Source organism: Diadema setosum, chromosome 5, assembly GCF_964275005.1.
Source record: "Diadema setosum chromosome 5, eeDiaSeto1, whole genome shotgun sequence".
Classification (NCBI taxonomy): Eukaryota; Metazoa; Echinodermata; class Echinoidea; order Diadematoida; family Diadematidae; genus Diadema; species Diadema setosum.
In genome coordinates, this window is record NC_092689.1 from 15,005,985 (window position 1) to 15,078,073 (window position 72,089).

Here is a 72,089-nt window from a genome sequence, read left to right on the forward strand (position 1 = left end):
AGTCAACAGCAATCTACAATGTACAAGATGTACAATGCACTTTAATATCAGAGATTGCAGAACTTTGGTAAATTATTATGCATCTACGTTGTAGCTAGAGAACAATGGTCACCCTACAGTCAGAAGGTAATAGAATATTAGAAATAACATTACGAGTACAGTGCATGACAGGAATTTCTAGTATGACCACTGTTAGATAAAAAAAGAAAATTATAAGAATGTGGTATCAAGTGCACACAGTGGAATTAAGAATACACAAAAAAGTGAGACTGGAAATGCCTCATCAAATTTCTGTTTCCATGTCTGTATCAAAGCTGTATCAAAGCTGTTGCCAATGCGGATAGGCACATTATGTTGTGTGGGTTACGGTAGTGTGCTCCTGCATTTCGACCTTTGCTGAAGTTATAATAGGGCCACATCACTCAGGAGTGAATAAGACAGCTGCCCGCTGTACTCGTACCACGCATGCCAAGACTATGTACATGTAAGCTGCTGTAAGGGAATACCAGTAGGGGATGTTTGTCACTGTCATCCTGTTTATGTCCTAGCTCCATGGCTACATCAAACAGCCCAGCCCTTCCTTAAGAAGATGTGCATCCCACTCTTATCACCATGACTTCCATGTCCTAGAGATATCAAAGAGAAAAGGAATAAATAAGTTATCTATCATATCCACTTCTTTAAATGATTTCCTCTTTGGATTACGCTGTGTGGAGATGTCACTTCTGTTCTCATTTTCCGCTGCTCATTCTGGGGATGCTTAAAGTTTCAATCAAAATATGTCTAGGATAAATTAATTCATGTCAAAGTTTTGGCAGAGGGGTCTGATGTGATTGGTCCAAAGTTTACAATGCCAATAAAACAGACAGAAAACAAAAGAAGCCATGCTACAATATAGGCAGGGCTGCACACTAACCCATTTTTTCTGCCGGTCCAACCTGTCTCTGTCGGACCGGTAAATGCCCCGTTTTAACATTTTTTACCGGTCTCAACAGAAAATTTACCGGTCAACAACGACAACCTAAAAAATAAACTTATTTTCTTGTTTTTTATGGACGTACCCCCCCCCCCCGCCACCCATGTACATTTTACAGATTGATATTTTTTTTTTTAACTTGCATTATCTATTGCACAAGAAATTAAAAAAAAAAGATAGGAAAAACTAGAATGTTTGTTTGTGAATTACAGTGTAAAATGATAATGAACAAAATTAGATTGTATCAAAATGCGTTTGTGACTTTTTCTAAACATCGGCGCACGAACTTGCTGCGTAACCTGCTCTTGGTGGTCAGTTGGATTGCGACGATTTAATGAATTATTTTAGCTGTGAAATTTTCTGATGTACGCGCTCCAAGGAGTTCTTTATTTTTCTCCCGATAATCTATTCGCATTTGTGCATGCGTTCTTGAAAGGCACACGACATGCAGGGCCGAATTTGCAATCCTTTTTGCGCCCATTTCCACCTCAAATATTAGCGGGATTGTGACGATTTCATAAACTACTTCGGCTGTAATATTTTATGATAACGCGCCAAAATGGGTTGAAAATGTGTCCTTCATTTTTTCCCGATAAACTCTTCGAATTTCGTAAGTGCGTTCTTTAAAAGATGCACCACATGGCCGCGAATTCATGATACTTTTTGCGCCTATTTCCACCTCAAATATTAGCGGGATTGTGACGATTTCATAAATTACTTCGGCTGTAATATCTTCTGATGCAAGCGCCAAAAGAGGTTGAAAATGTGTCCTTAATTTTTTCCCGATAAACTCTTCGAATTTCGTAAGTGCGTTCTTAAAAAGATGCACCACATGGCCGAATTCATGATACTTTTTGCGCCTATTTCTACCTCAAATAATCAGCGGGATTGTGACGATTTCATAAATTACTTCGGCTGTAATCTTTTATGATAACGCGCAAAAATGGGTTGAAAGTGTGTCCTTTATTTTTTCCCGATAAACTCTTCGAATTTCGTAAGTGCGTTCTTAAAAAGATGCACCACATGGCGGAATTCATGATACTTTTTGCGCCTATTTCTACCTCAAATAATCAGCGGGATTGTGACGATTTCATAAATTATTTCGGCTGTAATCTTTTATGATAACGGGCCAAAATGGGTTGAAGATGTGTCCTTTATTTTTTCCCGATAAACTCTTCGAATTTCGTAAGTGCGTTCTTAAAAAGATGCACCACATGGCCGAATTCATGATACTTTTTGCGCCTATTTCCACCTCATATATTAGCGGGATTGTGACAATTTCATAAATTACTTCGGCTGTAATCTTTTATGATGCACGCGCCAAAATGGGTTGAAAATGTGTCCTTTACTTTTTCCCGAGAAACTCTTCGAATTTCGTAAGTGCGTTCTTAAAAAGATGCACCACATGGCCGAATTCATGATACTTTTTGCGCCTATTTCTACCTCAAAATCAGCGGAATTGTGGCGATTTCATGAATTACTTCGGATGTAACTTTTTGTGATGCACGCACCGGCTAGAATGGTTGAAAATGCGATCTTTATTTTTCTCCCCATATAATCTCTTCGCATTCCGTACATGCGTTCTTGAAGGGTATACGACACGGCGGAATTTACGATCTTTTTTGCGCCTATTTCTACCTCAAATATCAGCGGGATTGCGATGATTTTATGAATAACTTCGGCTGTAATCTTTTATGATAACGCGGCAAAATGGGTTGAAAATGTGTCCTTTATTTTTCCCGGATAAACTCTTCGCATTTCGTAAATGCGTTCTTAAAAGATATACGACACGGCCAAAAATCATGATTCTTTTTGCGCCTATTGTTTCCTCAAACTTCAACGGGATTGCGATGATTTCATGAATTATTATTCGGCTGTAATCTTTATGATGCACGGGCCAAAAGGGGTTGAAAATGTGTCCTTTTTTTTTTCTCCCAATGATCTCTTCGCATTTCGTACTTGCGTATACGACACGGCTGAATTCACGATCCTTTCTTCGCATTCCGTACATGCGTTCTTGAAAGGTATACGACACGGCCGAATTCACGATCCTTTTTGCGCCTATTTCTACCTCAAATATCAGCGGGATTGCGATGATTACATGTATAACTTCGGATGCAATCTTTTATGATACACGCGCCAAAATGGGTTGAAAATGTGTCCTTTATTTTTCCCCGATAAACTCTTCGCATTTCGTAAATGCGTTCTTAAAAGATACACGACACGGCCAAAAATCATGATTCTTTTGCGCCTATCGTTTCCTCAAACTTCAACGGGATCGCCATGATTTTATGAATTATTATTCGGCTCTAATCTTTATGATGCACGGGCCAAAAGGGGTTGAAAATGTGTCCTGTATTTTTCACCCAATAATCACTTCGCATTGCGTACATGCCTATACTGTACGTCACGGCCGAATTCACGATCCTTTTAGCGCCTATTTCTACATCAAATATCAGCGGGATTGCGATACATTGTATGTCATTAATTATTTCGGCTGTTATCTTTTGTGATACATTCACCAGAAGGGTTGAAAATACGTTCTTTATTTTTCTCCCGATAATTTCTTCGCATTTGTGCATGCGTTTTCAAAATTATACATTGCATGCAGGGCCGAATTCGATATTCTTTTTGCGCCTATTATTGTTTACTCAAATTCCAACGGGATTGCCAAATTTTCATGAATTACTATTCGGCTGTAATCTATACAGTGGACTCCCGTTATAACGAAGTCCTCGGGACCGGCAGTTTTCTTTCGTTATAACGAAATTTCGTTATAACCGAATGAAGAAACAATAAAAATACAAAGAGTTGATAATGTTGCGGCCCTAAATTTCGTTTCGTTGTAACCGGAATTTCGTTATAACCGTGTTCGTTATAACGGGAGTGCACTGTATGATGCAATCGCCAAAAGGGGTGAAAATGTGTCCTTTATTTTTCTCCCGCTAATCTTTTCCCATTTCGTACATGCGTTCTTAAAAGGTATACGACACGGCCGAATTCACGATCCTTTTTGCGCCTATTTCTACCTCAAATATCAGCGGGATTGCGATGATTACATGTATAACTTCGGATGCAATCTTTTATGATACACGCGCCAAAATGGGTTGAAAATGTGTCCTTTATTTTTCCCCGATAAACTCTTCGCATTTCGTAAATGCGTTCTTAAAAGATACACGACACGGCCAAAAATCATGATTCTTTTGCGCCTATCGTTTCCTCAAACTTCAACGGGATCGCCATGATTTTATGAATTATTATTCGGCTCTAATCTTTATGATGCACGGGCCAAAAGGGGTTGAAAATGTGTCCTGTATTTTTCACCCAATAATCACTTCGCATTGCGTACATGCCTATACTGTACGTCACGGCCGAATTCACGATCCTTTTAGCGCCTATTTCTACATCAAATATCAGCGGGATTGCGATACATTGTATGTCATTAATTATTTCGGCTGTTATCTTTTGTGATACATTCACCAGAAGGGTTGAAAATACGTTCTTTATTTTTCTCCCGATAATTTCTTCGCATTTGTGCATGCGTTTTCAAAATTATACATTGCATGCAGGGCCGAATTCGATATTCTTTTTGCGCCTATTATTGTTTACTCAAATTCCAACGGGATTGCCAAATTTTCATGAATTACTATTCGGCTGTAATCTATATGATGCAATCGCCAAAAGGGGTGAAAATGTGTCCTTTATTTTTCTCCCGCTAATCTTTTCCCATTTCGTACATGCGTTCTTAAAAGGTATACGACACGGCCGAATTCACGATCCTTTTTGCGCCTATTTCTACCTGCAAATATCAGCGGGATTGTGGCGATTTCATGAATTACTTCGGATGTAATCTTTTGTAATGCACGCACCAGAAGGGTAGAAATGTGTTTTTTATTTTTCTCCCGACAATCTCGTCGCATTTGTGCATGCGTTTTTGATGAACAACACGGCATGCAGAACTGAATTCAAGATCTTTTTTGCGCCTATTACTAGTATTTCCTCAAATTTCAACGGGATTGCGTTGATTTCATGAATTGTTATTCGGCTGTAATCTTTTATGATGCACTCACCAAACTGTTTCCTTTATTTTTTTTTTCTCCTCTATAATCTCTTCGCATTTCGTACATCATAAGCTTTTGAAAGATACGACGCGGCCGGTCGAATTCATGATCCTTTTTGGGACGATTTCTACCTCAAATATGTAAGCGGGACTGCCATGATTTCATGATTTTTTTTTTCTCCCTAGTATTATCTCTTCACATTTTGTGCATGCGTTCTTAAAAAGTTCACGGAAGGGCCGATTTCGTGGTCCTTTTTTGCGCCTATCTTCATTATGAGACCATTCTGAGCGAATGAAAATATTCATTTGTGAAATGACTGTGTAAAATGAAAATAAACGCAATCAGATCCATTTACTGTATCGCTGAATATCGAATGTGTTTTTACTTTTTCTAAAAATCGACACTAGTATATTAGTTCTAACATAACTGCCACGCTGCAGCGAAGCCGGGATCGGATCGATCTTGCGTTAAAAATCATGAGTAAAATGACCCAGAAATGCGTGCGCTTCTATCAATGCTTCTTGTCTGGCATGACCGCCGATCGCAAGCAATCGAAAATCAGTTACACTGTACATGCTTTGCATGTATTGCATTGCATGCAGTGCGTGAGCAGCGCCAAATGCGCAAGCTAGCGCGACTCCGATAACTGGTCGACTGCTCGTGCTCAAAACTAATCCCGTTTACTGTACAAATTGCACCGGTAGATATAAACGAAAACTTGCGTAAAACTTGTTGAACAGTGCGATATCTTGCATTCTGTTTCTCCCTGATCGGGGCTGCTCTTTTTCTTTCTACTGACCCCACCAATTTTTTTGTTTTCTTCTTTTTTACTGGTCACGTCGGACCGGTAACTTGTGGATTTCCTGAAAAGTTACCGGTCCGACAGTGACTTTTACCGGTCTTTGACCGTCGGACCGGCGCCAGTGTGCAGCCCTGATATAGGTCAGTGTATCATATCATAATGATGACCACCTACCACAAACTTCTGAATCAAATTCTGTCTAATGCTCTGCCAAATGTTCAAGCAGTGTAGTGTAAGGCCTATTTACTAGGAAGAATAGTGCCTTTTGTCTGTAGAACATCTCCGGAATAAATTCATATTGAAATGAACTACATGATGTAGGGTGAGGGATATGCAAAAAGGGAATACAGTGCACTCCTGTTAAAATGAACAGTTATAATGAAACTCTTGTTATAAAGAAGTAAAAATTCAGGTCCCAAAATTACTGTCTACATGTCAGTATACGTTATTGTTTGGCTATAATGCAATTTTGGTATAATGAAAGAAAACGGCCATTCCCAAGGACTTTGCTATAATAGGAGTCACCGTTTCCATGATATTTTAGAGACACTTCTCATTCTGGGCATCAGGTATACAGTCTGTGCCATCTCTTTCTCTTTCATTAACTGTTTCAGGCTTTCCCCCAATCCCATCAAGGTCATGACCCACTGGTATTTAGCGGATCCTGTGGAGGATTATGCTCTCACATGATTGTTGATTCACATCTGTCAGCCCACAGAAACGTTTATTGTGGCAGTCGGCATAATTCGTGCCAAAGAGACATAAATGTTACACTGTTGTCACAGCAAGTTACTTCACTTTTCTGGCACTAGTCGGGTAAAGCTGTTAAAAACTAAAAACAAAGGAAAACAAAGTCCAAGGGAAACAAAAAAGCCAGCAAAATGTAACCACAACCATTGAGAATGGTTTTGTCCTGGGTGACCCCAATATTGTTTGCACAGAAAGTGAACTTCAGGCTTGATATTCAGCATTCTCTATCAGTGCCACTAACCCGATTCTTTTAGACCAATGTATATGTACCACCTCAGTCACGTGTGAAGTCGTCACAAGCTTTGCACGTCCTGTTATTGCTCAGGATTTCTATTTACTATTTAGGATCGCAATGCACAAGTGATGTACAAACTCTAGTACAGTGTATATTGACCACAACTACCATACTCTGAAAAAATAAAGTGGGAACTTGGTCTACAATAACCATGTGTCACCATAACAGTAAGTGAAAGGAAAAGGGAGATTTCTCTCCATCAATAAACTGCTTTAAGAATCTGCAGTGGCATTTGGGGAACAACAGCAACAAAAATATCCTGAAATTGTCTGTCTGACCATTCGAATGATATAGGCCTACAATGTAATAACTAAATCAAGAATATCAAGATTCTTCCCATGTTAAAGTTACAAAACTATAATGTGTGGTTGTATCCGCAAAGATACAGTCTAGATTGTCAAGTTTTTAAAATCAGAAATTCCAATTCAATTTGAGTCACCTTACCATCTGAAAGGTTTTCCTGTATGATTGTTGGCACATTTACATGTAAGTCCTTGCCTTTAAAAGACAGGGAGCAATGACAGTGTCATGTCTGTTGTTTGGGCCTACTAGGCAACGAGGTCTCGAACAAGATTTGATGAGGTTAAACACACACACACTGTCAAGTGAAATATTGCATTACAGTCATTCCGTATCTCAGCACCTCTCCATTTCTTCCCTGGAGATCCCATGTTTATTGTTCCTTGCATGTTTCATGCCTCCGCAATGTCACATATTATATCCCCTCCATGTCGGGATCAGAGCCAAGCTGACCATGATGATATCTGTAAATGCAATTTGCTTCAGCGATGTATCGTGATACATTAATATACAGTGCACTCCCGTTATAATAAACACAGTTATGACGAAATTCTGGTTACAGTGAAGTAAAAATTCAGGCAACAAAATAATCCACTCTGTTGTTTTTTTAATTATTTATTTGTTTAGTTTATTACGAAATTTTGATATAACAAAAGAATACTGCCAGTCCCGAGGACTTCGTTATAACAGGAGTCCACTGTAGTTGGTATCTCACCAGTATCAATACTGAATGTGTACCCTAGACAGCTCACAGAGTTTGAGGAATTTGAGCAACTGTTACCTACCATATGTACTACGCCTTTGTAAAGAAAAAATAACAAAAATAACAATAAAAAGGAACAAAAGAAGTATCTTTTTTTCCCCTTTTACATTCAGAAGTTGGAGGTTGTATTATCAAAATGTAAAATATGACCTGTTGTACAGTTAGTGCGTGCTAAATATTGTGCACCAAAAGACTTGAACTGGTATAGTACAGATAGTAATTCAAATTCAAGAATTTGTTGTTGTTGTTGTTTTTTTTTCCGTGAAGGACCATTGATGAGCTGCTCAATTTACGGTATGCAACCTTAATACCTGGGTCATTTCAATATCCTCCAGACTAGAATTCTAGTTTGCATGCTCTGCCTTTGCAAGCTCGAGCAAGAAATGTTCGCGCCATGATTTTTTTTTTTCTTGTTGTGTTTCGCGAAATGAAACTGGCATCCATTGCATTGTAGTGTAGGCAAGAACTTTCACCTGCATTTTGAGTTCATGAATTTTGGCTCTCACAAAATAGGCAAAATTAAAATGCATGCAAAAATTTGTGGTTTTCCAGCACGATGGTATATGACCTACATGTACACATTTTGTTATCATTTTGATATGAAAAGGTACATGTATGAACAAATTTTGAATATACTGTATATACATGTACCAGCAAATTGTTTAAGTAGCAACGACATATTTTATCAAGAAATATGATACAGAGAAGCAGGTAAAATAAATAGCTCGTCAGTGGCATGTGGAACAGAGACATCCAAGACTCAGAATACGCCCCTCATGCAAAATGATCTCTTCTGTGACTTCTAAATTGCCTTGTTTGGTAGTGTACAAGAAATGGTTTGTAATACATGGCATATATGTAGTGCATCCATATGCTGGCAATTCATTACTGCCAAATGAGTCACTGTGCAGTAGATTATTCTAGGAAGTAGTGACAGCGAATGCACGCGTTGCATCCCCAGTGGCTATGTGTACTATAAACTGTAATAGAAGTATTACGTTACAGGTGCACCTGTGCAGCTTGTGCACAAAGTGTCTTTCTACAGTATGTACGTGTATATTGGTAGTATATTCCTCTCACCTCCCTGGTTATACAGTGTGTCTGATTTCTCAACATTGAATTAAACAATTAAACCAAACAGTACTTTTAGGTCTTGCTTTGTACTGTTGTGTGTGAATGACACATGAACGCCTGTCTAGCAAATGTGTGAGTCAAGCATTTTTCATTTGGATACTCATAGAATAAAGTAATTAAAGAAAAAAGACATCGTAAAGTGCACTCCCCTTTATAACGAACACAGTTATAACAAAATTATGATTAAACAACAAAATCAAAATTCAGGCCACAACATTATCCTCTCTATGTTTTTATTGTTACCTCCGCCAAGAGAGGAGGTTATGTTTTCGCTACCGTTCATTGTTTGTTCATTCATTCGTTCGTTCGTTTGTCCGTGTGCAAAATAACTCAAAAAGTAGTGAACGGATTGGGATGAAACTTGCAGGAAAGGTTGAGAATGACACGAGTAACAAACGAATAACTTTTGGTAGTGATCCGAGAATTTTGGGGGAATTTATGAAGACTTTTGATATTTTGGCAGGTAGGGTCAATGAACTTGGGAGTTCAGGCTGCGCGTATTTGAGGTTTGCATGCGCGCACTAAAGTGTGTGCTCTAGTTTCTGCTGGGGAGAGGTGCGCCGCGCATCTGAGGGTTTATGACGTAACAAAGGCTTCTATATTGGGAAATTGGGCGATTTTTCAGTGGGTGAAAATCACTTATCTCTGTGGAAGAGCAAGATCATTAGTGGAAAGTAACTGCTTGGTGGAGGTCTGCGCTCTCAGAGTGCTTTTCTAGTTTATTTGTTCGGTTATAATGAAATTTCGATATAAAGGTATAGTGAAAGAAAACTGCCGGTCCCGAAGACTTCGTTATAATGGGACGCCACTGTATGATAATTGACATTCATTACACTCTACATACCCTCTGCATGCCTTTGTTTGGCTTATGGGTACAAACCCTGCTCTGTGAACCTGCCAATCTTTTTTACATGTTTTTAAAAGCAGGAATAACAAAAACTATATTCATCATGGCCCTGTGACAGTACACTGACAGTACAAATCCAGGCCCGAATTCACGAAGGGGATACAATTAAAACCATGGTTTAAACCATGGACAGTTTGGAGCACCAAGTGTCGCATGGCCTATTTCGTTACGGAATCAGTCATTTTGTCGACAAAATGACCATTTCGTTGCAAAGAAATGATCAGTTCGTCGAATGAAGATTTCGTCGACGAAACGACTGATTTCGTAATGAAAAAGGCCATGCGACACTTGGCGCTCCATACAAATTGTCCATGGTTTAAACCGTGGTTTCAGTTGTACCTTCTTTGTGAATTCGGGCCCTACAGTACAATTGTGCTCCACCATGGAGGCCTGTAGTACACTTGTATAGTGTTCATCATGGGGAGAGCAATCATCAGTTTTACTAAGCATTCTACAATGTAGTATGTACAATGTATGCACAGGATGCATTATTCTTGTTAAATGTAATTTTGTATGTCACCAGTCCAGGGTTTCCAAAGGAGACCTACTGGTACAGGCCTGTACATGTAATGGTATTTTTCATAGAGTGCATTATCTTCCTGAAGGAAATGATCAAGACACAGGGTAGATGTAGAACCCAAATTTCACTAAGTGCATTTTGGGATAGTTTACATGATGATGGTAGAATATCATGTCCTGTAATATCACAGGTATTCCCCAGGTCATGTGACCTTTTGATAGTTGTGGGGTAATCAGCGTGAGTGGTGCCTCTTGGAGTACAGCCTTGATGTTTTGAGTTGGAGTGAGTCTTGACGAAAACATGATTAATGCAATTTACATCCCGGGGTCTGTGTAATGCATCACTTCATCAAGCAAATGGATTTAGGCACCTAGTCAAGAGTAGATTTGATGTTGGTTCATGGTCAACAGCATTGCAGAGTTGATGGAGACAGCTTAGATGACGGGTTCTACACGGTCACGGTTTCTTGAACCGGTAAATCCTACAGACACTCAAATGCAAGCTATGAGTGTAGAGCCGTTACCACGTGCAGATGTGTGTGTGAAGCGAATGCATAAATAGCAGTGATATCACAGGGGATGTCTACTTAAATGTTGAAGATGACTTTGAAGGGAAGTGTTAAAGGGCAAACACAACAAAAATGATTATCATTAAAGTTGGACTGAAGAATAAACTTATTAAAAACCATGGTAGAGTTGTAGTTTCTTTGTACTTCACAAATTACTGGTAGTAGGGTTGGACCTACTACTAATCGACCGCCTAATGTTTATTTGCTTGATAAGAATATTTAACACTGAAATTCACGTAAAAAACTTGACCTACGTGATTGAGAAAATCCAGCTCTATCAAATGCCGTTGTTCCCTTTTCGATTCGAAGTTTCAGTGCAAAAATATCGCCGACGAACTTGCGTGGCCTCGTTTCAGCTCCCCGCGGTAAATCGCGTTTTTAGGATCGACCGCTGATTTTGCATTGACAATGCACGTAAACCGAGTTGTATTGAACACCGTGTTGTACGAAGCTGTTTAGAAGCCTTTTAGAAACTTCCATAGACATTACATTGTGCTGTCATTACGATTCGGTGAAAATATTCATTCGAAATCTTGTCCTTGATTAAAACCATTAATGAAGAGTGAATTATCGCGTTTTCCCACACCATCCTAATCTACATTCAAAGCCAATCCATTTTTATGTGCTTTGCGCGCAGAGAAGTGCGTATTAAGTGTTCAGTGCGCGAATTATACGCGGTCGGTTTCAATAAGGGTGGTCGATATGTAGTAGGGCTACTATACCTGTACATTATTAAAAATTACAAATGCAAAGAAGGTATACAGTGTATAATATATAGCTGAAATAATCACGTTACAACTGTCACAATGTCAACAAGGAAAAGTAGAAATTACGGGATGCGTGATATATGTCCCCGCCGGAAGTAGCATTTTGTAGCAAAATGTATAATATAGGTCAAAAATCAAGGTCAAAGGTCAAAGAAGTCAAAGGTCAAAATTCTGTGTAGAAGTTTTGAAGCCCTACATTGTACATTTTGCAACAAAATGCTACTCCTTCGCCATTTCTAACCCGATTTCGATTCCGTTTGCTTTATGTGATGGCACTAGGTGAGGGCTTCAAAACTTCTACACAGAATTTTGACCTTTGACTTCTTTGACCTTTGACCTTGATTTTTGACCTATATTGTACATTTTGCTACAAAATGCTACTCCTTCGCCATTTCTAACCCGATTTCGATTCCGTTTGCTTTATGTGATGGCACTAGGTGAGGGCTTCAAAACTTTTACACAGAATTTTGACCTTTGACTTCTTTGACCTTTGACCTTGATTTTTTGACCTATATTGTACATTGGCTACAAAATGCTACTCCGCCATTTCTAACCCGATTTCGATTTCGTTTGCTTTATGTGATGGCACTAGGTGAGGGCTTCAAAACTTCTACACAGAATGTTGACCTTTTACTTCTTTGACCTTTGACCTTGATTTTTGACCTGTATTGTACATTTTGCTACAAAATGCTTCTTCTGGCGGGGACATATATTACGCACCGCGTAATTTCTACTTTTCCTTGTTTTTTTTTTTAAGCAAGTGAAACTTTAACATTCCATAACTTCTTTGTTCCTTCTCTTATCTTTTTTTTTTATTATTATTTTTGGTCCAATTGTAATGAAACATTGACTGTGTCATTTGGTTTTACTTGGTATGTTTTATTCTAGTCAAACTAAACATGGTTGAGAGTATCTAATCTCACCAACTGACCAAAGATGTTCAGCGGGGCCCTGCAGAACCGTGCTCATTTGCAGTAGACCATTTCTGCAATTTATTAATTCAAATTCTATGCATGCATTGCTATCAGAAGCTTGTCTGAGGCTGGCCCTACCTAACAACAAGTGAGGAATACCAAGTGAATTCTAACCTAAGAAACTTTATTGAATGGAGCAGGTAAATAAAATGGTTTATTACAAGGCTGTATGAAAAGAAACATCCTTGAACTAATAAATAAATTACAGAAATGGTCCATTGCCTTGCAAAAAGCCAGTTCTGCATCAGCTCATGTGCCCATTGGTACAAACTGCAAACAGATCCCCCCCCCCCTTTTTTCCTAGTTGGTAAGGTACTTTACTCTTTTTCAAAGTAACATAACATGCATAATCTTGCCTGATGTAACAAATTTATGGAATTCATCAATCATGATCAGAACAAATAATGAACTTGGGTAGACCATGTACTAGAATGGTCCATCACTTTATACTTTGGTAAGCATCCATTTCATTATTTTGCACTAAATATATCAAACTTTTCTATGGATATTGCCAAATACCAGGCGTGCTGTCAGTTGAATGAACTGGCATAGGCAAGCACCATTTCTAAGGATTGCATGAATAATTATGATATAGAGATGCTCAAATCTCTAATTTAAAATCTCACACATATGCCTGTTGGGACAAATGACTTTTTATGCTCGTTTGCACAGTAGAACTACAAATTGTATAAACTGGAAGTAACCGCCCTTCAATTGACTTAGGGGAAAGTAGAAAGTTTGTTCCCAAATATCAATTGTGAAAGAAAAGGAACTGCTATCCACTCTGTCATCACAAATTTTGGAAACAAACTCAGAAACCAGAGTTCGGATGGCTAGCCATGCTGATCTGGGGTTGAAACTGAGACTGATCATAGACTGATGTGAAGAGCTGCACTTTACTTAACCCCTTGGATGTACTCTTCTGTTATGGGGCCAGTAGAATTACAATGAAGCTTAATGCTGTCAAAATGCGCATACCCAACAATGCTAAAGTGAAGCTGTGATTGTGCGTTTAAAAGTAAGTACAGTGCTCTGTAAATATTTGGATATCATATCCATTGTATGTACACAGTCACCATGGCATTATCTGTTAAATGGGAAAGTTTCATTACATCATTTCCATGTCGTATTTGCACACTGTACTTGAATGAAGGTGAGACATCGGTTGGCATGGATATACTTTTTCAGCAAACATTCTAGAATGTAGGGAAGTGTGTTGGATGTAGACTTTCCATCAGAGAATATTCAGTGGACGTATGAGAAATTGCAAGCTCAGACGTCAGTTGAAACTTTTTGGGACTTGCTTACAATAGCGTTCAGTGGAAACTTCTCGCACAAGCCATAGCTTGAGATTAATGTACAGTTTTGTCAATCAATACATCATGTACATCTGTAGCCTGAGCCCTCTTGGCTAGACTGTTGCAATGAGTAAGCACCAAGTTTGAAGCTTGAGCTGATGCATTTGCAATTTATGTGCAATGCATGGAAATTCTGTATTCCTACAAACTGATGTAATAATACATGTGCAGTATTTGTTCTGGAATTTGACATTCGAGGTATTTTCCTTCTTTTTTTCTTTTTCTTTTTTTTTGCCAACAGGAACTATAAAAAAACACTGAAAAAATAAAAAAGACATTATAAAAAAAACCTGGTTCTAATAACAACATAGCTTGAAAACAACAACAACAACAACACAGGTTATTTGTCATGACTGTGCGTGTAATTGGCATGTGACTGCTGCTTCTGCCAGTGGACTTGTGCCACACGCACAGGTACACCATGTTTTGAAAGTAAGCCACATCCAAGGAGCAGAAAGTGTGTTCACCCCTCCCGCACATACTGTACCAGCATTTCTGGCAGATCTTGTGACTTTTGATGTGCTTTGCATACGGCCACAGTTTATTCTGCCCTGCAATCGGGGGACGTTGTCTGTGCAGTCTGTACTACTCATTTGTATGCAGAGGAGTAGCATGACTGTACAACTCCCAAACATGCTGCTTACGTAATATGATAGAGTAATTAATATGATCGTGAGGTACTGTAACAGCAGCCTCCCCTTCACAAAGAACTCTCAATGTTCATTTCACATTTGGCTATAAAAAACACTGTATATTGTGTCAAAAGTAGAACAGAGGTGCTGCTAAATTTTCTTGGAGAGCAGTCAGAAGTGGCCGTATTCCTTGAGTAATCTTTATTTCTACTTTCCGTGCTTGCGTAAGGTGACCTCTATTCTCTTCACCCTCTGTTGTAAATGCCTTCTGTAAATATTGTACCGTGATTGCGACGCGAATGTTATTTGCCGACTTGATTGAGTTGTCTCTTCAGCCTACAATGTCTGTACAAGCAGACCATTTTCTGCTCAAGATTAACCAGAGTGCATTCCAGTTTCAAATCTCAAAAATGATTTCTATAAGATAATTCAAAGCATTCTTCTTACAGGTATACCCAGAGCCTGGGAACAAACCATGAAGTAGACGTCAATGCTTGAATGATAATAATAAAAGGAAATTATCACTGAACTGACCTCCGTATGATTAAATACAGGACACCTACAACCTACGTGGTAGAACTTTGTTTACTGTGTGCATTTACTGTCCAAGAGAAAATGGGATAAAATATATGTTTTGTTGTTGTTGTTGTTGTTGTTTTTTTTTTTTTTTTTTACTGTGATATAGAAATCATAGTCCATGAAATATTGAGTATGCATTTGTAGATCATGATTTCCATATCAACCTCATTAACGGTAAGCAAAAAAAAAAAAAGAAAAGAAAAGTGTGATTTATCTCAGATTTGTTGCTAAATCTTAATGAAAGTGACAGAGTGATCATGCATGTAATCCTTGTTTTGTTCAGTTATTCAAACACACTATTCCAAGAAGGAATAAGAAAAAATAATCATTTTATGATATATACTGGTAGTCATTTTTATTGCATATCAACTTTCAGGGACTGCACCAGGTCCTTCCTGAAGAGTAGATTGTTGCTTTAAATACCATTGCTCATGCAATCTGTAATTCAAATGTAACCAATAGAAGGAAAAAAAGTATTTCCTCATTGGGAAAAAAATTAAGTTCATTCTTCTGAGATGAAGTTTTTTTTTCTTTTTTGATATTTACCAGTACAACACCTTAGAAAACGATTGAAGTTCTTCAGTTACCTGATCATAATTGTACTTTGAAGTTAAAGACAATTTCAGGGATGAATTTCGATCAGCGTATCGGGGTCAGTGAACAAAGAACGGGAATCGCTCTGTTCTGGCATCCTGCGCGCGGACGCACCGTCAGCTGACGAAAACAAATACGTCCAGCAGTCTGCGTGCCCATTGACTCTTCCATTTTAATCGTGGTTCGGAGAAAGATATTGATTGTCACGCATAGATTTTCTTTTTTCTTTTTTTTTATGGTCCCGCTCCATGGGGCTATGCACACATATTGGTGGCGTCTGTGCTTTGGGTTTTTATTTTACTCTCTTGGCACTGCCCACACCAGGGGGACAATGCAGAAATTGATTGGTGCCATCTATTGATCCGTAGTGTGCCAGGATTTGCGATGTACATATGTTCAGTCATTGTAACGGTCCATTGTCGTGTTAACTGGACATCCATCTGTAGATGAGGGAGTTAGAGAGAAAGGGAAGGAGAGAACATTTACACCTAGCTCCATCAAGTTTATTCTCATATGTTTGTAGTCCTTCACTGTTACTTGATTTGTGTGTGTGTGTGTGTGTTTTGCTTTGTTTTGTTTGTTTTGTTTTTTTTTTATTTAGATAGGGCATTTACTGTAAAAGTGGAAATTTTCGCGCATTTCGCGCAACCAGAAGCTAGTGCGAAAATAAAAGCACGCGAATATTTTTGCATGCCATGTGTTCCTGTAGTCGATGTCTTGATTCCTCGGAATTAAAAACACGCGAAACTCTTCTTACTGGGCCAAGCGCGAAAAATTAGTTGCGCGAAAATATCCACTTTTACAGTACTATGCATCCTGTACATAGAAGAGATACAGTATGTGATGTACATGTACAAATCTTTTGATTATCAAAATTGATTCTGCTCTGTATCACCTTGCCAAGAGATTGCAAAAAATTCCACAAACGTAATCTATGCCTATGTTGCATGAAATCATACATGTATCATCCTGTAATTGACCAGGCTGTGTAGTTGCTTTTTCTTACTTTCATTTTGAATAGTAATTAGGAATTGAAGCAGTACAAACCACTTCTTGAGCACAACTTAACAGCTGCCAACTTTTATTAATTTTTTTTAATGATTAGATGTTTAGTTTGTTCTATCTTCAAAATCAAGAAAATATATCGTTTGGAATTTAAAAAAAAAAAAAAAATCCCAAATTGAGGTGAAATGTTCAGGATTTTTTTTTTATTGCATATTTTCCACATTTCAAGTGAAACAGAGTGTTTGACGTGAAGATTCATTCTTTTATCATAGTTTTTTGTTACTTTGTTTTTACTACACAGCCATCTGGTATTTAATTTGCAGTTTGGAAATATTTCCTGAATAATTGATGCTGAGTGTAGTGTATGTATTGATAAACAGAAAAATGATGCGGAATGTAATTCTGACTTTGATTGACACTGACAATTACAAATGTATGATGTTGGTAATTGAATATCAGCATCCATGATTGTTGTGCAGACCTACCACGTATAGTTGCTAGAAGCTATGATATGACTTGACTGTATTTATTTCATTATGTTCAAAGCAATTTACGTGTTATAGTAAATCTTTCTGAATCTGCTTCAAATGGCAAAGCAATCACTCCCAAACAAGTAGCTCCAGGGTATAAGTCTACCAAGATGGTCTTGGTAAACTCGATGATGTTTGTGGGAGTGTCAACCAGAGAGAATGTTTACCGACATACCTCTTTTGTAGCATCCTGCAACCCCTTCCACGCAATATGGAATAACCCGCAGCCGTAGCACAGGATTTGCACCATTTCCTCATTTCCTTATGCATTTTTTTTTTCTCCTTCCCTGTCTGTAGGTCACTCAACTATAACGGTTGTGAGAAAGACAGCAAGAGAGAGAGAAAGAGAGGCGAGACGCTCCACTGATTGGCTGAGGTCCTGCATAGGAGACCGCCTCTACTGAATACACTGTGTGCCAGCAGTGGTTTGTGTGTGGATTCCGTGGGCTAGCTGTGTCGTCGGGCTCCCATCATTCTAATTTCGTAGTAGTGCATGCATAGTGGATCGCTGGCTGCTACTTGAATACATTACAGCTATGCCCTGTGCCCCGTTCGGAGTAGTTTTCCACCTCTTGCTCTCCGCCAAAGCCTACTACATGTAGAAAGCAGCAGGCTTGACAGGCAGCAGTTAGCCGCTCCCTGCTGCATCGGCTGGAGGCTTGTTAGTGAGCTGCTGGACACCACCTCCTGACACAACCTGACGACAACAACTGTTGAAATCTACCAGCGGGGGTGCTTCTGGGCTAGATGCTTGTTGACCACAATTCAGTGAATGGAGCTATTGGGGTCTTTGACAGCCACTCACATCTGATGAGCCTGGAGTGCCAAGCCAAACACTCCGCCACAGCTCTGCTATTCAATCAACTGGCTCATTCATAGCAGAGAGGGACTCCTGTCATCACACAGCAACATATTCTGCCAGTCTGTGTCACCGGAGTGGTCGCGTCTTGATGTGATTGTAAAGCAGTTCCGCTTGCCCATCTCTTCTCACCAGAAGGATTCCATTCTAGTTGCGCGGAAGATAAAAAAATGGCTTCAGAATTCCTGCGAAGGTTGCTGAAGCGAGGGTCCGATCAGGCCCAGCGACCCAAAGTCGATGTTCACGCACTGTATACAAACTGTCAGATGAGTCGGGTTCTCATGCAAGGGCAGCTCTCAGTACATGAACCCTGGAGGAAACACAAGAAGAAGCCCAAGAGTGTTCATATGTCCCTCTTCACCAATGATTCCAGCCCTTTCCTGGTGTGGTACGCGGATAAGGCACGGAAGAAGCCGCGCGGATACTGCAACATCCAGGGGGGAAAGATTGCACCCATTGGGGAATACAGCTTCCAAATTGTGTTCAGCGGAAAGAACAACCAAGTGTACAAATTCAACACGGAGTGCTGGGACAAGCGGGAGGAATGGCTTTATGCATTGCGCGATGAGAGTAGACGAGATCCCACGATGCCCGAGTTGTCGAGTGTGACTCCCTCGCTCATGCACAGTAAGGACGATATTGCAATTACGCAGCAGACGCAACACCAGCGTCCTCCATGGAAGGGACATCGTAGGACTCTTAGTGCTGGATCGCCATCACCCCAACTTGATCGGTGCCAGGTTTCACTGCAGCGATCGCGCAGCCAACCTCACATTCAAAAGGGAAAACTTGTCAAAAAGCGACCAACACTGCTCAATTCTTCAAAGCCGAGCACAGTCGGACAATCTATCCAGGGACAGAAATATTTTGTGAGGTCACCTGAAGTGTGCAGAAGTTGAGGATGAAGATTTCCAGAGTGCTTTTGTATTGATTGTGATGACATATCCTGAGCTGAAGCTGATCAATTTGTGTGTTTTTAAAAAAATGTGTTTTTGTGTATTGTCCAAAGCTATTACTCTTGCAGTAATTTATTGTAAAATCTGCAAAACTCAAGTATATTGAATGTGACCGAAAATAATTGCAATCTGTATTTATTATTGACCCAATGCAATGCTTACTGTGTATGTCCGTATATGTGCATGGAATGCCATTATTGTTTAAAATGTTTGTTCCTGTATTTGAAAAACTGGTGCATATCGGTAGGGTACAATCATTTTCACAATATGCATTGAACTACCTTTAGAAAAAGAAAAATATGAAAAAAAGATATTATGAACTGCGATATTTTTTTGAGGTACAGCGCAAGTACTATGTAAAATACCGGCCAATATGATAGTAAAACCATGATTTTAAGTAGAGACCAAACATATTTTGTGCAGATAATCAATATCCAATTGGTGCCTTAGTATATATTTACAGTGTATATTGATAGGAAGTTCCACTCATCAAATGTGTTTTGAGTTTTTTGGAAATCAGAAAGGCAACTTCAGTACAAAGCTCCCGCTGTTTCTTTGGGTCCAGAATATTCCAGCTGTGACACCTAATTTTTTTTTTCTTTTTAATATTTAATTTGGTGTTGGAATTTTGAAATTATGTGCATTTCATTAGATTTTCGTGTTTGTAAATGGTTACAAATGTGAATCTGGATTTGGTTCTGATGTGCTTCATGCACACTACAAAGCTCTGAAACTATTTTTTTTTTTTTTTTTTGTCTTCTGACCCTATCAGCAGGCTTCCTGCCATCTGTATTAAATCTAAGCAGAAACAGTACTCTACAGTAAAATTCTAGCTGTTTTTTAAGTTAGTGTAATTTTGAAAAGTCAATTTTTAAGAAATTGGGTTACATTGAGATTATTCCTTATGTAGATCCTACATGTTGTCGCGTGCGAGTTTCTGAAGAAGTTGGGCAGGACTTTGTTCAGAGCTGCAGTTGTTTACATGAGATTGCGACTTTTCCCACCCCGACCAATTAATTGCTCTCACCAATTCTCTTACATTCAGAAATTGGTAAACTCTGTAACTGGGAATTCCCCTTTCTGATGGGCATTTCTTTTTGCTGCAAAGGTGATATTTGGCCCTTCCCCTATTTTGACGCGTACTATAGACCAGCAGATTCCACCGATTTGATATTTCCAGCCACGAAAGTAGTCCTGCATTTGTGTGCCATAGAATTATTTAAACTTTTCATTAGGTGTCAAATGGGCCTAACAGCTGAATGGTGATTATCATATCAGTGGTGGTAAAATAGCAGATTACAAACAGTCAGGTGCTCCACAGTTGCTGAACTTGAGTAATCCAGCCAGTATGATGAACAGTCTATGTATCGAGGCAGATTGATTAGTTGGTAGAGGCTGCCCTGTCCTGTAATACATGTACTCACTCGAGTGTATAAATGCATGAGTGGTTGCATCAAACATTCCCTGAAATTTTGTTTGAGCTTGTGCGACAACTTTTTGTGTTTCCCCAACATATACATCTTATTTGATGTGGTGATAATTGAACACACAGTGACCAATCTGGTTGCATACAGTATGATTTTTCTCACGGGATCAATGAAGCTCGGTGTTATGAGATGGTGATGCACAGTTAATTCCAGAGCTTCAAAGCCAAAGTGGGCGTTGAAACACGGTAACAATGGGAGTTCTCAATGCCACTTCAATTGTTACTGAGAATGCATTGCAAAACTTTCAAAGAAGTAGTCGTGGGGTGGATTGGGGGCTTAGCAAAGATTCCCAGGACTGAAACAGTAGATGCATTCACTAGCTGGGTCCATTCTTATCTACCCTCCCGTGCTGCTTTACCCTTCATCCTTTCTAATAGTTTGTCCTCATATGTGCCTAGTCATAAAGTGAAATCTTAGGGATGCGCAAGGATGCACTGAATTTAACTCTTCCCTCTTGGAGTAGCATTCACACATAAAACACTTGTCTAGGGTTTCACATACACGACCATTGATGCGAGGCGCGCTATTGTAAGGGCACAATGCGTGTCACAGTGGTGCTTTCAGCCACCGATGAAAGTGTCTTGCTTTGTGAAGTTGCCTCCTTTGAAAATGTCTGGTGACACAGTTTCCTCATGGGGGCACAAGATTTAGAGTTTGAGCACCAGTGTGTAGGCACTCAGAATCTACAACCCACCCACACCCCTCCTCCCCTGCCTTTACCTGACTTTATTCTGGGAGGGTTTTCCCACTGAGCTGTGACGAATACAGTTCTCACGTACATGCACTTAAAGTGAAAGTGGAGTGAAGATTTTGCGGTGGGCAATCCGAGTGAGATCTAGTCACACTGCCACCGTCAGAGCAGTTGTCAGGGAAGCATCGTTTATTACCTTATTAATGTGTAGTAGACTCACGTTTATAGTTGCATATGTGGGTGCAAGCTTAGCTTCGCTTGTTTCGTGTTGAGAAGTACAGTTTGTGAGGGGTTTGATTCTGGAGGCACTAGCAAGGACTCGAAACATCAATCATATATTTAGCTATTGATATGCCAGTAAACATTGTCCTATTAATAGTGCTGGGGGGGGGGGGGGAGAAATAAGAGAGGGAGAGGGAGCACGGTGCTCTCGATGAGATTGCCAGAGAGTAGACGGGCCTTTAATAAGGATATTGCTACTGCAGCGAGGTGAACTAGATGCACACCGTAATGAGCTTTCATTAGGCTACATTAGTTAGCATGTCATTTTCATTACGCCGCGAGCAGGCACCGTCCTTTTCCCCCCACATTGGTAGCATTCCCAGAGCCAGCTTGAGGGGACTAGTAAATCAAGAAAGCAGCTGCCGCCCCCAGGAAAGCGGGGCAGCGAGACGTGGTTTCTTGATCAGAGAGTTAATCTCATCACCTGTTTAATGAACGCTTTCCCCCTCTTGGACCCGAGTGACTAATATACCAGACAAAGACCCCAATGTTCCTCATGTTCCCCAACCCAATCCCCCCCCCCCTTTCCAAAAAACATGTAGTTTGCGAACCAATTTCTGGTGGTGTTTGACTAGCCTACTTCTCCCATGCTGATCCCACTCTAAAAGTAAGTCCGATAAGTGAAAATAAATATCGGGGATGTTAATACTGGGGATGGGGTGGCCTCCTACATTAGACAACAGCAGGGCATTACAGGAGATACAAATTTCTTCTGCTTGCTCAGTTGGATAATTTGGAAAGTGCCCCATTCATTTCACTTGCCCAACAGTGACATTTATTTGCCCTGTGCCAGTGTGTGAGTTTGTAGCACTGTGGATAGGGAGGTTGTCAATGTCATGGTGCAAAGATTGTGCCACGCACAAATGATATTGCTCTTTGAGTGGTCACCATGGCCTGTGCTGGAAATCATACTGATTGCAACATAACCACATTTTTTTTTTTTTTTTTTTTTACGACGGGGATTTCCCCCAAGTATTCTCTCTTATACTGTAGAGAGCAATTTGGTGAGAATCAGAAAAGAAGTTTGTGAACCATGGGGGGCCCCCGAGGCTTATAGAGTGAATGTCAATTGTTGAAGCTTTACGAGTTCACGATGACCTCAAGGGCATGTAGTGAAAAGAAAATCAAAATACACTGTACACCCAAAGAAGAAAAATCAGGTGAAATAGTAGCGTATACAATGTGCAAGGCAATGAGAATGTTATCTGTGTTTGTTCAAGGATTACAGTTGTAACAAATAGATTCATGATTTATGTCATTGTGTATCAAAACCCAGGTTCATCAGTCTTGCCAATTTAGGATGAGATGCATTATTCTCCATCCTCAACCAAGAGACATATTTCTCTCCAGTGTCTCTCTCTCTCTATCTCAGCTGTATCATACATTATTGCATGTTAGTGGGCATTATGTGAATATTGGTGTAGTGTTGGGAAGGAGCAGACTTGTGTGATGTGCACACCTTTGGACTGGACTGGTCGAGTATCGGTAATTAGAGCTGCCATCGGACATACAATGATTTATTTGTGAGTGATGTGGCTTTCAATTGTGCAAAAGATACCGGAGGTTGGAGAGAGACCCTAGCTTCCTGTATCCAATCTATAGATGTTAATCAGCAGTAGTGATGCATTACAGCCCGCTCACTGCGGACACTCATGTGACACTGTCTAGGTACATTGAACAGATGGCAGCGAGGGCCAAAGCATGCAATAAAAATGGTTGCTCCTGCTCCATTCCAGTTTTTTTTTTTTTTTTTTTTTTTGTGGATCCTGTTATAGTTGAGGATGAAAGAGAACATTGACTTCAACTTACTCTCTATAGATTGAGACGCTATTCCAGATAACTAATTTTACAGAGTAAGAATCTTGCACTCCCATTACGAACAGAGGTTTTGTGGAACTTTTTAAGGCACTGTTTAATTTAAGTTATATCTACCTGTTTAAATAATGTAAGCCAAAACAATTTGACTCACGGCAAAGGAGAGATGTCATAATTCAGAGCTGTTTAGAAGTCTCCCCTATGAGCATGTACCAACAAACACTATTTGATTTGAATTCAACTGCTTTATGATTTTGTAGTACGCTGAAATCTCTGCTAGCCAAATATTTATTGAACTAATTAACCCTTATATTTTGACTTGTTTATTCAGTCAGCAATGTGTACTTTTTGTTTATCCTCATATCACTGTATTTTTCCAGCAGTTATTGTTTGTGTGTTTAAATCCATCTTAGGATAATGACTATTTTGTGATGTCAATATTACATCAGAACTGCTAAGCCTCTACTACTAAGGTGCTGTGCTTTAGTAGGGACTGAGTTTGCCAATTTGAAGATTACACTTTTGTTAAAGATTTCACTGTAAAGTAACATGGCATTTATCAAGCCATGTGTGTGGCAAAAAGCAGCATTAGAGGTAAAGTATACTTGTACATGTATACAGATATGTCCAATTAGTTAAAGCAGCAGCCACAAATGAAAAATCTAAGAGTACTTTAAAATCAATCCTCATCGCTCCTAACTTAAAGGGAAAACTAAGTGGATGTGCCATATTTTCCCTATCCCCTATTGATCATTCATCCCCTGAAAACAATCTTGTATGTCACATGTGTTAGCTCTATGCAGAAGGACTGAACTATTCATTGTCTCGGGATGGTGTTTCCTTTTTTTTTTTTTCATTTCCCTCAAGACATTTAATGGCATTAGAAGTGTTGAATATCATGTATGTTGGGACACAGTGCATGCATGACCAGCTATGGAAAAGCTGAAGTGCACGGTGGGATTGCAGCTATCAGTATTATCTCTTCCTGTGATTTATACACACAGTATTATGACCTTCATGGTGAAGGTCTGCACATTGCATTTGCAATTTTGTCCCAGGCAGGGGTGGGTCAAATGACAAAAAACAATTTTCGTAGAGCTGCTGGCTGGATTAAAAAACACAAAATGTACACAAAAAGAAACCTGCAAGGTTCCAATTTGCAAGTGCATGCAACTGTTTGTAATGAAATCGGACAGCATTTTTATATTGCATTTATAAAAGTACTAACATGAAATGGCATTTTTGTTACTTTTGTCAAAAAGATGAGGTATTCATGTTATATGTCATGCTCAAAAAGTAATTTTCTGATAATTTCACTCAGAAGAGCTCATTTTGAAGTACTGCTTATTTGACTTTTTTTTTTCTAAATTAACTGTTTGCAACAAATACTTCCAGTAACACCCTGTCATTACATTTGTAAATTTACTTCAATACATAACATCAAATTTTGGACTTTTCGCCATTTTTGGTAGATAATTTGCAGATGCGTTCGCAAAAAGGCACATTATTACAGGTACAGTTTTGTTGGGTTATTCGTAAGTCACACCTGTGGTAAAAAAAAAAAAAAGAGATGAAAATTATGAGCAGTCATAGTGGAACAAATAACTGCCTACACTCTTATTATGTTGACTTTGTCAAGTGCATGTGAAATGTTTTATGACAACATTCCTTACAACATTGTGAAGATGATGAATAGTAGGCTCATTTTTAAGTTTTGATTTGTATCATATAACAGTTCATCATACATACCTGCCCTTTAAAAACACACATGTACTTTTTTTTTATTTTATTGATTATCATTTGTACTGCCCATAAGTTGTTAAAAAAAAACAACAAAACAAAACAAAACAAAAACAGGGTGATGCAGTTCAGTGTAGATACAGAGAGGCCACCTAGTCAAAACTGGCTGCCAATGTCACTTTTAATAACAATTTATCTGCAAGTAGTTCTTGAGAAAATAATTACCAAAATGAAGTATTGTGCAAAAGATTGTACATTTATTTGATGTCATTTTTTTTTTTTTTTTTGTGGGGAATAATCATGAAAACTATGCTGTAGTACCAAAAGATGGCAAAATCTGATGACAATTTCTGTTGATCCCAGTTTAATGTCCCTTCGAAAGTAATAAACTGAAAATTTGTCCACATCTGTAAGGCAGATATGCTATCAGCTTTACTGTAAGTATTTTCGTACATTCTCATTGGTCAGTATATTGAATTTGTATGTGGCATATGGTGCTTGCCAGTTTCATATTTTGTTTACTTTGTACAACATCAATATTTCAAATTATATTTCAGTACATGTGCATATCATTGTGTAGATGTATGTACAAAAACAAAAAGAAACAAAAAAATGTTCCGCTATGTAATTGTTGATTGTACTGGAACTCTTGTGTAATGTGTAATTGAATATGTATGAATTAAAACAAAACAAAAACTATGAATTGCACATAATGGCAATGACAGTGTGTAAAGTATTGATTATTTGTGTGATGGATATACCATGAAGGTGAGTCATGAGTGCTGATTAAAGGACAAGTTCACCTTCATAAACATAAGGATTGAGAGAATGCAGCAATATTAGTAGAACACATCAGTGAAAGTTTGAGGAAAATTGGACAATCTATGCAAAAGTTATGAATTGTTAAAATTTTTGTGTTTGAACCGCTGGATGAGGAGACTACTACAGCTTGTGAGTCATATGCGTACAACAGTATAAAGAAAATGTAAAGAAAATTCAAGATATTTTCACTTTTTTCGCATAATAAAAGAGCACTTGACTTGCCTCTTTCTAAAGGCAGGGGGAATGATATTACCCCTAACATATGTCGGTAACGAGTCAAGGGAATGTGTACTTTTTTCAAAAGATGAAATTTTGTGAAATTCTCTTTGTATTTTCCTTATATTGTTGTACGCATGTGACATCTAAGTTATTCATACAATGCAGTAGTCTTCTCATCCAGTGGTTACTGCATTAAAACTTCAAAAATTCATAACTTTTGAACGGATTGTCGGATTGAATTTTCCTCAAACTTTCAATGATGTGTTCTGCTAATATTGCTACATTCTCTCAATCCTTATGTTTATGAAGGTGAACTTGTCCTTTAAAGTCCTGCATATGTTATGCAAACACCAGAAGCAATAAAAGTGGCTGTTTGCACAGATCCATAACTAGTGAGGTAATGGGAAAGCCACTCGTCTTGACGTTACTTAAATAATAAGTGGATCAATCAAAGGGAAAATCATTATAGGGATCTTAAAGGTAGGGAATCCCATTTGCACGCCTTAAATGAAGAGTTGTATGAATACAGTGGTATGTTGAAGAGAGTATCATTTAAGAAACTCCCATAAAGTATTGAAAGTGGAGGGTAACATTTAGTACATTTTTTTGACCGTTAGATTTTGAATTGAATTGTTTTCGGGGCTCACCGTAAATTCCAGTACATTACTAGGCTACCTTTGCAGACCCATGTACTGCATGTGTGGCCATCATGTATATTTTGTGAAGAAAGTTCGTCAACGCTTACAAACATTTCTATATACATTCTTGCCACACACTCTATATGTTATTACATCAGCTCTTGTACTTTTAGATTTGTGTTTATAGATCACAAATACAGAAGAATGCAACAAAAAGGCTTAAGTGTGGCTGACACACAGAACTACTGAGTAGTTGAGTTTTGTGCATTATTCAAATTTTAGATAACTGTTGACTTCCAAATTTCTAAGCAGTGGCCTAAGCAAGTCCCCTGAGGTTCATATTTAATGTTTTGCTGCATTTTGGGAGGTCTGTAAAAGGTATCCCCTACCTTTAAGTCTTTCATTTGTCAAATCACTACAACAGAAGGAAATGAACTCAGCATGTGTTTTGTCATGTGTTTTGCACACAGTCCCGGGGGACATTACATGTAAATGGAGGCATTGAAATGAAATGCCTCTTTTTACATTGTTTTGTTTAGAAAAAAAAAATATGCAGGAAATAAGATTTGCTTTTCATGGACTTGCTAGAGCCCCTGTAGTACTTTTCCCCAAATTTGTGCCGAAGCGCATGCAGCGACGCTTATTCATTCCGGTGATCAAAAGTGACAAATAAAAGTTTGATAAGGAGATATTGCTAGGGCAGGGAGGTATATCGCATTAGGCTCCGCCAAACTTGATTGGAGTTTATGAACGCCCGTTTGCGGAATTACTGCAAAATGCTTTTAGCCTAATGGGCACGGGGCCTTGTTTTGCCTTGTCTGGAGTGGCTGAAAGCGGAGTGGGGAGTTGGAGATGAGAGGGGGTTTTTGAGCAGGTATGGGAGGGGGATTTTCGAGCAGATATGGAGAGAACTTTGGCATGTTGAGGTAGCGAGTGAAAGAGTTGCAGCATTCTGAGGTAGTGGATTGATTATCGAACCGGTAGTCATAAAATACTGCTGCGCTTTCTCGACCCCAGTGCAAGGCAGTTCTGATGTGTGCAAGAGGGTGAATGATTTTGCATGCTCTGTACACAAACATGTATGATGAATATTTCGATGAGGAAAAACACTTACACTGGGAAGTTCCTGTTTGACAAGAGCATAATGTGTGCAAATTGACGCAATAAAGGATGAAAAGATTGTTCATTTGAATTTCACATACTTGAATGGCACCCAGGGGGGCTATCAAAATAAGTGTTTTATTATCTCTGCCTTGGGGCTATGATATATTTCACTGAAGACTACCTACTTGGCATCATAATCAAAAGGGGAATTTTCACATAAATTTGTGTGATGCTTTCAATATCCCTGTCACAGATATTCATAAGAGAAAAAAAAAAAAACGGATTAAAATCACAACAGCATAAAATCTAACACATGAATCGTACAATGTGATAAATTTCACACAGTCTGTAAGGCAGCGCAATGTTTGTTGCCTTGCTTACAGGCACTCCTATTGATATTAAATTCTCACCATAACAATCGAATTTTCAGAGCTATTGATTTTGTTTTGCTGCCTTTATTCAGACCAATATTACTCAGGGGCATCATATTAATAGAAAAACATTTGCCAAGGAGATGAATTGTTTCGGTTACCTGACGCTGACCCTTTTTATTGCTGTTTTGAAACTCCCACCTCTGGGCATCATCCAGGTCGCGTCGCAAACGAGAGGGATTAATTTCCCTGCGATCAGATTAGTCATTGTATGATGCTTTTTCTATTTCTGGAAGGCTAAGCAAGCGTTGTGAACACAAGTGGGAGCATGTGTGTGTGTGTGTGTGTGTGTAAGGGGGGGGGGGGGTAAATGGCACAAACATAAGCAGGTGCAGAGACAGATGGAAACTATTCCTGGACACACACTCTCTCCAGAAGTTCACACTGTTCCAGTGAATCTACACACACAATACAGAAGTTTTATACCCTATGAATTACTTCAAAGGTGTCAGCAAGGTGATTTAATCAATGTTCACATGCAAGTTATTACTGTACCACTAACTGTTAATATTTTTTTTTTTTTGGGGGGGGGGGTGGGGGTGGGGTGGAAGGTTGTGGGGAATTGGTTGGGATGTGAATACAGCATAGAGAGATATATATAAATAGACCGAAACCGAAGCCACTTATAATATTTGCCACAATATCAATCATACAGACAGATTTCTCTATATGCTCCTGGGGATCATTGGTTACACTTTTTATTTGTTTTTTCAAATATTGTCTCCACAGGAAATAGTTGTGCTTTTCCTTTCAATGGTGCATATAATATATATATATATATATAGTGTGAAAAGAAGAGCAAGGTGGACGTAGCTAGGGTCAACGTGCCTGTTTATTGCCGCCGAGACCCCTTCTCGCAGTCTATATATATATATATATATATATATATATATATATATATATATATATATATATATATATATATATATATATATATATTATACAATTTGTTTCTGGTCAGTTTCCATTACAAAAAGTCTACACGCGAATGGTGACAAACAGATAATGAGCTATGACGTAGATCCGTCATTTGCATACCACCTATCACAGTGCGTTGAGCGTTAAAGAATAATACATATTCATGATGCAATCACGCGTCGCATATGCTACGTTGAGCTAATGTATTAATGAAATCTAAATAATAGTAATAAAGACGCGTGCACCTATTGTCACGTCACGAATTTGCATACGCGCTAAGTCACGATCACGCGTTGACCCGATGCGACCTCGTAAGGCCAATGACATTAGCCAATCAGCATAGCGTATTCAAGTGAGAAGCACGCAATTGCTTTAGTGTATGAACATATTGGTGGGTTATTCACTCGGGGCTAAACTGACATGGTTTATGAATATTGAAAAGGTACCGATGGCAAAGTTTCACGAAATTCCTCCAAACTCAGTATGAATACATGTGAGTATTTGCTGCAACCTACTAGGCAGGTGCATTGTACAAATACAACAGGTATGGCAGTGAAATAACCCTCCCAAAATGGCCTTCAGGATCACAGTTGGCACACCACGCCGTCAATGTAAAATTGCGTGTTGTCGTAGAGCTGATTGCGTTTGAGTGAGAAATGACACCTAATTTTCAACTCGAAAGGTACCGATGTAAAATTTTCACAAAACTCTACAAATGAGGTATGTAGAATAAGCTTGAAATCTAGATTTTCATGAAAACCAGGTGCATTTAAGCAAAAAGACATATTCTGGGAGGTATGAGTTTGTAAAGTCGAGAGTCCGTGTAAATGTCCTATACCTGATTGTGCGCTCTGCGCGGTGCATTTAAAAACGCTCGTTTCCTATGGAGGATGTCACCGCACTTTTTGTAATGCTGTTTCTCTGTTTTCATTGTGTATTAATAAATTAATATAAATATATACTGTATAGGCTTACACTAGATATCTTTTAGTGAGGTTTTTATTTCCGTGAATTTTGTGAGTCAGGTGCCATTTGTAAATTTAAAAACACACAGAAATATTAACTCTCATGCCTAATGCATACATATCGTATTATGATATTATATATTATACAGTGTATATATGTACACGTAAACACACATACACACTAACACACACATACATATATGTTTGTATACACATTCACACACATGGTGTTTGTATGTGTTGTACAGATAGATTCAATTCCACATTACAAGCAGTTTCAGTTTCAGTATTCAGTTTAATTTTCATATTTTTCAAAAACAAATGATACCAGTACATTGTTTTACAATAATACATAACATAAAAAAAAAAAATGCTTTTTCAGAATCTCAGAAAAGAATTATACAGTAAGAGTTGTATTTTGATGGTCATTATTATGCTGATATTGTAGATGTAAAGGAAGAGACAGATAGCACAAGAAATGTGAAGAAACCTACAAAAAAGCTAAAGCTTCCAGAAATGCAGATTTCCAAGAAAATATGAGGGTATTTTTTGCATTCATATTGATTTGGAACTTATTTGGAACTTATTGATTAGGACTGAACAAATCAAATGTTACTATAAAAATTGAAAAAAAAAATGGGGATTAATTTCTTTACTGAAGTACAACCACTATGGTCAGTAGATGTCTATTTACCTTTTGCTGGAATATTTCTGTCCCAATTAAATCATGCACATTATTGGTAAACAGACAGGCCTCTTAAGCTTGATTTGTTTTTGTTTTTTTAAATGAAAAGAAGAAGCTACAAAGTTACTTAAAACACAAAACACAGGTAGGCTTCTGCCCTCTCAGGAATGTTTGCCGGAAATGATTGCAAAGCTCGCCTCACCAAACTGAATCTTTAGTCATGTGACCATACATCAGAAAACCCCAAAACAGTTAAGAGACCAGAATCTATGTGAGGACTCAAGATAGCTGAAATGGGTCACCTAGTGAATTCTTATTTCCTATATTTCTTGCAAGAGTAATTCTTCTTGTAAATGATTCTACAGTATGGGATCATAAAACAAGGGGGAAATTGTCTTTTTTTGCAGTTTTTCTAGAGCCCATTTTGTTTTTTGTTTTTGTTGTTGTTGTTGCTGTTGTTGTTGTAGACCATCTTGGATTCAGGGATTCCGAGCACAAGAAACCCTGTTCCGCTTTTCATTGTCAACTCTCCTACTGACTTTTGTAAGGATGATGCTAATGCACTGAAAGTTGGTACTTGTCATGAACAGAATGTGTGCCTAAAGAGCATGCAAATTTTCAGTTTAATCTGATAAATCCCTTTATAGCTGTTGCTATAAAATCTTATATCCTGTTCTCTGTCCTATTCATTGCACTAAGCACCAAAGCTGGGTGAAAACAAGCACTCCAATAGACCCTAAACTTCAAAGCCGCTTTTCTCGGTAAACACTTTTCAAGAGGGTGTACTATCTTCTTTCATCTATGTGGGTTTAAGAAAGTCCATTTTGTATTGAGTTATATGTTATTTTCAAGTTTATGAGTCCACTCTTACAGAATCTGTCCTTCACTTACAATCCATGTTTGGCAACTCTATGGTGGTTCTGTGATGCAGGGTCACATTTCAATGGTACATTGTACTTACCAGTTTCTCAAGTTTGTGTGTGTGTGCTCATTTGTAATTTGATAGGACGTTTGCAGTCAGTTTGAAGCATTTTTTTTTTTTTTTTTTTTTTTGCAACTGGCTATGAACTTACATTTAGACATGAATTAAGTCAATAGTTTCTCAGGAACATGTTTTGTTGAGCCACATGAACTACAAGATACAGTGTGATACAAAATGATCAATAACTTTGGGCTAGAATATACCTGTTCTTATCACAAACCATCATACTCCTCCACACAAGAATGCTCAACTCCTTGAAATATCAGGCCAAATTATCTACCATCAAAAATCATTCATCTGAAAGAATGTGATCTTGTAGGCCTACACTTTACTGTTTTGTGCACAGCACTCATGTAATTACCAATAAAATGTGTATTTGTCTTGTATCTAGGTGGGTGTTTGTGTTCAGGTATGTTTGTCTGTAGGTGGATGTTTGTGCAGGGATGGACGTAATATATATACTATATCATGTTCGCGCTTCCGGTGCTTTTCCACTGCTACTTATTTGCGTATCCACCTCTGCAAAATAATTGTGATTACATGGATTTGTGAACAAACTTTTCATACAAAGCTCCTAATATTGTGTAAATAATGGTCCCTCATCATAGAATAACTGTTTTCCCAATCTCACAAACGTCACACCGCGCATTCACAAACACTGACCGCATAATCTGCCCTGGGGTTACAAGCTCAATTTCGTTCAAGTTTCTGTTTTGCAATCAAGGAAACTTAACAATGCATGCATTTCTGCCATAAAACCAAATCATTTCAGGAATTTTCTTTCCTTTTCATGTAGATGATGTGGCAGAATAAGAGTGGGATGACAAATATTTCTTTACAATCAAATCTCCACTCTACCGTATTCAGGATGATTGCAAAGGGGAGGTAACAATGCCCGCAATTCCAGTGTGGAAATTCACAGGCATGTCTGCTGACTCCGAGAGACAAAATTGTGCCAAACTTTTTTATTTTAGAGAATTAAAGGATTGTGCTGGGCATGTACAGTATTTTGTTGCCTTTTTTTCCCCTACACCTGTTCCAGAATTTGAGATCACTTTAAAATGAGAATGCAGCGGTAGGAAGAGGGTACCAGCTGATAAAAGACAACAGCAACCTACTGCTTACTACCTAATACAGTTCAGTACATCCTTAACCCTCTCACACCACAAGATGAAGCCATCAACTTTGTGCACAAACGGGCCTCTGGTGCTTAAATTTGCTAAAACTGAAACTACAATCATTTTTTTTTTTTTCATTTGATACCCACTTGGAAATAATGCTTAGGAAATTAAACACCAAAATCTAAAGAGAAAAAGGATGCTGACCACTACATATATGATCTTTACCCATATATTTGAAGTGGGTGTAATGGCATTTGACTTTCTACACAAAATACTTCCTTACTAACTTTTCAATTACTATTCCAACAAGCCTCTTGCCTTTTAGATGTGCAACTGAGCAAAAGAAGGGTTTTTACTGGCCCCCACGTCAAGTCCGTGGAGCTAACTTTTGTGTGCTTCTAAACTGAAGAGGACATATTGTGATGTGACATGCTAACTCACTGACTCAAACCAAGCACCTTATTCAAACTATCACATGCCACAGTGTAGGTTGTCACCATACTGCATCTGAAGGACAAACTCATCTTGTCCATTATCACCGCTTTCTTTGTCTGGCGTGGTGTGCGTGCGGCATTGACACTCGCATGACCTGCTGAAAAGAGAATGGGGGGGGGGGTGGGGGATGGGAGAGGAGGGGATGGATGTTGGAAGAGAGGGAGAGAGTGAGGAGGAGGAGGAGGAGGAGAGAGAGAGAGGGAGAGAGTCTGAGTGTTATTTGTTTGAATTAGTGATCTGCATTTGGAGCGTGCGGGGAAGATAAGTCTCTCTAGGGCTGCATATTCAGATGCTATTTTCGGTGCGCGTCGCTGCTTCAGGTTTACGGCCAGCGAGCCCTTGAAAAATCCGTCGAGCGTGGCTGGATGCAAGTCTTCATTCCTCCTCTTAATAAACTCGAGAGATGAGGGAGAGATGGGGGAGAGGATGCCTGCATCATACTCCTACCATGGCAACGGCTGATGGATAACCCAGAGGGTAGGGGGGGTGTTAAATATCAGAGGCAAATTGTGAGGTGTTTGAGCACAAGGATGACTGGACATCTAATCAGTGGCACAATTTAAAATGCAAACATTGTACTGCGTTTAAGGTTTAAAGTGCTGCTTTGGCTAACACGTAAGAATTAATTGCAGGGATGGTGTGTGCGTGTGATAATTATCAACGTGAACTATCCTTCCTCCGTCCATACTTAACAAATGCATTTTTTCATTTTTGTGTATTTTCTGACTTAACACTCAATTTAGCTCGTTTACACAAGAAATAGCAAATAAACCAATAAAATGGACAAAAACACAAATCATTTATAAATGTTCATTCTTCTTTGTAAATGTGTGGAGAGTGTGCACTGAGTGCATGCATGTCTAGTTGGATGGTTGTAGAGTCAAATTATTGGTAGCTTGTGCATCAAAATAGAAAGAAGTACCGGTACAGTCTACACACGTCAATATGAATCATCAGAGCTCTAAAGCTGGAACGTTATTCACACTTCAGGTGTACACTAAGCCTGAGACCTGGTTATGCCGTGGATGATGGGAACTGGATCGGTGGTGAGAATCTGGGTTCATACATCAGTCAGAGAGGAGCTCTACCTCACTTTGACTCATTCCTCTGAGCTCTACGACGGCCCGAGGACACCATAGCATTTAAACGACCCTGAGAGGTGCTTAGAATCCATTCGGTGATTGCTGTTACAGTCGCACAGCATCAGTCTCTCTCTCTCTCACTTTTGATTACCATATTTTTGCCGGAAAAAAAAAATCAGTCTGAATTAACGAGCATCAATGTAAGCAACAACAAATTACATTGAGGAAAGAAGCGATCATTCCGATCCTTGTTGCTATAGCGTGAGCTTTTCCCAGTTTGATTAGACCATATGATCACACATAGATTCTGCATTTATATTTTTATGTGATTTTTTTTTAGATGTTAGTACAATCGCAGGACAGGTAATCACAAGTTGACATATCATGCCCACATGCATTCATTAAAGATACACAAGACAGAAGGTATTGCACAGCATATGTGTGCTAGCCTGGTTTGGATGTGAGGGTTGTCATAATCTTCAATTGTGGCGATGTCACATGCTTGAAATGATGATGAGGTTGTGCCCACTGAAGAAATGAATAAATCTTTGCATCTATAAAAGATTACTTTGAAATTGAACTAATTGATAGTCACATACATACATAAATAAATACATACATACATACATACATTTATGTACATACATACGTATACATATAGGCATATATATATATATACATATATTACATAAATACATACATACATACACACATATACAAACATAACAAAAATAACTGACAAATTTAAAGATTAATAAATGAGTAAAAAAGATCATAAGAGTAATCATACTCTCACAGGTTTCCCTGCACCCAGAGGCTCATACAGATACAAACATGCATATTGAACAAGCAGTTAGTAGGCCTATTTGAAATTCATGGTTTTTTTTTTTTTTTTTTTTTTTTTTTTGCATAGTTTCTTGTGTCCACATATCATGGAGTACTTAGAAATTAATCCTAATGACAAGTAAGAACAGCGAGATATCTTTTTTTTTTTCTAAAAAGATCATTTCATCAACAAAACAATGTTTTGGTTTTCAATGATGATGCATGTGATGAGACTGCTCATGACAGCTTTCCTTTTCTTTTTAAAATTCAAGTAGGTAACTTCATGATGCCTTATACCTGGTTAACAATGTCATATATTTCAGTGAAATTACTGTTGATTTATTTTCTTTTATTTTTCCCTCCCAGCAAGTATCATGCCTGTCTGTTGATTTCATTACAGACTGTTTGGACATTACAAAGGATAAAGGTAAAGCATAGTTCCCATATGACTGCAAAAAGTATTGATTTCTGCTCTAAAATGGAGACACCTGCATATGTGCAAAATAATGCGGTGATAACACAATTTCAGTTGGGTAATGATGAAAATGTGAAATGTGCCCCCCCCCCCCAAAAAAAAAATAAGAAGGTATGCTGGGAGTGTTGCAATCTCATAGCATGCCCGGTTGTGGTGAATTGCTCTGGAATGCCTTATAATCGATTACATCAATTACATATTGCGGGCCATAGCACCATCCATCACATGAATGAATGAATCTGGTCATGCAGCTAAAAACCTGCATGCGATTCAATACTACTGCTAGCTAGTCATTGCATACTTGTAACATTATGCCTACCTACTCACGAACTGGGAAGGTGCTTCAGGAATAACGGTCGGGTACAGCGACTGTTATTATTTTTGATCTCAATTACTCCAAAACAACTCAATATTCCTGGCAAATCTCATCAGCCACACAAGTTTCCTGGTAAAGCCTTTCAATGTATTGTAAGCAAATTCCAAATTCCAATTCCAACTGAGTATATCATTTCACACTTTTGATCTCAAATATTCCAAAACAACTCAAGATTCCTGGCAAATCTCATCAGCCAGACAAGTTTCTTGGTAGAGCCTTTCAATGTATTGTAAGCAGATACCAAAATAGTCAAAGATAAATTTTGAGCTCTTCGGAGAACTATATTTAAAGGGATGGTACAGTATTGGTGGAGATGAGAATTGGGCTTTTAACTTTTAGCGAGATACCAAGAAAACACTTATGAAATAGTACAGAGCATACCATTTTAAGAGGAATTCAAAGTTTATTTGATGAAAATCGGGTTTGGAATGACTCAAACATCCAAAGACAAATTAAAACAAAGCGATCGTAATAAAGTGTGGGTCCCACACTTATTAGAATCGCTCTGTTTTGGATATCTCAGCCATTTCAAAACTAATTTTCATCAAATAAACGTTGAATTCCTCAAGAAATTACATGCTCTTTCATATTTCATAAAAGGTTTCTCATTATCTCACCAAAAAAATGTTAGAAACCTGAAATTAGGTCTCAACCAAAACTATATGATCCCTTTAAACTTTGCATAAAATTCTGTTCCTTGAATACCTGTTAACTGTTACAGGGCTTTGTTCACCAACTGGAACACACAGTAGAGTGCATTCTTTGCCAACTGGCTTGGAAGCCTTAAAGCTGATTGCCAATTAATAGGGATTACCTAATCTTCCTAATTCCCTATTGTGTCACCAAGGCCTGCCCATTGGATTACGGCACAAGGCTCCACCTGAATGGAATTACTTCTGCTACAATTAGGTCAAATTTTGATGGCTTTCTGGATGCTGATGGAAAAGCTTGGCTAGTTAACCCGTTGGGGATCAACTGTTTTTGCTTTAACACACATTTCCCAAAGACACCTGCCAGAGTATACTGGGGGTGGTGGGGGGAACTAGTCTTCAACAGGTTAGCTACCAGTTGCTTGGTCACATAAAGGGTTCATTCCATTTCATTTATTTTATTGTCCATAAAATGGAAAGTTTTTATGATTCAAGCGGCATACATAAATACACACATATATAAAGCACACATTTCAAAATGAAACAGAGAATAACAACACATATGTCATAAAGTCATATAAAATAACACAGAGAAACTTAACACTCAATTACAAAATATGCATCCACAACATCCAATATTGCACCTGTTTCATCTACATGTATACCTAATCTAAATAACTTTTTAAACCCAAGTATTACATGTATATATAACAAACTGAGTTGCAAAATATAATGAAATACAACAACAAAGAATAAGGCTGATAAAGCACATACAAACAAAAATAGTGACATGTCATCCTATGAAAATCTGAAACAACACTATCAATAAAAACTCACTACCTGGAATAAAACTCCCCATGAATACCATGTTGAAGTGGTAGATGTTTAGATCTGGTCCTGTTAATCATCTCACAGGCATAAGCTCAAAGTGTCACTAATGTAGTAAATAACTATGGTACAGGTGATTCCCATTATAACAAAATCCTCATGAGCGGCATTTTTTTCTTTTAATCATGTCAAAATTTTCTCATAAACAAAGGGAATTTTGCACTATGGACCTTAATTGTAATAAATTTTGGACCTGAAATGAAAGAGAAAGCTCATGACACCAATAGTCTTTCTTGTGGACAGTGAATTGACCTGGTATGTTGCACAGGGTCAAAGCACATGATCAGTAGATTAAAAAAAATGTATGCCTGTAGGCAAGAGGCCCATTAAAATTCATAAAGTGCTGAAGAAATGAGGTTGAACAAATGATCATGTTTACAAACTGATGTACCCCCCCCCAAAAAAAAAGAACAAAACCCCAAACAGTATAGCCTTCTGACATCAACACAATAAAATCAGTAACAAATAGACACAACAGCTACTATACCAACAATACTTCATGGTCCTTCAATCCCCCCCCCCCCACCCTTCACAAAATTTACACTTTTATAGATTATTATAATTTTTTGTTTATTTTTTTTTTGGGGGGGGATAATGTTATCTACTCATTTCTTTTTTAACTACCGTGATGTTTCATTTCGCTTGACATCCTAATGCTTGTTACTTTCACTTCACTTCTCATTCAAAGACATGTGTTCTGTTAGTCTTATCATATACATTGCAACATCCTCTCACTACAAATGACTTTCTTTTTAGGCTCATATCTTTGTATCTGTGTAAAATTATCTTTCTAGAATCATGAACACTGATAAAAGAGGATGAGCACATCATAAACTTCTCAGTTTTCATTGGGGTGGGAGGCCCAACAGAGGGGCAGGGTGGATTTCTTTGCCCACGAGCCTGTAGCATCTCCTTTTACATCTTCCCCGCATCCTGCATACATGGCAGTGTTTACGCCCCTCCTAGCACCTATACAAGGAAGAAAGAAAGAGGACAACATCCCCGAATAGATGCTGGAGAGCGTTGAGTCGAGATGACATTATCACTTTGTGAGCCATGCCAGGATCCCGTCGCTGCGGTATTGATCGCACCCCGTCCAGTGTAAACAAGAAAGAAGCCATTCCACAGGTGAGCCGCGGAGGCAGATCGACATGCAGATGGGGCCCCCGATTCCTATCACGCTCCCAACGACATAAACAAGTCTCCACTTCCAGACGAGAATATTGCCGATCGTCGTGGCAGGGGGGTGTTGACATAATATATGTTTGCCTTGCAGATGTCCCATGGTCAATGCATATATGATTTGCGTGAATCAATACTAGTATTAATGTTCTGTGCATATCCAATATTTTAAGATGGTTGTAAATATGATCAACATACAACATGTGTGTGCTCCGGCAAGGTTTAAAAGAATTTCTAAATGAACAACTTTTTTTTTCTCTCAAAATTCCAGTGATTAAGATATAGAAAATATAAATGCTTTGCCCCTTTTATATACATCTGCATTTGCTGTTTAATGAGTATGGGATCTAACACAGTATAGTTTTATCATCATCATTTGAGCTATCTCATGTACTACATAATGCTTGAGGTGAATTTCACTAAAATGACATAGTACACTGTCAGTGGTGTATTGGTGTGTGTAGTTCTGAAATGAAATACTGATCACAAGAAAGATAGATCATTGTAATAGGTGTCTGGGCAATCATCAGTGTAGACAGGAGATGATCCATATCCTTCTTAGTTCAAAGTTCAAATTCAAAGTTCAAATTTAGTTGTGACTGTAAAAGTGGATATTTTCGCGCGACTAATTTTTCGCGCTCGACTGGGGAAGAAGAGTTTCGCATGTTTTTAATTCCACGGAATCCAGACGTCAACTACTGGAACATACGGCAAGCAAAAATATTCACATGCTTTTATATTCGTGCTGGTTTTGGATTGTGTAGAATGCGCGATAATTTCAAAACCGCACAAATTTCCACATTTACAGTAGTTAGTTATTCATCAGTCCTCTTCCTGCCTGAAGGAGATTCAATATCCACAGTGACATATTATTAAACTCACTGAGTCTATTTTTAAGACATATTTTTACCTCCCAGTGTATTAAATGAAGAAAGAGAGATGAAGAGAACAAAATATTATGCATCAGGTCTTCTTCTTTTTGAAAACATTGATGTGCAAAAACAAAGCGTTACCAGAACATTTTATGAGAAATTGTCCCTTTAAGCAAGCCATCTGCATGGTGTACATGTGTTGCTACTTTCCAGTATTTCCATGTAGGCGGCAAACATTTACTGGTCATGATTTCCCCATGCTCCAAAGCAGCCAAACCATAATCAGATCAGAGCTGCACTTGGGATGAGCGTTGACGATGAGAAAAGTTCGGGTCAGAGGCAGATCTTTAAAGGTCACAGACAAGAAAAACACTGTTTTTTTTTCTTTCTTTCCAAAGGCCCCATGAGAACATCTTAGCAGCACAAACATGCTAATGATGTGCATCTCAGCTGCTTGGTTTACTCCATACTGGAAAAGTCTCACATACAAAAAAAAAAAGAAAAAAAAATGGTGGATTTTAATAGTCTTTGAATCTTTCTGCAGTTTCACACACTCGCGGACAATTTGATACGGTGAAGGCACTTAATCTGTTTCAGTAACTAAGAAAAATAAAAAGGAAAAGATAGATAAATTGACAGATAGATATATATAGACAGACAGATAGATAGATAGATAGATAGATGAATAGATAGATGAATTTTAGTTTGTGCATTTTTGCTCTTATGAAATTCAGGAAATTAAAATGCATGCAAATATTTCTGGTTTTGCAGTATATTGAAATATGTACAAAAGCTGTTATTAATTTGATTAATGTAAATGACAAATGCTGCTGAGGAAAAACAAAGAAAACACAAAAAATATAGAGGCAGAGAGAGATTCATATGCAGATATTGTGGGAGAGACAGACAGACAGACAGACAGACAGACAAGGGGCAGAGTGAGAGAGAATTAGAAATAGAATGAATCACTGTAACAGAAAGAGGGAGATGAATGTGGTAAGGTCCAGATACTGGAGAAATATAGGGAGCAGCGGATGAGAGAGTAGATATTAGGTATCTTCTGCATGGTTGGAGGAGAGACTTGACATAGGTTGATTGGATGAGACTGAGGCTGCAGGAGCAGTGATGCGAGGTGTCCAGGGAAGCTGGAGGAAGAGAGAGGGGCCTATACTCTCTCTCTCTCTCTCACTCTCTGCCTCCATGGTCGGTCAAGCAGAAACGGGCTAAAAATAAATGTTTGTGGCCTTGTTTTCTCATCAACAAGAAATAGCCTTGATCATGAGAGTGAACAGTTGCCAGGGCACCTGCCGGGTATGGTATTCATGCCAGACGAAATCGCCCGCGAACCGGTAACTTGAGAAACGTCGGGCGTCAGGCGTGGCTTGGTATCACCTGCTCTGTGTATGTGTGTGTGTATGTGTGTATATGTGTGTGTGTGTGTATGTGTGTATGTGTGGTGTGTGTCTGTGTGCGGGTGTATAGCGAAAGAGTATTGAATACACTTTCCAACATCATGTTGTACACACACACACACACACTAACACTAGCACGTGAGAAAAACACGGATGTATCGATGCAAGGTTACACAGAATTCTGTTCTTCATTTTCTTTTTGACCACTGGGAAAGAAACTGAAATGAAATTGTTTGAAGCTTGGTATTAAAGCTGACATCCTTACAGGAGTACAAATAGCACCTGGTCAGTGAGAGATGGCATAAAGTTTCAAAGGGAAATCAAATACCAAGTATGCTGATCTGTTCATGTAATGACTAGGAATCACATCCTAAACAATTACCACGTCCTGGTATCATTGCATTTTGTTTTCCATTTGTTCTGAATATCCACATATGATTCTTTGGTTAATTTTATTGCCTCCCGAAACAAATGGCATGCTCTAATTACTTGGCATTGTTATAATACCAGTAATCATATTTATGATTTCGATCAATCCTTTTCACCATCAAGGCAATGGGGGGGGGGGGGGGGAGGGGTGAGGTAGGATGGGGCTATGTGAGAAAAGATTCCCTGGAACTTAGAATTGGAATGCCAAGCCACAGTTAGTATCATATTTTCACATGAATTTCTGTGGTATCTCTGCCTCTAACTAAAATTCTTTTACCTTTTCAACTTTCAAAAGACTGCATTGCTTTGGTACAATGTACATGTATGTTTGGACTACCTATTGTGAATTTTTGTATGACACTTTGTGTTTATGAATGTTCACTCTTATTTCTGATGTGGTATGTTGAAAATTGGAAAAAAAACAAAAATCTGTCAATGTATTTGTGCTCTTACAATCAAACGGTTAAATTTCCTTGGACATTGGTGATTTATTCCATTCATCAAACAAATGCACAAACACATATAAATGCATACACATGCAAATCTATACATGGGCAAACACACATACATGCACATAAATCCCTTTATTGCAAAGAATTTTCTTTCTATTCAAAACAGAGATTCTAAGCACATAAAAGTAAAAGTGAAACTTTCAGTAAATAGAAAATATGTTCTATTTATTTGCTATCTGCAGTACAAAAGGAGAAAATTGACTTTCTGTTTCTACTTTGACACCTTCACTACAATGGCTGACACAGTGCAGACAGTGCACTTTAAAAATGAAATGCTAAATCAACATGTTGTCACTTCTCGAACCCTTTGCAAATGTTAAAATCAATATTCAAAATGTTGGATTTACCATTTAGCTAAAAAATGAAATGGTATGTATTTTTATTTTTATGTATCCACAGATCTATCGATGGCTCTACACATTCTCCCCAGAACTGAAAAGTATTGCATTTTTTTTAACTTTTACAACTAAAAGTGGTTCTGTTTCATTTTGACATAATGAAGAAAAAAGCAATTCGGTAGTCATAAAACAAATTCAAATTTGCTTCAGCAATCCCCTTTTTCAGTTTTATTCAACTGCATTAACAGAAATGTGACTGATAACTGTGCCCTTCCCTCTTTGACTATTTTTCTTTTTCAGAATCGATTTATCAGCAGTATCCTTTTTGTCCAGCATTGATTCATCAGCAGTATCAACATTTAATGTCAGTATGATGAATAGAGAACTGACTAGACCCACACAGGATTATCGATATAATCTTTTGCTGCTTGTGGTTCATGTTCTCACACAAACACAGATTCCCCCTCGTGTCTGTGAACCTTGCTGCCATTTTTGTGGGAAAAACCCTCCTCACACTGTGGATTATTTACCCGTGGCTTAAATCCATCTTTCCTCATCCCCTTTCTCTAGTAGCGTACATGATAATCATAACATCGCAGACTAAGCTTTCACTCTTGTGCAATGCTATGTTGGCATCGCCAAGTAGGGGTTTCCACAGTACACATTGCACCATCGTTGCTTATGCAATATTTCTCATTTACTTGCATATGTGACACTGCATCACAAAACCAACAAAAAGTCGCCAAACATGGAGTTTTAGTTATGAGTTGATTCTGAAAGAGCAGGCTTTCAGCTCTAAAATAATGGATAATTCAATTCAAATGGACTCTCCTAACCTATCCTAATATTGGAAAGAATGCACACACTCTGGAAAGTGTGAACTGAGAAAAGAGGCTCTGATCTCGAAGAACAGGGTCTATTGAAATGCTTAATCTCTACCAAGTTGTGCTAGCTGTGTGATGAATGGAACAAAAACAGGATGTTAACCACCAGAGCAACAACAATGAAGGGATTATCAAATTAAGCTGAAATCGACCATACTTTATTAACACATTCTGTAGAAAATTAATGCCAACTTTCAATGCAGCAGCACTATTCTTTCCACAGTTATTGGAGTTGAAAGTGAAGAGTATGGACAGGGTTTTTACAAAATGAAAAGAGGACTCCATGAGAAACACCTAATCACAGTATTCTACCAAAAAAGTGTTCGAGAAAAACTGCTGAAAACACAAGTTTCTGTTCATTTTATGATCCCAAATTTTAGTATAATGTAGAAGAAGACTTGTTCTTTCAGAAAATATGAAAAACTTAAGATTGGCTGGGTTGACCAATTTCAACTATTTTCGGTCCTAACACAAAATTAGTGCGTGCGACTTTTTGTTCGTTTTGTGATACATGGTCACATATTTTCTTTGCTTTTGTTCTGTTATATGGAAATTTACCAGAATATCATATCACAGGCAAATACCCGAGGAAAAAAAGTCAAATCCAGCAAAAATAAAAAACATTTACTAGTGAACAAACAAACCCTGGACCAATGATGCCGCACTTACCTTCAAAAGATTAATGTGCATGCAGAACTAGGTCAAGAACTCTGATAAAGTAACCTTGCTTGGAAGTTGGAACTAGTAATGAACTTTGCATGTGTTGTTGAAAACCACACTACATGCAGTCCTCAATGGGTCATCCATGTAAAAATTCTACTGTACACAAATACAGGATATGGGTAACATCATGCACAAAAAAAAAATAAAAGGAAAATCCATCAAAAATCATGTAATTTGCTTGTAATGTAAAAAGTCTGGATACTTTATGGGGGGGGGGGGGGCAACAAGGGGGTAAGGGGAGGGGAAGATAGCTTTCTTCTTGGTACATCAACGTAAACTACCATATCTTTCCACAGATAATGATGTGGATTTTACAGGAATAAAGGCATGTCAAGAGTGAGGATGGTAGGGTTATTTTCACAATAATCATAATATTTTTCTCTCTTTTCTTCTTACTGAATTCTCTAACAGGAACCTGGAGATGCTCAAGATATGCCATAGAATATGTAACATATAAATGGTGACATGTAAATCACTTCAGTCAAATAGTATCATACATTTATGAGTTACAAATAAAAGGTTGTGGGTATACTTCACTTTTTCCACACTACTCTCAACTTTCTCTGAATCATTAAAATCAATATCATTTACTTTTCTAAAGAGTTAATTTAGGCAGTACACAAATGCATATATCAAACCCTGACAACTTATGAAATTATTTGATTATATACTCTTCAAGTGCTGATTAAAACAGTAAAATATATTGCTAATTTGTCCCTCCCACCTCCCCCCACAAGATTAAAAAACTATCAAGTGAGAAAGAGAGAGAGAGAGAGAGAGAGAGAAGGGACAAACATACATCAGGAAAGAAAAGATATAACATAGAAATATGACAGAAACAGCCAAGCTGAAATGACATAGGCAATACCAAGCTGCCTATTAAAACTTGATATTACTAGAGTTGATGAATATTAATGAACGTGATACAGGCACGAGTAACGGTGATCAACTGTGACTCTGTACCCCTTTTTGAGACTGCCATTCATCATACCATTATTTTGTTTCATCTTTGTTCTCACCCCCAACCTTCATTACACATCATAACACTTGCTATGAGCATCACAAATCCAGCCATTCATTTCTAATAACTATCAATTAAGCCCGTTTAATTGCCCGCTGCATCAAAGGTTGCCATTTTAACAATGACCGGGGGCCTCTGTGTGTGGGGCACACACAGGCAGTATTGACACTGAATGGCAAAGTATCATGATTTATTTCCCCACCACCATCTGCAAATATCTGCCATATTGGAAGTGTTGCTAATTAGCCAATCTAACGTCACTCGGCATGACAAATCAAGCAATGTCAGTGTTTTTCACACTTTAATCAAAGGTTGCCGTTTCATTGCCAGAAGATATATAGTACCAATAAAAAAAGCAGGAAATGTACTTCAACCTCCTCTATCTCTGAGGTTAATTTGTGGTTGATTGATGACATCTATGACGACTGCAGCTGTGTCTGGCTACATATGAAACTCTCTCAGAACTGATGTTTTCTTGTAATATACCTAGATGTATTAAACCACTAAAAAATTTATTTATTTATTCTCCACTCATGGGACGGATAGCCCTGGTCAGCTAAGAGCTGTTTTTCACAGGGGTCCGACGATATACAGTATTACAACAAAAAAACAACAACAAACAAACAAACAAACAAACAAACATACAATCAATAAAATGTACAAACATTGAAACACACGTAAAAGGAATAAGAAAGAGATAGAAAAAAATATTTGTACAATATATGCAATATGCTTAGAAATACACACAATACATTACAATATAATATGCATTACATTATTTTAAAAAAAATATTCACACAGAAGAAAGGATGCCTCCATCGCTACACATTTTTTCTGTTTTTATACAATTTGTATGTAATGAGTTCCATGACCTTTTACCCCATGACCCTTAATCCAGATCAGTTCAGAACCCCAAAACCCAAACCCAAACCCCCAAACCCCAAAATAATTAATTACTGCCACTTCAAAATGTATTGTTATTACATGTCAGGATGAATCGTTTGAAGGATAGGATAGAATTTATATCCTGATAATTTAAATCATTCCATAGTTTAGCTCCTCTGTACCTTAGGGATCTTTTCCCATAGTTAGTTTTCGGTCGAAAAAGTTGTAGTTTCTTTTCACCTGACCTAGTACGATACACTAACTCACAGTAACAAAATAACTCACATAGATATGGCGGATAAAAGTTAAACACAGCTCTGAACATAGTACATGCTAACTGTTTCCACCACCGTAAATCAAGACGGTCGAGTTTCAGTACAGTGTACAATGAATTTGAAGGATATCTATAATCAACATTCATAACAATTCATAAAGATCGATTTTGAAGAACTTGCAATTTTCTCAAAAGCGATTTACTAGCGTTGCTCCATACAGAACTGCAGTAATCAAAATGACATTGAATTAAAGATTTAAAGAATGTCAAAGCAACATCTTTATCAATATATGGACGCAGTCTTCGAAGCAGGTACATATTCTTCACAACCTTATTCATTACAAGATCAATATGTTTGTTCCATGTTAAATTGTGATCAATGACCACACCAAGATATTTACAAGATTTAACTTGCTTAATTTCATTACCATCAATATAAATATGACAGTTAGCCAGATCATTTTGAACATATTTGAACATATTACAAAAAACAAAACAAAACAAAACAAAACAAAACAATAAAAAACATTCACTGATGACTGATGCAGAAAACAGTTCAAGAAGTGGGGATGAAAACATTGAATGAGGAAAGGCAAAATCACCAATATAGCTGGTCTTAATCTCCATGGTGACTGATTGAAACTTTAAAGAACAAGTTCACCTTCATAGACATGTGGGTTGAGTGAATGCAGCAATATTAGTAGAACACATCAGTGAGAGTTTGAGGAAAATCTGACAATCCTTTCAAAAGTTATGAATTTTTAAAGTTTCTGCTCAGTCATGGCTGGATGAGAACACTACTATAGCTTGTGATGTCACATGAGTACAACAGTATAAAGAAAATATAAAGAAAATTCACCTAATTTTCACTTTTCTCGCATAACACAAGAACACTCGACTTCTCTCTTTCAGAAGGCAAGGGGAATAATATTATCCTTAACATACATCAGTAACAAGTCCTAGAAATGTGCGCTTTATTCAAAAAGTAAAATTTTGTGAAATTCTCTTTTTATTTTCCTTATATTGTTGTACGCATGTGACATCACACACTGTAGTAGTCTTCTCATCCAGCAGTAATTGCGAAGATACTTAAAGAATTCATAACTTTTGAACGGATTGTCGGATTTTCCTCAAACTTTCACTGATGTGTTCTACTAATATTGTTGCATTCACTTAAACCACATGTACATGAAGGTGAACTTGTCCTTTAACATGGCTTTGCTCTGGCAGTCAAGCTATTTGATATATCACACAATGTAAACTACTCCAATTTAATCTGAAGGTGAGCTTGGTGTTCTGAAATAGAAGCTATGAGCAACTTTCCAAACAAGAAAACATAAAAGAGAAGTCATACACTCAAAACAGGAGGAACAGCATAATTGAGAAATTCTGCTTTCAAACAAGATGTGTGATACCCTAAAATAGTATACATTGCTGTAAACAAAGGTCTATCACAGCAAACTGCTTTTTTCTGCCACTAACAGGGTTCCCAGATAGCTGTACCTTCAAGGGCAACAACAAATTTCCACAGGCAGCTGAAATATTTGAAGAGTTTAAATGCAAAAACAGAAAAACAGAGAAATCAATTGAAATGTAGGTAATGACTTCAATTAATATCTTCAAAAAATATTTCTTGTCATGTAACCAGTGCAGTATCAATGAAAGATTTAATTCTTTTGTCTTTGATGATGACTCCATATAAAAAACTTAAAATGGCATTTACTGGTTTCTGCATTCAAACTCTTCATTTCCACTTAAAGGGAAGGTAAACCCAACAAGCAATGTGGATTGAGTGAAAGCAGCAACATTAGTAAAACACAACAGTGACAGTTTGAGGAAAATCGGACAATCGATGCAAAAGTTATGAATTTTTAAAGTTTTGGTGTTGAAACCGCTGGATGAGGAGACTACTAGAGGATATGACGTATGAGTGGACAACAATACAAAGAAAATATAAAGGAAATTCAACAAAAATTCACTTTTCTAGAATTATGAAAGAGCAATGGACCAGCCTCTTTCAGAAAGCAGGGGGAATAATTGCTACCCCTAACATATGTTAATATCAAGTTGATGGAATTTGTAATTTTCATGAAAAATGGATTTTTGTAGAATTTTCTTTATATCTTCTTGGTATTGTTGTCCACTCATACGTCATAACCTCTAGTAGTCTCCTCGTCCAGCGGTTCCAACACCAAAACTTTAAAAATTCATAACTTTTGCATCAATTGTCCGATTTTCTTCAAACTTTCACTGATGTGTTCTACTAATGTTGCTGCTTTCACTCAATCCACATTGCTCTTGGGGTTTATCTTCCCTTTAAAATGGCATTTACTGGTTTCTGCATTCAAACTCTTCATTTCCACTTAACCCGTAGAGGATGGACTGGTTTTGCTATAGCATGCATTTCCCACAGACACCTGCCTAAGTATACTTGGGACTCGTCTTCACCAAGTTAAAGTGACTGTTTACCATCGGGAGTAGTGATTAAAAAAAATGTCTGATTATCACATTTGATGCATATGTATACAGTTGTATCACAAAACATCCCACCATATAAAAATTTGGCAATAAAGCCACAAATATATTTAAGGAGATATCACTAATTTTCTCACTAAACCATAAGTGCTGATGGTTTATTCTAACAATGATTTTAATTATACTATTGTTCATGTTTTGTATATTTAGCAAAACTTAACATTGATTATACGGATTAACATCTTAATGTTGGTTGTTTCTATCCCGAACTCACATTTTAGAACTATTTTGAAGCACTAAAGCTGGGTTTCTTTTTCATCTGCAAATGGTACATAATGCCTTTAACCTGACATATAGTCCTAGGCAAGAGTGAAGTCTATAAATCATGATGAGGCTACACTGGGTAAAGATACAAAATAAATAGATGAAATATATGGAATGTATGAAGAGTGACAATATCATGGGATAGTGACCATTTCAGGGTTATGCATTTTCAAGGCTACTTGAGAAGGGTGATGTTTGTTAATCCTAAAATGGAAAAGGACCATTATTCTGAAGGTTCGTTAATCCGAAAATGAAACAGGGTTTGTTCATCTGAAAATGAAAAGAAGATGAGTAGGCCTACTAATGGTCCTTTCAGATTATCTGACCTTCAGAATAATGGACAATTTTTCATTTCCAGATAAATGAACCTTCAGAATAACAAGCCTTATTTCAGTTTCAGAATTACACACCTTCACGCAAATGAACCTTCAGAATGAGAAACACTACCTTATTTTTGGATTTAACAAACATTCTGAGTAACAAATTGTGACCACTCAAGAATAATTTTTGTGGAAAAAAATCCCCTCATATAAACATGTACAGCAAATTCAAATTGCCATTCTGCAAAATCAATTTCTTAAATACCATTTTCTTAAATGAGATATCAGACATTAGTCTCATTCATACAAACTGAAAAGGTGTGATTCAAAATAGTCCTAATACAAGGTGGGACCTACCTTTCATTAGGACCAATATGTTTTTATAGTTAGTTTTTGGATATCTCAGCCATTTAAAAAACAATTTTCATCAAAAACTTTAATTTCTCCCTTTTTTGATAGAATTATATGCTCTTTACTATTTCATATAGGTGGTTTCTAGTTGTCTTGCAAGAGATGAAAACCTGAATCCCATCTATACTTAAACCAGGGCTCGACACTAACGGTGGCCCGGTGGCCCAGGGCCACCAAAAACGCAAGTTGGGCCACCAAAATTTCAGAAATGAAGAATTTGGTGGCCTGATCGGGCCACCAAAAAAAGGTCAGATGCTTGCCTTTGGGCCACCAAAAATAAAAGTTAGTGTGGAGCCCTGCTTTAACTATGCTACCCCTTTAAGTGCTTCCTTTGTGGCCACATCTTATAAATCCAAACTCAATCAGATATGTCACCCATAGACTTCAAAATTTCTGTACAAGTTAAAGGGGATGGCTAGTAACCGATCAATGGGAATCAGTAGGAATGCTGGTGGATGATTGTTCCAATTCTTGTGGGATTCATTTAAGAGTACATTATAAGGCCAAGTAAAAAAAGAAAGTAGTTTCTCGTCCGGGTTTTTTGAGCAAGGCGATGAGGGAGGTCCTTACTATTTGATATCTTACTATTTTTTCGAGGATTGTCAAAATGAAAGTAACATGTGTTTCTCGTCCGGTAATTCTGAGAAAGGTAACGAGAGAGGGCTTTACTATTTTCTATATCCAATTTATGAAATGAAATATCACTGGTATGCGGTAGCTGTGTTATGAGAGACCAAGTCCCAAGTGTATGTCTTGCCAGCACTCTGTGCATTTTCAAACAAATAGATATAAATATGTACCATACTTGAAATGAAACTTCATGCATGCAGAAATACATTTGCTTTTCCTTTCCACTACAGATGTCCTAAGGGAAAATGACCATCTTAATACTGGTATTTAGTGTTGTAATGGCATTTCTGATACCAGTGTACTTGCAATTCTGATGTATTGTGCTATTAATTGAAACAGGTATAAAACACTCTATCAACAAATGTACGACTGAAATAAATTCCTTGATATTCAAAACACTGCTTTATTTATCATTGGTGTTTGTGACTTTTTGTGTCCACACAGCTGCACTGTAGGCCTATCTGCATCTCTTCACAGTACAATAAATAGCACATTCAACTGGAAACTGGCTGGTACATGGATGTCAAAATGATACTGATATGGCATTATAGCATTAAACATTTAAAGATGTTTCTTCATGTTCTAAAAAGACATTTGATAATCACTCATCATTTGGATGATGAATGATTCAATCACACTATGTTAGTACAGGTGATACGACTCACGGCCGTGTCCATGAATTTACATCGTAAAGAAAGGTATCCCGCAGAAATACGAGACAAACCAGAATCCGTGGAAAAGTTATTCATTTTGTAGATACACCCATTTAATAATTCTACATTTGCTGGAAAAGCGCATTCATATTCTCTTCAAAATAGAATACTAGTATATCGCCGTCAGATGCAACGTTACAGAGCAAGAGTGTTTGGGCCTCAACACATTCGAATGTGTTCATGCGTGCGTGCAGACAGCTGATAGACCAGAGGGGATGGGGACCTCATGACAGTTATAGCTACAGACACGCATACGCGGCCGGCACGGCCACTGCACTGGCACCGTACCTTCCGACACTGCACACACATGCACATAGTCACAATGACATGAAAATGCAGGGGTGTATCCAGGATTTTTTCTGGGGGGGTCGTAATCAAAATTTTTGGACCTTTACCTTTGCGAGGGAGCGGAGCGACCGAGCGGGGGGAGGGTGTGGGAGGGGGGTGTCCGCCCTCCCACGGTAGGGAGTTTTTGAATTTTATATCTTAAAATGGGGCCATTTGGTGCATACAAAAGTGACTTTTTCGGCATGGCAGTGCGGCTTAGAAATAAGGTAAATCATGTTATGAAATCAAGTAAATCAAGTTATGAAATTTACGAGGTTTTTGACAATTTGCTGGAACACCGGTCACTTTTTTCCCTGTTGTAGGCCTATATAGAGTAAAAAGCCCTCAAAAAACAAAAATGTCTTTTACAAAAAGTGGACCTTTTGAAAATTTTGGGGGGGTCGTACGACCCTCCCGACCCCCCCCCCCCCTTGCATACACCCATGAAATGTATACATACAAACTCGATACAATCCTCACAACCATTTGCACAGTACAATTCATCCGCTTAAAATATGAGAAACGGGGAAAAATACGAACAATGCGCGACATATGCGTGGAATATCAGCGATTGTTCGAAAAAAATGTTGCCGCTATCGCGTTCACGACGTACCGAGCGCGCTGTACATATACATCACAGCCCAGGCCCGCCGCGCGCCCATCCAACTACAGTTCGACTGCTTTGTGGGTCATTCCTTCTTGCCGAGCATGCGTTATATTACATACGCACTACAGAAGCTACAGCTGCACTAAGTAGGGGACGCAAGGCGTATTTAGCAATGAGAAATCACGATTGGTAGGTGAATTGTCGATATTTTTTTTTCGGCGGCCGAAAAAATAGTAAATATCAAAAAAGTTGATGCGGCAACTGAAATTCGATGCGGGCGGGGAGCGGGCTGGGACGAGAATTATGAATTTCTTGGTATTTTCAGCGCCATTTTGAAGATAGTAAATAGTAAAAAAATCGATGCGGCGGCCAAAATCGATGCGCGCGAGGACGAGAAACTGGTTTCTTTTTTTACTTGGCCTAATATCTATTGTTGTGTAAAAATTATTTGCTTCAGAATGGTCTCATATTCAAGTAATGTGCAGTTTAATGCCCTGTCACTGTACAGGAATGCTATACTTGAATATGAGACCATTCTGAAGCAAATAATTTTCACACAACAATAGATAATAAATAATGTACTCTTAAATGAATCCCACAAGGATTGGAACAATCATCCCCCAGCATTCCCACTGATTCCCACTGATCAGTTACTAGCCATCCCCTTTAAGCATTACTTTGAGTAAAGTTCTGATCACAGTTTGGGTTTTTTTTTTTTCAGACCAGGAAAATGTCAAGAGAAAAGTTCATGCACCTGAATGTGACCTGTTGTAAATAAGCTATAATCTAGTCTGAAAGCAAACAAATTTTAATGCATACACACTTTAACAACTTGCACATAACATAAAATTGTTCTACAGAAAGAGAGATAGATAACAGAAAGAGGGGGGGAGGATCTAGAGAAAGACAGGGTAAAGAGGTATAGACTAAAATGAAAACACACACGAGGGGAAAACAAGACAAATAAAATACAATCAATGAAATGAAGATAAAATTTGCTATTCTACACTTAAGAATACAATTCTGGAAGGGAAATGCAGCAAATATTTGATAATCTGCACATACAAGTTAAAATAAGACTTTATTGTAGTGCCTGTATTCCAGCAGTATAAGTATCACATTAATACAATCTTCATGTTTGAAAGAGGGATTTACATTCACCATCAGAGTTAAAGTAGAAGTTATAGGTTGTCAGGGAAACTGCATACCGTTTTTTTTTTTTTTTGAGACACACGCACATAAACATTATTCCCCATTGCCATGGAAACAGCCTGCGAACACCAGTCAAAGATATAAAAATCCAGTTTGCAGCATGGTGATAGCAAACATTACAATAATGTATTTCCCGTACCGGTACTTACTTTTTCTTCTTTTTTTAGCACACACCATGCGTTGTCACTGTGATCAGAGATCATATCCTGCAGAAAACGAAAAATGCTACAAAATTGGCAACAGCAATGTTATGCTAATATGTTCCTGATTTGCTGCCCCAGGCCAATTGTACTAATGAGTGCACTGAATGAAAACACATGTAGTCCAACCATCACAAAAAACTGACAGCATTTTTAGTACCCATAATCTGCATTCTTGCCTTTCAATGTGAAATAATGGACTGCATGTGTCCTGGCCTGTCCAGTCATCACATACATGTACATAATCGATTCATTACCATTGCTATTCCAAGTTTATCCGACTCAACAAGATTCTCCTATCAACTCTTTGTAGATTTTTTTTTCTTTACAATTTCATCACCCTAAGAACATCATACATGTACTCAGGTTTGACAAAGTAGGCCTACATATCACATTAAAAATGTACAAGTCAGGTTAGACTGTTAGGACAATCCACTTTTCTGTGCAATAACAAAGTCATAAAAGTGACACATTTTAGAGCAGTGCAGAGGAGAGTGGCATTCTCTGAATACATCTGAATCTAGCTCATAAATGTGAAATTCAGCTCTCTGTGTTTGTAAACAAAAAAACTCCGCTGAGCTGGGTCATATTTATGCTGCTCTGGGAAAGGCTAACAAAGCCGTGTTTGCAAAATCACTCGCATCACACAATCTTGGTCAACAGTCTTGATTGAAGAAAAACTTGGACTTGAACCACGAGCACCTTTATGGTTGCACTTCAAGAAGGATCTATGATCAACATATAGCTATAAAAACATGCACTATTTACGAGCAGGATCCATGCACTTTGAACCCATAACAAGTGTCAATAAACTTTCCGAGCATTCACACCTTGGGGGCTGCGTACTGGTATGTTGGAGAGGCAATAGCATTGACAATATCTGGGATTCTCATACAATGCTCTTGAGATGAAAATCTCTTTCTAACTTGTTGCCATCAATTCAAAGGAGGTATCAATTGTTTCTGAGAATTCATGCATGATTTTTACATGAGATATTGGAAAGCAATATAGGAGGAGATATCCAAAGTAAGTATGAATCTATGGCTAACTGTCTGTTTTTGCCATGAGAAAGTGAAATATGTTATGGCAAACTCTCCTCATAAGATGAGATCACTCTGCTTTGCCTATTTTGATGGGGCCAAAATATGAATACAATATGCACTGTTTTAGTTTTGATTTCATTAAATGATTTGGATTGAAATTAAAGCAAAAACAAGACTTGAAAGTATGCAGATATCATGAATTATATCAGATTATAAAAAATGTGCATGCATTTGATGTTGAATTTTTCCTTTCTTCTGCAAAATTTCCCTTTGTAAGTCAGAGCTAGGTAACTGATCAGTAGAACATGCATTTGTTGTAAATGCCTGATAATCCATCATAACCATTACACCTGGGTAATCTACTCAATTTCTTGGACTCATTAATCCTCTTAATTACCCTAGACAAGAGAAGATATTCCATTGACATTGATATCATGAGATCATGACATGTGCGGCTTGAAACGCGGGCAAAACGTTTCTAATCGTCAGCAAGGATATGTGTGTCAATGAACTATTCAGTAAGTGATTCTTCTGCGTGCTTTGAACCTTCAAGGTGAGGTATGAATCTTATCAATGTAGCAATTTCTGAAGGCTTGCTCTGAGAAATGACAGTTCAAAGACACAGTCTGCATGTTATCACTCAAAATGTCATTTCAAATTCTCTGATAAGAGAGCCACTGGCTAAGAAGGCTCAAGGAAGAGTTTTCATATGACCTTGACAATAACCTTCATCTTTCCTAGACCATGGTCCACCACAACCATTACATTAGCCCCTGTGAAGAATTTGGGTCAGAGTCAGGCACTAAATAATCATGAGCAAAAGTTTGGGCAACCTTTGAACCCATTCAGTAGTTCTCATGCAACCTACCCCTGATTCATCCAGGGACCTGCCAAATCAAACAGCCATGATACTCTTTGGACAAACAAATTTACAGCAGCTGGAACAAGTGTTTGCTCTGTTTTGCCTTTGTTTTTTTGCCAAAGATGGGGAACGGTTACAGAAGGGAAGTTTTCAAGAGCCATTTAGTAGTAACACTTCCCATTCCTAGGTGAAAGAATAGAACTGAGCTCTACAAGTGCTTCCATCTTCACACAATTTTACAGACCACTGGGAACTACATACACATGACTGCCACTTTAGATGACATCAACCATGCCAGACGTTTCTGGTGATAATGTCTGGTATAGCTCTTTTTTGTTCTTCTTACCTCAAAGATTGAAATTTTAGTTCAGCATGAATATTACAAAGTAGCTCTCTAAATCCACACTGCGTGGGGTCATTTTGGAGGAAATACTACCAAGTACAAAGTACTATAAGTTCACCAGTGTGTGCATTTAGTTGTTGCAAATGTCTTGGATGTATGATCAGTGATTTATTTTCTCATGAAGATCTCAAATAAAATTTCAATTTAGTGTGACATGAGCTTGATTTTTCAGCTCATGTACATGTTCTGACAATCATTATTTAGATCATCATACTACAACATTTGAGGTCATTGACTCAATATATTACTTTCTGTCATAACGTTGGTCAATAAATGCATGTTCTGCATTTATGATTTCCACTATGAAAGTCCCATGAGTGTATAATAAGTCTATGTATTTGAATTGTAAAGGAGTCTGTAAAATTACATGAACATTTTACTTTCTGACATATTCCAAAAATCTAATAGCATAATTACAGATACAGATTGAAAATTGGCTTGATGCCATGTTAGGGATGTGGTGCACAGATTTACACAGAGTAAGGCTAACACTTCCTGCCTTAAAACTGTTGGCATTTCACGCATGCAAAAAATAAAAATAAATGCAAGTCTGTAATTTAAAATTAGATTTGGGCAAATGCACTGTGGAAAGAGTCCATACTTTGCCCAAACCACATGGTCTATGTACAAGATGACAATCAAGTTCCTTGGTAGCAATGAGCATTTGATAATAAAATTCCTACATGATACATTTCCTCCAGGGGGAATTCATGATGTAATTTGGGGAAACCGATATCAGGTCAACACTATCAGCTCATTTCACGTCTGTGGTGGAGCAGCGCTAGAGGTTATTTTCACACAATTTCAGGTCTCTCTGTGTAAAGAAAATCTCTAAAACCTGCAGTTGTTGTTGGTGGTGGTGGTGTTGTTGGTGTTGTTGTTACCACTGAATACCCAAACAGCTGTTCAAAACCAGACCATTAACTTAAAGGACATGTTCACCTTTATATAGCTTACATGTGGATTGAGAGAAAGCAGCAACATTAAGAGAATGCATTAATGAAAGCTTGGGGAAAATTGGACAATCCATTCAAAAGTTGTGAATTTACGAAGTTTATCAATGTTGAATGAATTGCTGAATTTTCTCAAACTTTCACTGATGTCTTTTACTGATATTCTTGCACTTACTCATTTAGTCTACATGCATATTGCCGTGTCCATTACATGTGGTGTGTGGTGTGTGAGTGCTTGCGTGTGTGTGTGTGTGTGGTGGGGGGGGGGGGTAGAGGGATGTGGGTGTGTGTATGTATCCTTCAAATGGTGTCACATGCCTCCTACCTGTACATCTTATGCGGGGTCAAGGGAACCGGTTTAGCATTAACCCATTACCCCTCAGAAGCCTGGCAGCTCCTGTGTTAAGTCAAAGGGGCTTAGAGAATCACATAATTGATGGGTTAACCTGCTTCTCCAACAAGTAGCCTACCTCTCATTCCCTTATCAGAACTATCAGACTATCACTGAAACTGACATTAGCCAGCATGTGCTTACATAATACTCAATAAAAGTATGTATTACCATGATCACATGGCATGATTTTGAAAGAGGTAATCCATTCTGCATGTATTCTGTGTGATTTTTCATGGGAAATCTTTCTTTTCATCACTGTCATTCCACAACCAAAAGCTACTCAACACTCAAAGTTGTTCTCACAAATCGAATGTAACAAACATTGCGCATTGCTTCCATCTTCAGCAAGTATGGTACTTGAACAGTGTACACACAGCTTGGTATTGTTCACAAGACTGTGTAATACTGAACATGATTTGTCAATCCTCTACAGACCAAGCATACACAAAGCCAGAATCCATTATAGGAATCTTGTATGGAGCTATTCAGGTAAAATGGTGAATTAAATTCAGATGGGGATGTAAAGGTGACAGTAACCTGTTACTCCAAAATGTTATGCATTCATTGGTGATTCATCTTTTTGTATCGGAGGGTTTGTGATGAAGGAAATGATGTTTGTAGACCAATTCGGCTGGGTACTTTTTTTATAGTAATTTTTAACTGGGGGCTTCAAATATGCCTAACAAAGATAATTTATGCGCAGACATAGATATGCACCTGACTCACTGTATAACCCATTGGAGGTGTTTTTGATCTTCTTTGGAAGCCCTCCAGTTATGGCTGCAATAAGTTAAAGTACTCTGAAGTCGGATTCATCTATATTCAAGAATATAGAGACAACTTTGCCCTTGGGACAATACAAGGATGAAGTCTTCTCTGAGTGAAAGTATATTTTCTTGACTATTGTAACACTTGGTGCTTCATTTTCTTCCATGGACACTAACATAATTATGGCTGTGTGCATGCGTCACCCAGTGGTTATTACCAGGTAAACTATCTGCTTGATGATGTAAGTGATATTGCCGCATCAACGTACACCATGCAGGGTGTCCTTGTGTTGACAATGCAACCTACTACCAGCAAGATTTTGTGCCACGTGAAAAGAATCGCTAATTTTATTATTAAATGATTCCAAGACATGTGTAAATTGCTGCTGTATGCACCCACCCTCTCATCAGATGTTCCTGGAACTTGAGAGCATAGTGAAGGAATTAATCCATACATCAAGAATGCCATAACAAACTTTTACATAAGCATGGCTCAATACCACTACCCTGATAGCAGAGACTGCCAAGATTTACGTCACATTTACGTCTTTTTAAAGTGATGTCATATGTCTTATTGACGTCATATATTTACATCTTTAAGACGTCAACTTGCACCAGCATAAGATGTAAAATACCAGGTCATATTTTTACGTCTTTTTTATGTCATACTCTTTTACATCTTTTTTACGTCATATTTCGACATCTTTTTAACGTCATATTTTGACATCTTTTTAACGTCTTTTTGGTTAAGAAATGACATCTTTGAGACATTTAAAAGACCACATCGTTGGTTGAGAATGATAAGGGCGTTAAGTTGCCACTAAACCCATAGTGTTCACGACCACTTCACGCCCTTCTCATTCTCAACAGACGACATACAGGTATACAGACTGGTAAAAATCATGTCATATTTACATTTTTTAAAGTAATGTAAGACGTCATATTCATGTCATATTATATTTACTTCTTTAAGATGACAGTTTGCACCATCACATGATGTAAAATAAGACGTCTTTTTTTATGTCTTTTTGTTACATTCCTATGAACAAAAAAAAAACACACAAAAAACTGGTACTGTAAGACGAGAAATGATCGCATGCATTTTAATTTCGCGAATTTCGCGAGCGCGAAGATTCGCGAAATTAAAATGCACGCGAAAGTTCTTTTCTACACTATATGCTTTGAATACCAGTTCCAGTTCGCGAAAATTTCATGCCGCTAAAAAGGCCGTCGGCTCCAATTCGCGAAAAATTCATGCCGCGAATATATCATGTTTTACAGTAAGTTTCACATCATAGTTACGTCTAATTTCATATCGTACTCCTTACACAAAACTGATGAAAATTTTACATCATAAATTTGTCGCTAATATGATGTGATAAATACGTCGCAAAAAGACGTTAAGATCACATCATTTAATGGTCTTAATATGACATGCGACCAGTTTGACCAGTTGCAACCAAATTACGACATCATGTTGACATCAGTCTGCCATCAGGGTGTCTGCTATCAGAGTAACTGCAACATGTTTCACATGCATTTCCTCAAATAGACCAGCTCTTAAATGTATTCAGGTTTTTCTGCCTGCTTTGTTCACAAAAGTTCCCCCAAGCAACCACAAGTTTGCTGGAGGCTTGCCCGACCTAGCAACCACGAGTTTGCTGGAGGCTTGCCCGATCTAGCAACAACTAAGCAAATTTCTACCTATGGAACTTAATGGGAAGGAGCAGGTGAATGAAGGCTGTTGGAAAAGAATCATCCCTAAATTGTAATGCATTACAGAAATGGTCTATTGCCTCCCTCCAAGTTAATCATAACAGATATAGTCTACATTCCAAGCAATATTACATAACCTTTCTTGACATATATATATGATCACTGAAACAAAAACCCCACTAATATGTATGGCATGTTTCTTGTTTAGTGTGCTCAGTTGCTTTGCTTAGTTTTTCTACCGAAAGTGTTTTGAGAGCAAGGAAATCAAGAATATCTTTCTGTATTCATGACAGCAGCTGTACCTCACAGACGTTAACAACAATGATAAATATTACCTGACAATTCCACTAATAAAAGAATCATAACACTTCTGCAAATCTCACAAGGGGATATACGTATATCACATTGATGCATATCCAACTCTGATTGAATCTTCAAATTGGAATGAAAGTCAATGTGATTAGTCAATTCTGATATGCACCTGCATTATTGGTCATCATCATTAATCATCCCTTTATGAGGCATTCTAATCAATAAATAAAAATTCATGCACATGACATTGAATAATTACATCACATCCCACACAATAATACAGGAGCTGCAACAGAGTGAGAAACGTCATTCAAGTAACAACAGCCACATTCATACACAGGAGTTATCAGTTTTTGCATCACGACGCATAAATCAATTCTATTTTCCACCGTTCACACACTGAAAAAAAAAAGAAAAGGAAAATCCCATGGCTGCAAATGAAGCACTTAGGATCTCCAGACTGTGCATGTATGTCTCACTATTGACTGGAGTGTGATCCTGGACAACTGGGTATAAAGACCTAGGTATGGAGAGTTGCATTATTGCATTACAAAAAAAAATAATAATAATAAATAAATGATGGTTTCTTCACAGGTCATTCACACATATGTTGCACAGGACATATCACAAGTGTTTGAAAAATTAAAATAAAACTGGGCCAATTTTTGCATCACATTGCATATCTTGCATTACATTCGTTTTTTGTCTCCACACACAGGAATTGATGGTTTTTGCATTATGTTGCCAAAATCAATTTTCAAAAACTCTGATTTCAGGTGTGTGTATATGGGCCTAAAAGTAGTCTGAAGTCCACCCTCGTTCATGCAGGCTCCGCTGGACTACCCTAGTCTGGCATTGCATAATCTTTGCAGTCCAGCTTCATGTGGTCTGGTTTGGTCTGGTATTCAGGGACAAGAGATAATCATGAAGGAGATAACTGCCTTTGGAGACCCAGATGCAATGGTTTGGTCTGAAAGGAACTCTGTAAACCCTGATACATTACAGGTGACTGTCCGTCTCCAGGAAGCTGGCTCTTTCTCATCAAGGTAACATTCAATCTGACAAAATTGCTGAGCCAAAACATTTGACACACAAGCGTTATGAGGGAGTCCAAAATGTAGTTTTTAATGCAAAATAACTTCATGTGGAATTTCACATTATGTCCTGCCTCCTGCCGTATGCCCAAAGAAAAAAAAAAAGATTAATCGGACTTTCTGCAATGATAACTTTAGCAGTAGTGAATCAATCCAAATGCAATTTCAAAGTATGAAACTACAACTTATTGCCTACATCTTATTGAAAAACCCCATTCGATTTGATTCATTGGTCAAAGGGAAATGAGGATCTTTGTAGAGCATGTCAGGAATCTCTTCCCTCCAAGTTTTGTCCACTGTGTTCACAGTTCCAAGAGCATCCAAGTGCTGAACTTGGAAGAAACGGACTCATGACATGTTTTACAATGATCCCCATTTCTCTGTGACCACTTGACCAAATTGAATGGGGTTTTCTGCAAAATGAAGGTAAGAACTTATACTTTCATTCTCTGAAATGGCATTAAGATTGTTTCACCATTTTGAAAGATATCAATGCGGAAATCCCATTGCAATTTTTTTTTTTTTTGGACATACTGTACTGTCTGGTAGTCCAACTTACTAGGTTGTTTCAACATGGCTGGCTGTGCCTCGAACTGGTACCTCCAGACATCTTCCTCAACTCCGTCAGGTAATATATGCCCTGGGATCTAATCAGGTGTAAGGCATGCCTACCTATAGTGCATTAGCCTTTAATGGGCAGATATCACAGCACAGACAGTTGGGGGGGGGGGGGGAGCTAGGGAAAGAGAGATGGAGGGCTGTGTTGTGATGCATTCCCAACATCCATGACTCTGCTGGAAACTTATCGCCATGGCGAGGTGAAACAAGCTGCCTGCATCCTTTCCCCATGAGTGTGATGGACAATCCGCCCTAGAGATGATGACAACCATCTCTCATACAATTTTCCTGGAACTGATGGCCATTTTTTTTTTCTCTCTAATGCTGGTCAAGATGAGATTATCATGCATAGCAAAATATTCAATTTAAAGCTCAAACTTTCTACATTAAAGGACAGCAAGAGGAACAAAAAACAAAAAAGAACACAGACACATACACACACACACACACACAGAAGAAAAAAAAAACAACAACAAAAAGCATGTAGCATCGATGGATGTGGGATTACTATCTTTCATTCCCAGGGTATAAATGAATTTGCATGGTTATGTAAGAGTGAATACCTGGTAAAGTTTGAAGGTAAGTAGCAAGCTCTGGTTTTAAGTCACAACTAGACAGTGAAACACCCTTGAATATATCTGGCCATTTTCAAGCACATGAAAACAATGTCCATTTCTGTGCATGTTATCATTCTAATTTTCAAGGAACAGCATTGTGATGATGGCATAAATAACTCTATCACGGATGAAAGAAGCAAACAGCAATGAAATAAAGTAGGTTTCATAAGAGCTGACAGCTATTGTAATCTGTTTTTTTTTTTCTTGTCAACAAGTATAGATATAGTGTAAATGCTTGGTGACTGCTTAAAGGACAAGTTCACCTTCATAAACATAAGGATTGAGAGAATGCAACAATTTTAGTAGAACACATCAGTGAAAGTTTGAGGAAAATTGGACAATCGATGCAAAAGTTGTGAATTTTTAAAAATTTTTGTGTTTGAACCGCTGGATGAGGAGACTACTACAGCTCGTGAGTCAAATGCGTACAACAGTATAAAGAAAATATAAAGAAAATTCAACATATTTTCACTTTTTTTGCATAATAAAAGAAGAGCACTTGACTTGCCTCTTTCTAAAGGCAGGGGGAATAATATTACCCATAACATTTGTCGGTAATGAGTCAGGGGAATGTGTACTTTTTTCAAAAGATGAAATTTTGTGAAATTCTCTTTATATTTTCCTTATATTGTTGTACGCATGTGACATCTAAGTTATTCATACACTGCAGTAGTCTTCTCATCCAGCGGTTACTGCACAAAAACTTCAAAAATTCATAACTTTTGAACGGATTGTCCGATTTTCCTCAAACTTTCAATGATGTGTTCTACTTATATTGCTACATTCCCTCAATCCTTATGTTTATGAAGGTGAACTTGTCCTTTAACACTCAAGTACAGATGGGACAGATGAAGATTGACATCATTACACAGGGAAACATTATGGCAGCTATCATAACTAAGTTTATCACCAATCTAAGCTACGGGCCCAAAAGCAGCCTCTATAGAATACATTCCCTAGGAGAGAAATTGGTTCAACTGTATCCTTAATGTTTGATTATGAAAAGGTTTCTTTGTATGTAGGTAATATCAAAGAAAATGTAACCCAAACATACCAACAAAAAAAAAAGGAAATGTGAAGAGAATTCAACAAAATTCAATTTTTTATGAAAAGTAAATTTTCCCTCAACTTGTTGCTGAAATATCATTTCACCTGCTTTCATAAACAGGTAAGTCAAGTGCTCTTTCATTATGCTAGAAAAATGGAAATATGTTGAATTCTCTTTGTATTTTCTATTATTTTCTATTACATTTTCTTGATTTCATTCTTCATGTGTGACCTCACTTACTGCAGTAGTCTTCTTATCCAGCAATGGCTGCACCAAAACTTTACAAATTCATAACTTTTGAACGGGTTGTCTGATTTTCACTATTGTGTTCCACTAATATTGTTGCATTCACTCAATCCACAAAATATTTCTTTCCAAAAACAAAGAACACTTACGGGTATATAGGATATGCATTAATATTGTTTGGTTTAAAAAAAAAAAACCAACAAAAACCAACAGCAACAACAAAGCAAGCAACAACATTTATACCAAGGATCCGAAAATTTGATGATTGACGGTTTGGTCTGGCAATAATTTTTATTCTTTTATAGCACCAGATAATGTCTCCTACACACTCGACTTCACATGCCCATGGATGTGCTTATATGCAACAGTGATGACATTCTAAAGTCAGTCTACCTTTGAAGGTTTTTTTTTTTTTTTATCTGCATATTCCTAGATTCTTTGTTTACTCTCTCAGGGTTGCCTTTTCAACAGCTAGGGTGATAAAATGTGATGTTTCTGGAGGGAATGTCCTTGCCGATGTAACTTTGTCCTTGCTGATCTAACCTCGCCCTAGCTTCTCAGAGCAAACTCTGTGAACTATGCTGTTCATGGCAAAAGACATGTTATGTCATTGCAAAAAGTTATCACAAAGTAATATCATCACATGAATAAGAATATCATTTGAGGACTAGAAATAACAGTTGAGACTAGTATGTCTTGCCAGCAAACCAGGAAGTAATAAGCATAAAAAACAAACTGGTATATTTTGACATCAAAGTCCAAAGTGCAGTAACAAGTTGAACACTAACATTTCATTGGGCAGTAAAATGAACTTTCTGGGGAAAATCAAGCAACAGAAAAAGAGTTGAAGAAAGATTCATTTACTTGATGGATGGAAGGTGTGAAGGAAAAGTATTGACATAACCTTTTCAGTGCATGAAATCATGCTCCTATGAAGAGTGATGATTTTCCCTTATCTTCTTAAATTTTTATTTATTCAGCAACTTAAAGGTCCAGTTTACCTTTGGGAGCAGTGATTTCAAAAATGTTCCAGATATCACATTTGATGCATATGTGTAGGTCTGTTGTATCATAAAACATCCTACCATATGAAATATTTGCAATAAAACCTAAAATATAAGGAGATATCAGGGTTTTTCTCAATAAACCGTAACTGTATACGGTTTAGTCTGGAAACATTTTTATTATAACTATTGTTCACATTTTGTGTATTTAACAACACTTAACATCGATTATACGGATTCAAATTTCGACAGTGGTTGTTTCTATCCCTAACTCACATTTTAGAACTATTTTAAAGCACTAATGCTTTCATCTGCAAATGGTAAATTATGCCTTTAATTTCTATGCTATGTTCAGTTTGTCACTGTTGCAATAAGAGTAGTGCTGGCATGGTTATCTACCCATATCATGCATCTACTGATTTCAAATTTACTTCATTTTTTTTGAGTGAAAAACAAACAAACCAAAAACTGGAAAACAAACTGATGTGATTTCTGTGATAATGTTTGGCAAGAAAAAAAGAGAAACAGAGAGAGAGAAAAAAATGATATACACACATAAATGAAGCAAATATGATATTTTCTTTCTCCTTGTAATATCACTTGTAGCTTTAATGTTGATTGATCTTTCATCCTATATGAAGTAATGGAATATGATAAAGTGGTGTTTGTTTGTTTGTTTTGTTTTGTTTTTTTGTTTTTGATTTTTTTTTGGGGGGGGGGCGGGGGGGAGTGGTGTAGGGTTTAGATGAGTTGGACATCCTTTGAATACCTCATTTATACTTTGGAGGAGTTTTTCCTTCTTTTCACACGGTAAATGAAAAAAAAAAATCCTTGCTTACATCCCCCAAAAAAGCATGACCAAAGGAAGAAAAACAAAGTAAACCACAACAGCATTTGCCGCTTTTATCATGTACTGCATGCCATGAAGCAAATTGTCCGATATTCACGTCTGGAAGAGTTCAACCACCAGACTGCTCATGCAAGGGGTCAGTGGCAAAACAACACAGATGTGACCTAAAGGTGGACAACTGATGAGGCATAAACTGGCTGGTCAGCCCAGGTCAGCTAAATACTTGACCATGTGTTAATTGATTTTCACTCCCGCCTTCCTCTCTCTTCACAATGACAGACCTTCGGAGCTGTCCAATAAGCAGCGATCTGTAATACAACCTGGGGCGTTAGGACATCCAGGCACTGGCGTCAAATGGAATACTAAATGAAATAAAGAAAAACATAACAAAACAAGGAAACTGGTTTGTTTAGTGTAAAGCATGTAATGGACCCCTGCTTTGCACAAGTGACCTGATAACGTGCAATTTTTAAACAGCCAACAGCATTTGATACAACGATAAAACACTGACATCTACATAATTCATATCAGAAATTATGTGAGTGTGTTCATTTAGGCAATTTCTTAGAAGAGCTTGTCCATGAACATTGAGATGAAAGAGAAAGGAATTTCAAAAGACAGACATCTTTCAAGGGGCTTTTGTTCTCAGTGCACAAAAGACTTACTTGGGGAATGGAAACTTTTACTTTCTTGGTAAATTTAACCCATTGAAGATTAGTCCTGAGTATATTAGGCAAGTGTCTATGGGAAATGTGTGTTATAGCAAAATCAGCCCATCCTCAATGGGTTAAACCACAAGCAGGAAATATACCAAAACCAAAAACACCAGCTCAAGACTCACAAGATGAATGTTTCTGGAAACAGTGTCAGATGTTCTCTTGCTATGTTTCCATGGTAACAATTACCGCTTTGGCGCATCCTTGACTCCACATGACATTTAGATCTGGATTCCATGCCTATGATTTTCATGGCTAGAGCCCTTTGCTTTATATAACTCTACAAAATGAGAAAAATTGAATTCACAGACTACAGCATTCATGGAAATAATTATTGCTATACTTAAATGTGTGTAAAAATAATGTATGATAAGATTCACATGTGTTATTTGGCAGCACATCATGTAAAGATGACTTCAAGCACAGGGATCTGGCAAGCAAAGAGGTAGCACAACCTTATGTCACAGAAAAGTGTTCACCAAATGCCACAGACACTGATATGGAAATCCAAGATAGGGTAACATACACAACCTATCATTTTGCAAAAACAAACTATTGTTTTTGCGGTGAGATGAAGATCTTAATTCTATCAGGCTTTCATGGTTAATTTTACATGGTTTTAATCACCACCTACACAAATATTTGATAACTTTCAACTTATCATGATTACATATTGAAAGTATTTCTGCAAAATTTTCAAAATTGTTATCATAAAGATGCATAACACCAGCACTGTGCAATATGTTTCTTGTCTTGGATACTTTAGTACAATGAAGAGCAGAAAAGGGTTTGGTAATGCAGCAAAGCCATAACAAGGCTAGCTGAAGAGAAAAACAAAATTTCCTTTTATAGCACTACGTCGACAAGTCTATGACATCAACACAGTAAAATTAGCCCCCTTGTCTGCACGATGAGACCTCTTTCCTGTACAAGCATTAGGTGCCTAATGAGAGACACACAACAGATGCTGCTAATACAGTTAGTTACACGGCAGCCTCTCATAGCTTATTTGATTGCTCCCTGAGTCATGGACAAGATGGTTTGCATTTGAAGTTTAATAAGCAATTCTTGCAAGATTGGCACACAATTTGAGTTGTTTGCACGGCACACACAAACTGTGATTCTTCTTGCTATAACACAGAATGATGGTTTAAAGTCTATTCTGTCCCAGCCTGAACATTTACAGATTTTTATCTTTAAATCCAGCCTTGTTCTCAAAATTTTTATCTCCTTGGAGACACAAGTTATTATTCTATGAGTTCACTAAATCACATATTATTTTTGTTGTGTGTGTGTGTGTTGTGTTTTAAAGGATATGTGGTACCTTCATATGAACTATTAGCACCCGGAAATATGTGATAATGCAAGGAACAAATGAAAGAAAAACACAGTGAAAACAAACATGCAGTCGTCTTTTAACCCGTTGAGGATGAGTCCTGAGTATACTCGGGCAAGCATCTATGGGAAATGTGTGTTATACAATAGGAAATCAAACCATCCTCAACAGGTTAAAGAACAAGGGCTAGTAAAATGGTAGGCCTATTCATGTGTGAAAGGGGAGGAAAGTTGTTTGGCTTTTGCCCATCAAGGTACGGACGGATGGGGCATGTCACAGATCTAGATATTAGAAAGACAGGCAGTTCCTCACCAATTAGATACATTCGATCTCAGCCAAGAACTGGCCTAGAGCCAACATCACGCCCACATGAGGCAGGAAGAGGGATGATGAACGTTTGTGCAGGTGTATGAATGGCAGGAACACCAAAACAAACCAGCGTCTGCACATGAGTTTGATAGGTCACAATGTTAGTTGTGAGAAACACAACATCACAACATCACTCATCTGTATGTAAGATGTAACATCTCCTTGCATTTTTCATTAATCATATTTCTACCTGTCTGCAGTTACTTCATATGAATCCATAGATACTTTTGAATATGAACCTTTGACCATTCTCTTTGGCCTATTGCTGCTGCCTCTTTCAAAACATCCTTCACTCCTGATATATATCATCGCTGACATGTAAACTGTCAGTTGAGAAGAAGACAGTAATTTACTATTTTTTTTTTTTTAAATTGAACTCCTCAAAGTCAAAATCTCTTTGACTTCCTGGCTGATGATGCTGTGCTTTACTAAACCACGCAGGTGCAGATCAAATATAAAGCTAACATTCTTCTGACCATGTAGAATTTAGGATGAATTGCATTCTTTCACTACAGTCACGACCCACCTCCTAAATCATTACTTGCCCCACTCATGGAAGTTCACAATCTGCAATGTATCACTGCTAACACGGCGAAGTTGGAAAAGAGGTTAAGGATCAAGCACTGAACTTCTTTGCATTGCAGTTTTAGGGCAGTTCTTGTTGTTTCACGGATCTGTCGATTCTGTGAAAACGGGAAGGATTTGACGTCACCGAGTTTCTCCGAGTACATTTTTTCCCCTCCTTCAACTCAATCCATCTTCATGCTTTTATCAAGACAAAAGAAGAAGAAGAAGAAAAAAATCTGCCTCTTTTCCAGCCCCTGTCTATGTGAAAGGCATTAACTGGTACCTTTTAATGTCCTATAAAACACAGCAAAAATGAGCAACATGTGAATTAGATTGTTAAAAGATAAGAAATGGTAAAATAAAAAAAAACACCTGAACTTGCAATGTGCCCTAAAACCACTTACCAGTCTACAGCATCTCATCGCCATGGAAACAAGCTAGTCTCCAAAGGCATCCACAAAGGCAAAATTCACGATTATTTACGTCACTGGTTGCACTGACAACCGCTGCTGTACATAAATTTGACAGTTAGGGTTTGAAAGGCACTCCCTCACAAGGTGTTGAATTATTACTTAACATGGCAATAAACTATGAAGGCTTTTCTATACTGCCTCAAAAGAGGTGCCTTCATGGGGATGAACAGTTATTACACTACAAAACTTGCACAACAAAAATTATTGAATCTCAATGTATTTCACCTATTTGTCTATATATGAACAAACATTTGAAGTGGTCATGGTGACCACACAAAGTTAATGCCTGAAGGACCCCCCCCCCCCCCCCCGCCCAACTGTCAGACAGTCTTAATTTCTCATGGAATCGGTTATTAGTGTAACAAGTTACATTTTGACACATGCTAAATAACTTTGATATCAATCTCCATTAACATGAGTTTTTGTTGTTGTTGGTTTTTTGAGGTTTTTTTTTTTTTTTGGGGGGGGGGGGGTTCAGATAAAATACACAAATGTAAGTAAGTGCAAGTATATTTATCATATACCTGTCACATACAGTGCACACCTTGAATTAATATTTCTATGACTGATTGTTAAAGATGCTCGACTTCAACAAAGCTCCCAAAGTAATACTTGGACAAGACTGCTACATGAATGTACACAGCATCCACCTCTCCCTCCCCCCCCAACAAAAAAACAAACAAACAAACAAAAAACAAGAAAGGGTGCAAAGGGTGCTTTCAAAAGCCATCTAATCTGCAGGGAGGTGAGACGAAAGACCCATTCACACGGCCATCAATGATCACAATCATTTGTGTCATAATTTAGATCATGGCACAAAACTTGTGGGGGGTTTTTATGTGTGGACATTATATAGTTAGGACTATTAGTGAGATTCAAAACGTTATCTGTGCACCACTAAAAGTGCAACGTCTCAGAAATAGTCACGTCTTTCAGATATGGCTGGGATCATTTGCAGTGCAAAGTGTGCATGAATGGTGTGCAAAATCATACTACTTTTTATGTCCCATAATGCAAGAGACATGCTGGATGCTTCATGACAGTCCACTCAAAGTCATGTCAAACTCCAAAACTCAAGCCTCGTTTTTACAGAGCCTTTTAAATTAGAGTTACCGTGACAAGGTCTGGGTAGCGTCCTGGTACTGTATAAGCTGTTATTTTTGTGTACAGATAATTTTGCGAATGCAGAGGTCACAGACATTTTCGCGAGATGTTGTTTTTTGTGAGTTGACACGGAGGCTTATTGTACATGCGCTGTTACCATAGCGCATGGCAACATTTTCGCGTGTTGTTAAATTTGCGGTCCTACTGTGATTAGCAAAAGTCGTATAAATTAAACCCTTGTGAAAATAACAGCTTATACGGTAATCTTTTTTTACCCTGCCTGCTAATATGGTCCCCACAACATGTAGCTAATTGGATGCTGTCATGGTAACTTTTGCCAAATTCTACCCTAGCCAGCTAGGGTAATTACCCTGACATTATCCTACATTATCCCGACAACCCTTCTATTACAATGCAACCATGGTACCGGTATTACATTTCTTTGATACACTCAACATGCATGCTAAACATTGCCGACAGAGAAGGATTGACACGCCGCGTGCCTGGATCACGTGCATGGATTGTAACCACTGATCTCTAGTAGTTGAGATCAGTGAGTGTATGGTAACCATGTTTTACTTACTAACATGATTGCCTACCCAGATGTGTACAGTCTAAAACAATAGGTGGTGCTGGCCGGTGGGCGGGTAGTCACATCAGTGGACACACCCCCTTCGTAGAAACCTACCTGGAGAAGATTGTCGGTGTATGTCTGTTAAAACGGTACCCCTCGCTCTCTCCTGTGGTTCTATTGCCTAAGGCGAGACATTGTCGCAATGTTGCTGCAGTAAAGTCTGTTAAAACAGGACTTCATGCATGTGCAGTCTAATCAGTGTGATTTGGGCAGCAATTTTTCATTATGAACCAGCGTGATTTGGATTGTATTTTTTTTTTTTTTTTTTGTAAACCAGAGCGCAAAGAAGCATTTTGAATCATGACATGAATCCCACTTTTTCAGTATGTGAGAATGGGCCTATTCATTTTTTTTTTATGGATTTTTTCTTTTAAGACGCCCTATTTAGGCAACAAGTGTTCTGAACTTTCTGTTGGCAGAAGACCAAAATCCAGTAATTTGAGTTGCTGAGGTCAAAATATCAGAGTACTATTTGGAGGGAGTGTCAGTTTGCTTTTATTTATGATGAGAAATCTTTCTGGACTTGTGATGACTGAGTTGAACATCAACCAGATTGTTTCAATTTTTTCTCAGAAATTGTCGCAAAATGTCCAGGCAAGACGAAGTGACAAATGGCACCTGTTATACTTTCAAAAGTTTATCCTCTCAGTGTTCTCCATTCCAAAATATTTACAAGCACAGCTTTCAGAACATTTACCACATATGACCTTTGCACATGAACTTCTCCAAAAACATGAAAGGGTGGGATATTTATAGAATTTTAAGGTTGTATAGTTGCAGGTTTCTCCTCTCATTTGCAAGAGCTTGTATAGAATAGCGACCATTAATCTCATGATATGTGATGTCACAGTAGTGAAATATGAAGGGAATTCAACAAAATTTCACTTTTGTGAAGAGTACACATTCCCTCTACGGTACTTCTTACTGACAAGATTAAGGTGAATATCATTCTGAATGATGAATATCATTCTGAATGATGAATATCATTCTGAATGAGGTAAGTCAAGTGCTCTTTCATTACTGTATAAGCTGTTATTTTTGTGTTCAGATATTTTCACGAATTAGGTCACAGACATTTTCGTGAGATGCTATTTTCATGAATTGACATCAACGCTATCTTACATGCATTGTTACCCTCGTGCATGCCGACATTTTTGCGTGTTGTTAAATTCGCGATCCAACTGTGATTCA

The 72,089-nt window shown here is 37.9% G+C and overlaps 1 protein-coding gene across 1 annotated transcript; it reads left to right on the plus strand.

Moving 5' to 3' along the window:
- Positions 1-18,300: 18,300 nt before the first annotated feature.
- Positions 18,301-21,912, plus strand: LOC140229129 (uncharacterized). Its single transcript, XM_072309396.1, has one exon. The coding sequence runs from the start codon at positions 18,545-18,547 to the stop codon at positions 19,271-19,273; it is 729 nt and encodes a 242-aa protein (XP_072165497.1). The 5' UTR covers positions 18,301-18,544; the 3' UTR covers positions 19,274-21,912.
- The last annotated feature ends 50,177 nt before the right edge of the window (positions 21,913-72,089 follow it).

Excerpts from the sequence above, each read along its gene's own strand:
- LOC140229129 (XM_072309396.1), top strand. The coding sequence starts at position 18,545 with ATGGCTTCAGAATTCCTGCGAAGGTTGCTGAAGCGAGGGTCCGATCAG.